The 72,089-nt window shown below is 38.8% G+C and overlaps 3 protein-coding genes across 3 annotated transcripts in view; 2 read left to right on the forward strand and 1 right to left on the reverse strand.

The window, feature by feature from the left end:
* Positions 1 to 4,103: 4,103 nt before the first annotated feature.
* Positions 4,104 to 17,390, forward strand: LOC139741555 (uncharacterized). The gene is made up of 5 exons (XM_071652131.1): positions 4,104 to 5,371; positions 10,370 to 10,438; positions 13,228 to 13,384; positions 13,981 to 14,559; positions 17,325 to 17,390. The coding sequence occupies exons 1-5, from the start codon at positions 4,104 to 4,106 to the stop codon at positions 17,388 to 17,390; spliced, it is 2,139 nt and encodes a 712-aa protein (XP_071508232.1).
* Positions 17,391 to 20,140: 2,750 nt separating this feature from the next.
* Positions 20,141 to 54,245, reverse strand: LOC139741552 (ATP-binding cassette sub-family F member 1-like). Its single transcript, XM_071652129.1, has 28 exons — positions 54,152 to 54,245; positions 52,978 to 53,173; positions 51,800 to 51,943; positions 50,860 to 50,969; positions 49,754 to 49,841; positions 48,409 to 48,488; positions 47,432 to 47,507; positions 45,684 to 45,823; positions 44,738 to 44,788; positions 43,825 to 43,935; positions 36,735 to 36,835; positions 36,356 to 36,441; positions 35,732 to 35,808; positions 34,963 to 35,025; positions 33,757 to 33,822; positions 33,165 to 33,247; positions 32,218 to 32,301; positions 31,077 to 31,165; positions 30,323 to 30,358; positions 28,343 to 28,404; positions 27,545 to 27,595; positions 25,140 to 25,314; positions 24,720 to 24,794; positions 23,732 to 23,802; positions 22,796 to 22,900; positions 22,044 to 22,205; positions 21,219 to 21,291; positions 20,141 to 20,756 (listed from the first exon to the last, which is right to left on the reverse strand). The coding sequence occupies exons 2-28, from the start codon at positions 53,111 to 53,113 to the stop codon at positions 20,596 to 20,598; spliced, it is 2,556 nt and encodes an 851-aa protein (XP_071508230.1). The 5' UTR covers positions 53,114 to 53,173; positions 54,152 to 54,245; the 3' UTR covers positions 20,141 to 20,595.
* Positions 54,246 to 60,168: 5,923 nt separating this feature from the next.
* The window catches only part of LOC139741553 (abasic site processing protein HMCES-like), a 12,297-nt gene continuing 376 nt past the window's right edge, over positions 60,169 to 72,089 (forward strand). Inside the window, exons 1-7 of the mRNA XM_071652130.1 lie at positions 60,169 to 60,257; positions 64,281 to 64,559; positions 67,837 to 68,073; positions 68,801 to 69,035; positions 69,596 to 69,745; positions 70,577 to 70,686; positions 71,116 to 72,089. The exon at positions 71,116 to 72,089 is cut by the window's right edge and continues 376 nt beyond it. Coding sequence (XP_071508231.1) covers positions 60,238 to 60,257; positions 64,281 to 64,559; positions 67,837 to 68,073; positions 68,801 to 69,035; positions 69,596 to 69,745; positions 70,577 to 70,686; positions 71,116 to 71,389 — 1,305 coding nt within the window. The 5' untranslated portion in view covers positions 60,169 to 60,237 and the 3' untranslated portion in view covers positions 71,390 to 72,089. The remainder of the gene's footprint in view (positions 60,258 to 64,280; positions 64,560 to 67,836; positions 68,074 to 68,800; positions 69,036 to 69,595; positions 69,746 to 70,576; positions 70,687 to 71,115) is intronic.

A 72,089-nucleotide genomic window follows, 5' to 3' on the forward strand; every position in this document is an offset into this window, starting at 1 on the left:
CAAGGACTGACGTAGGATCTATATCTTAGAAATAATTCGTTTTGTTTTTTCAGACATTTTCATCGTGCGGCAATAATTTTTAAATTTTGAATGTACGTGGTTATTAATGTGTGGCTTGTTATGGCTTTAACTTCCTGTCTTTTCTCTCCCTGTGTCGACCTTTTTAGCGTTCTTTTTTTATTTTCAGTTTTTATCATTGACGGATTTACTCCAGTGTGATTTTGGTAAAGAGTGTAATACTCTTTGATGATATCTCAATAACATGTGCTTTTCATGCTTTACCTTCGTCTTTTTCTCTGAGTCTCCTTGCAGTTAAAAATAAAATGTCTCTGCTGTTGTCAATATTCTATTTGAACCAATTCGGAATCTTTTATTTGGTGTTCTAATAAAACTGTAATTGTACTGAAAAATGTAAAAGGATCGCTCTTCTTATGGTTTCATTATAATTTTGAAGAAACCTTTTTTTTTTTTTTTTAAATCTCCGTTATGACAAATGACATATAAAATCCAGTACATGCACTGTAACATTCGCGGTCCTTCACTTTACCAACAAAAGAGGATAAAACGTTCGTTATATTCAGTGTCGTTCACTGGAACCACAACAAGATTTAGTAAGGTTGCTGATGGAGCAGATGTCTTAATTATCAACACATACTACGGCATTCTTTCCGCTTCGCACAGATGCAAGAAAGTGTGATCCTATTTTCCTGTAACCAGACATATCCGTGATCGAGTGTCCAATGGAAAATTCTTATCCTAGCAGGACAGTGCGGTATATATCGATGATGGAGTGATAAAATCGTGGGCTATATAATACAACAATCAGGATGACTTTAAAACGAGCATTTAAATACGCATACAATAGGACAGAGGTATATGCAAAGTCATATCTTTCTATTTGTAGTGACCCCTCGGTTTGATGTTCAGATCCACGAAGGGCTCCTTTTATGAAGAAACTGACATAGTCATTTAAGTAATCTGCTAGCTATTATCTTACAAAAACCCCGTATTTATGATTGCACACATACACACATACACACAAACACACATACACACACACACACACACACACACATACACACACACACACATATATATATATATATATATATATATATATATATATATATATATATATATATATACATATATACAAATATATATATAATTATATGATACATATTTCATGTTTCTCCAGGAAAGGAATCCTTACATCGTGTATCTGAACACCAAACCGAGGGGGTCACACATCCCTCCATGAATCCTCCCAGTCATATATGCCTGCGTGGCCGAGGACAAAGGCCGTGTTTTCACGATTATCGGATCAGTGCCTCTCCACCCCATCGGCCCTATACATTGTAGATCCCCCATCTACTACAATGAATAGTATTCGATTAGAATTCAACCCGCCAGCTTGGTTAGACATTCTCTTCTTGGCCGTCAGCTCATTTAGGGCAGGTATTCACCTCAAGTTCTCCGTCTTCATCCTACTTCATGAGTAACCGAATAGTGGGGACATCGAAACACTGGAGACTAACGGTTGTAAAAGGATCAGTAGATGAGTTCCATCGTGAAATCGATTTTCTCTGCCTTTGCATGTATACGGAACAAAAGATGGTTCGGCATATGAAAGCTTGAGACCGACTTGAAGACCCCTCGTCTACTATCACGGCTATATACAGTAGTTGCCCCGGGAGATCCCACGCGTAACGTTCTGGATCGAGTATGTACACTCCCTGGTTTGCCAAGATAGTTTTCTTGAAAGTTATCCAGCACGTTTGCCTGGAGAAAAGAGAGTTCCTGTTTTCATATTCACCCAATGGGGGTACGTAGTACGTCATCGCATAAGATCCTAAATTTGATCTTACCATTTTGTTGATGCGCACACAGAGAAGGAATTCGATGAGGGACATGTGAAATAGTTGTTCGTGACACATTGACCCTGCGGTCAACTGCACACTCTTCATTCCTCTACGAGGCAGCAGGTACACTACTAACCCACGCCCTCTGAACTCCTGCTCGCAAGAAGCAGCTGTATGGAAACTGCATTCTGTGTGTATATGTTCTCCTGAAATTATCATCGGCCCGAATGATGTAGATTTTTGATAAATGACTGCGCATTGTTCTGTAATAGTTTGGATGTGGAACCTCTCCTTATACGTGACGATGCTCTGACTATCTTCGTCATGCTCCGTGGTCGTAGTCATGATGCTCACTGATGAGAACGCTACCTTTTCAGAAGGATGTTTACATTACGAATTGTATTAGTGTCAAGACGGATACACGGATCAGTGCGAGGTAGGTCCCTAAATACCGGCATTCCGACATCACATATGAACAGGGGGGCGTTTCATCAACGAGTTCGTCGGAGTTTTCACCGACGAATTTGCTATCAGCCAATCAGACCAAGAATTTCATTAGCTTTTAACAGTTGTCAGTGTAAATCCTTGCGTCTGATTGGCTGATAGCAAATTCGTCGGTGAAAACCCCCGACGAACTCGTTGATGAAACGCCCCCCTGGTCTCATTATTGTATACTTCAAGTATGACGAATTGCACCATGTTTGTTGGCATGTGTATTATATATCTTGGCGACGATTTGGCATCAAGCCAGTTTAGATAATGTTCACATTATGGCGAAAGAGGTTTATATTCTCAATCCCTTGAAAACTCACTAAACGTTATCTGCATAATTATGACGTGGATTTAAAAAAGACATCCAACCCAAAGACTTAATTGGCACTATATGTGTTTGCAGTTTAACAAGCTACGCAAGATTTTAAAATAACATTTGCCTTGCTTGCGATTATAGATGCGATTGTATTAAAGCATTCCTGCATTCGTATTGAAGCTCTACAGCTGTATCCCGAGTCACAAAATTGATTCGGGTAGACGAAAATTAGATAAGCATGTATAGCAGTGAAAAAGTTATTCAGATATAAGCATATAAAATGCTTTATGAAACAGTGGCATTCCAGTCGCTTTACCCCTCGGATTATAAATAATTTCTGCGGATATTAAAATGATTCTTAGTAAACATAGTTCTTTTGTCGAATGACATTTCAGTATCTTCACATTTTGTTATACTTAATTTCTATTTTCAAACAAAGATACCGACTTTTCTTTCAGCCTAAGTGTCTCCATAGACAAGATATTCGGTTTAGGTTGCTTTTCCCCTGTATTCTGCCAGCCTCATACTCACCGGAACAAGTGACCCCAATATTTCCCGGGAAGAATCTTCCATTCTCCACATCAACTCCCTTCGCTTCCTAGCCGATATGCATGTGATCCGCTCATCTATGACATTATAACCTCTTCATACCTGCTGCTTGATCTGTTGCTTTCATCTTGTCTTCCTCATCTCTCCTGCTCTTTGCTATTATTTATTGTGTTGATTCTTGTCTGTTGTCTCCGGCTTGACATATGACCACATTAGTAGATGACAATCAGTGTTTTACTACATTTCTGCGAATCTAACGCAGTTCTCCAGGACTGGAGGAAGTCAACAAAAGAAGAAGATGTCATTTTCATTATAAATACGGGTACAGCAATGTTGATTCAATAATTGATGATAACGATAAGACCCACTTGATTCGACCTCTTAAGCTTTGATGAGATCAAATCGTTATTGTCCTTGTCTGCTGTCGTCATCGGCATCACAAAATTAGTATCATAGAAATTCATTAGCATTCTCTTTACAAAAGGTCGATCAAATTTAGGCAAAAAAATATACATCCCATAGCATTTGGGAGAAGGAGTCTTGCTGTTGCCACTGGTCATATCAATATTCATCCGGTCACGTGATGCACTTTCAATCATTAGCGCAGGCAGTGATATTTGTTTCGCCAGATGTTACGCTAGGTCTGTAGCAGATATACTTTATGACAACGTGGTACTAGTAACTTACACCTTACGTAAAACAAAAAAATGGCCTAAATCATAACTGATCAAAGGTCTGAATTTCTTAGTGAGATATTTTGTGTTGACAATGAACGCTGTGTAGACCCACGGTGCCAATGAATGAGTGTAACTACATTTTGTAATTGGTCTGAACTCAATTCATTTCAGGTCTTCAATGAACCAGCTTCCCCATCGATTGACTCGATGTCGACGCCGCTGTCCATTTACTCGATCACCGCTCCTCGCCATGCGGTCGACTCCTCCAGCGGCGATGAGTCCGCCGAGGAGATCGAGTGTCCGTCGTTCGTGCGGGACAAGACGATAACGAGAGCGCTGAACGATTACGAGGATACCGCTGAAGACGGACAGGAGCCTTACTTTACCTGGGACGCCACAACGATCTCACAGCATCTTGCCAAATATCTGGACGACCTGTGCGGTTGGGTGCCGGACGCTAGACTGCAATATCGTCGCGTTCCGAGCCAATCAAAGAGTGGTCAGAAGAACCACGGAGGTGGAAGCTCGAAGGGCGGGTCCCGCACAGATTCCGACACGCATCCCCGCCGGCTTTCAATCACATCTCGTGCCTCGAGTCGTATGAAGACCATGGCCATTGAATTCGAGTTTCGTCATTACCACAACCCCAAAAAGTACATGGAGCAATATCGGAGGTTCCACACATGTGGTGGCCCTTTGGAAAAACTAGCTGCACAGGACACAGCGTGTGGAAGAAAGAGGAGTATTTACTATGCTGGTGATGCTTCAGCACATGCTGGCTTCAAGCCAGATTTGGCCCAACCAAAACCTGAACCGCGACTTGCAGCGCAGCAAATCGCTGCCGCAGCGGCAACTGCTGAGCGAGTGGAAATGCAACGACTTTCGCAGTCAAGACCGCGGCACAATTCGGACTCAAAGACTGAAAATCAACCCAAAACGGAATCAAACCACGCCGGGGCGTCGACTGCCCTCCCTCCGCCTTCAACCGCTCCAAGCGCACCCGCACCAGCCGACGGACCGGCAAGTGAAGTGTCTGGTACGACTCTACCGCGATATTGCTCTCTCACAGAGGCCGCCTCGCGCAAACGTCAAACTTTTGCCCATTGGTCACCGGGCCTGATCAAGGATAACTCCCGCTCCGTGATCTCCAAGTTCGTCAAGGACAACGAACACCTTCTCATGCCTAGCATTCCGCAGAGTCTGACCGTGACAGCAGACGTGTCGTCACAGTCCGCCAAGCCGCAGAGCAGGAGTCCGCCTGGCTTGAGACCGATGACCACCGCGGCATCCCTTGGGTCGAGGGCATCGAATGGCAATGTCCGGAACGGTTCGCCATCATCCAGTGGTTTAACGGATCAAGCCAACACCATCCCACAGCACGGCCCACCTGTGGGACAACACCCTTTTTGGAAGCCCTCCGTAGTCTCACAATTCCCTGCTACCGCCGACAACCACACTCTACCCGTTGCTTTCGGGTAAGTTGTTAGGCCTAACTTTGGCACTTTAGAATATCACATGTAAAAACTCAAATCTTGTGCATTAACGTTCATTTTGATAACTTTTCACGACCAGAGAATATCAAATAGAAAAACAAAAATAATGTGCATTAACGTCCATTTTGATAACCTTTCACGACCACGGCACTTTCATAAGATAAGTCCGTAATCATCAGTTATCCTTTATCACCATACTATATTATTTACGTCATTTTGTACGGCCCCCTATCCAGAGAAACTTAACAGTGTCATTGTGCGCTTCCAAATTAACTGCATTCTGTTGATTTTGTGTTTGTTTTCTTTTGGCAGCGAATAACTCTGGATTCCGCGAGATTTTGATATATAAGTAATACTGATTGGTTTTATGCCCGCACCCGTGTCCAGATGATGTTTCTGGTATTATTAACTTAGTTACTCAAAGAGATATCATTATAGACGCACCACGACGCTAATAGTGAGCATATAAAGTGTCTGGTTGGAATCATACACTGGTAGCAATGAACATACATTGATATTTTCATCTCACAGATGCACAATAAGTGCAAAAGAAATTCGACTCCGGAATTCAGAAGTTGGATATAACTCTATACAGTAGGCCTACGTCCACTTGAAACAAATACGTAACCCCACATTTTTCATAAATGACGCTTATCTGCTGGAGTATAATAATAATTTCTTTTCAATCAACCGAATTGTGACAGTTCATGCAATTTGCTCCTAAATGATTAAGATTTTGCGAGAACTTAGCCATTTAGTGAGAACTTCGAAGAGCATAATACCATGACACTCAAAGGAGGTTGGTTTTGATCCGAGCTGCTGGGAAAACATAAAAATCAGTAACAATTTAGAAACAATCATCAAAATTCAAGAAAACACCGATTTAATTCCATTAATCGGTTCAGGTGTCCTCACACATCGTCTCCAATCATGCCACGAAAAGGCACTTTTGGAGTACATAAAAGAAGAGAATTCCCAGACAATCGGTACTTCATAGATCACATGACCAAACACGTGACCAATCACAGAAGTATTGAAAGTAGAGATGTTCATAATATAATGACACTTTACTAGGTCATTTCTCCATTTATTTTCCAACCAGATTTGTACAGATCTGTCGGTTACTTTTTTTTTTACAATGTGCGTGCTGTGTTCAAAGTCATCAAAGAGAAATCCTTTGCGCGTGTTCATCGAACAAAACGTGTATTTTGACGAATGTCTTCAGCAAATGATTTTTTTAAAATGTTATCATCAGTAATTAATACACTCAGGAGTCTTACATGAAGATATACACACTAAAGAGAGAGTGAGAAAGAAGGCGAGAAAAAGACAAACGATCATCTTCCTGAATGTTGTCTTCTGCTGAGCTCTCTGTGATTTTAAAACGTAATTCATCGTCAGTTGGAGAGAGCCCTGTTGCTGTTTTCATTTTGAGTGCTAAGACCTTTCGTTTCGTGATCCTATAAAGGCTGTATACGGTCTAGACCCGGGACCTGGGTCGATACTCTGTATCTCCTGAGGTTTCGAAAGTTAGATGGTAGCGGGCTGGAAAGACAACAATCGATTGCACGATTCAAACTACGATAACGTGAAAGAAGGAAGAAAAATCAATGTTTTCCTATTGGTCTGGCACCTATCGCGTAGTGATATGCTCCAAGCACGATGCTACATCTATTCCTAACAACTTATCTTTACTTAAGCTTTTTTAGTGAAGATTTTGTAAGCCTCTATGAAACTTGCAGTAGGCCGTATTTACGATTTTACTGGCTTTTGGTATATCTGTAGTTCTATAAGAAAAGTTTGTATAATTTTACATGAACTGAAGAAGTATACTATGATGAGTATTCACTTTGTTTGGAAAGCTGGAAAGAGTGTGTGAGCTTAAGTACTATCACTACTAGGGGAAGATTAGAATCGATATTCTTAAGAAACTATACATAATTGTCTCCGCTGACGGCTTTGTTAATTTTGAGGATCCTAAACAATATCAACAACTGGAAATAAAATTTGTGGAGGCTGCTATGATAAAACTGACTTTTACACGCCTTCTATAGACTTCTTATGTAATAAAGTACAGTCTGACTGAAAGCAAAGACGCTCTTTCAGCAAATCGGACGTTTACAGAATAAAAAATGAACAAAATGATACAGGATAGAATCTGCGCGTACATGCGACTGCAAAAATAACGGTCGCAAATGCTTCCAGGTACCAATTTGAATGTGAGAATCAATGACATTGTATAGGTACCTGTCAAATGGAGACCATTTCTGCAGTAAAATCTCTTGCCCCGTGAAAAGCAAACAGAATAGATCTGTACTTTAGGCATCGCACTATAAAGCAAGTGAAGTAAATAGGCCACTTTCCAACTGTCACGCGACCGTTTCTAATATAATATATGCCAAATCAAATTCCAATGGCAAGTTATTGCTTATAAAACAAGCTGCCGATTGGATACTCAACATGCTTTTCGAGGAGTTCGAGTTTTTCGTCATCAAACTTCTCATCGTGTTTTAACATTATCAACGAGTGATGACAGTGTCGATAATTAAAATCGATCGTGTTTTTTTTTAATGACGCAGAGAGTGATGTGCGTTCCTCGTCATATCACAAGTACAAACTGCTGTCTACTGCTGTTTTACTACACTGTAGGATTAGAAGAAGAATAAAAAGTAGGCCTATACACGCAGTTGGAGTCGTGCCTGAACGGCGACACAGTGATATACTCAGTAATACACATCCACACTGTATTCACTTACAAATACACTTAATTATGTATTCTATCATAGCTAAATCCTCCCGAACATTCCTGAAGGACACTTAGTAGATGGGGATATGGCTAAAACAATTTAGACTTGAAGTTATTATCAAATATCGACATTGCCGAAATACAGACATCATTAAAAACTTTCAGCATGAACTTCGGGATTCTATCACTTTTTGTCCAATTCACTTTCATCTGAATGAAGTGTAGAGGGGTTTGATGGCATATTTCTAATACCGAATATTTTCTATGATACAATGTGAATGGTGCATTGCGCATACTCAATGTCGTAAATTGTATGGCAGTTGTTTTGTGTGTATGTATACTACATGGGAATGGTGTTTGATCTCATTTCATCCGGTTTTTTTTTTCATATTTTCATTTAATGCTCACTATTATTTCATAAACTATGTTACATTATGTACCCTGCACGGAAACATATGGCTATGTCATGGGGTATTTTTCTTTTTCTGTTTGATCATTCGACGAGGGAACTTTGATGTGATTCTTTCATATCTCTCCATCCCTTGGTTCCGCCAGTATTGTTTATTTGTGTGGGTAGAAGCTAACCAAGGGCCTGTGTTCATATTATTGTCTAGTTACATGCACTCCAGGACCCAGGCAGTGCACACAGATCGTGGGGTAATATTCATCCGCTTCTAGACTCTCTTGGCAAACTTCTGCTGGTGATTGGGTCACCCCTTGCTGACGTCACATATCACGTGTGTGACACTTTCCAAATTTCAATTCTCTCACCTGCGGCAATTCACAGCTTGTCCTGTGTTACTCCTGACCGTGTCATGTCCTATCTCGTACTCTTCAAGTGTCATGTTTGTCTGTATCGTCCTGTTTTGAGCGTTATCTGTTACCCATTTATGTCAGAACACAATATTTCTTGGTTGAGGGTGAGTGTCGATCCACATCACAGCACATTTCTTGCATTTTTTTATTTCTATCCACGGCTTTTATACAACCCTCCCCATTCCCGCCCCCCCCCCAAAAAAAAACAACACACAAAACACTACTACCACAGGACCGCATACGGATACTTAATGCCAAAGTAAGGTAGGTGTGGTCTACTGTTATACGTCACTATAGTGTGGATAACCAATTTCTGTGGAAATATTATCTAGCTGTCTCTGTTTGATAAAGACCAAATATTAACATTTGCAGCAAAAAAGTTCATCATGATATCTCGTAAAACGAATTTAATTCAACATGCATATTATTTCCTTACTGATAATTTACACAGAACACTTGTGAAAAAAAAAAAAGATCAGTAACTGGGCAATGTATTACTCAGTCAGCCTTTTAAGCAAGAAGGGGTTGCAATTGTCTTCCGTACTTTGGCAGAGTTTTGTAAGAAAAAAAGCCCTGCAAAACTCGCTCGCCATACACAGGTTCGTTTTTACCCATCGGAAATTGGTTATCCCTCGTAAATTAATTTAGTGTGATCTAATCATGGTAACGGTGACGGGAAAATCTGACTGTGCTGCGTTCACCTATCGATGCCTATGCGTGCAGTTTTCTTTTCTATCTTAGTGTAAAACACACCAATGTTAAACATGTCAAATACATTAAAACAACAAAAGGAGAGAAATGATTAGCAATTGATACAAAAACACACCTCAAACAAGGAGTGAATTTGATCGGGAACACACCGTGATCGATAATAACAACATTGTACATCCATGGATTAATCAGATTCTAGAATGACTGTTGTAATGATTAGCCTATCACAATTAAATCAACCTTAGGTAAAATTACAGATTATCACAGCGCTAGTGACCAATCCACGGAATTACAGTCCCTGTACATGTCCATCATCTTCAAAGGCAAAGTACACGGGAGGAAAAAGTACAGGTAATAATCCACTCTACAATACTATACAGTGTATTGTATTGTGTGTTTATGATGACAATTTTTACACTTCTCCACACACGTATAACTGACAAGCAATACGATCACCAAATGCTAACATGTTAACCGATAGTCTCTTACAAAATGTCGCCTTGAAAACTAATTGCTACGGTTTGCATGGTTCATAACCATACCAACTTGTTCAACGGAGGTTCAACGTATGATGTGCCACGCCCTGTAATATATCTGTGAATATGCCTGTTCCATTACTTGCCCCTCTCATCTAGTGACGTGCTCTATGATGCTTCATTTAAACACTCAATGCATGTCGCTCTGTTTTTCCTGCGCGAATCTCACAGATTTGTCACCCGTTTGCCCAAATACGATTTGCACCCGATTGACGAAGAGCTGTCAGACTGCGATGATTGGTACGAGTGTCAAATCAGAACCAACCTAGTTTAGTTTCCTCAATCCTTCGACTTTCACTCATAGCAAATTATCCTCGTCGACGCTATGACCCTATTGCTTTGAATAACTAATCTTTAAAGGAAACCACTAAGTCCTCGTCAAGTTTGTGATTCCTAACGAATCATATTTCTTTGTAAGTATTTCTCAAGATCAGACAAGAAATGAGAAGATCCAAATTATCATTTTGAACTGTAGCTTTAAAGGGCAGAAGTAAATGTTATGAACAATTATCCTTCTGTTTTGTTCATTGATTTGTTCATCCACTTTCTAATGTATAGAACAACCTCTGGGTACAAAAGAAATTCATTTTCTAGACTTAGAATGAAGTTGGACCATATAAACAAGTGTATCAAAAGAACTAAGAATTTATTGGAAATATCATGAAAAAATGCGTAAGGAGTTGTCAAAAAAAAAACCCTTCCTAGATTTGATCATTGCCCTCAGTTATTCAGTTAAAGTTTTTTTTTAACTTGAAATTGAATTTATTCAAAAATGGCATAGCAACGTTTCCATGAAATTAATCCGAAACGAGAGTGTTGGTTTCCTTTAATAAAAGACAAGGAGGTTCATTCAGCGAATCTTTGCACTTGTCTCATCACCGCGGGCGCACCGTAAACTTTGTAATATACTCTGGTGCTAGCAATAATAAATCGATAAGAATTTAATGAGAATGATAAAGACAGTGATTTGAAATACGATTTAAGTAACAACTGCAGATTCTGTGGCCTTTCAGGTGCCATTATTGAAAAGGTTTTCACCTTTCTTATTTGCACCTGACAAATACAAACAAACGTATGCAATGCGCCCAAGACAATTCAAAATGATCGCTCCATGAACTTCCAACTTGGTTGTACTTCGGTGATAATCCAATCTCTGTCCTCTTAGCTGTAACTTCGTTTTACGTAGCCAAGGGTTCTGTTCGAAGGTTGGACTTTTCAGTACAGTATTAACATCTACTCGTATGTTGTCCTGTATGTATGGGTGGCATAGTAGCTCAAACTGGGACACTGTCTCGAGGCTTTTACTGTTAACCCGTTTCCCGTGCCTACATTTGTGCGTATAATTCGTATTAACATGAAGTGCTTGTAACATGACATTCTGTAATACGTTGTTAAGCTTACTTTACCTCCAACAGTACAGAAAGGTCCTCAGCACTTAGCAAGAGGTTGCATATTTTGTCTGCCGATTTTAGCTGCACACTATATTGTGTTACCATGGTAACACTTCACAACGTGTAGTCGGACATCGGCCTCGGTCTAAAGAGTATGGCATGGAGATGCAGCTGTCAATATAATGTATTAATTATATTCTTTCAATATTTGAATCTGACAAAGCCTCCAACACTAACCATTGTTTATCACAACCTAAGTAGGCAAAAGAGTCGATTTTTTTTGGTAATCTTGTGTCAACCTTTCTTCTGATCTAAGAACAAGTTAGACCCTGGATAAGTATACTGTAACATTAAAGTAATGAGACTGGGTGCCTGACAAAGATCACTGCGAAGTGCACCCACAAAGCTATAATGGGCGCTAAAACTCTTTTGGCGCCTGTTTTGAACAAAGCATTGAAAATAGGCCTATGACGAGATTGCAACGAAAACACTTTTCATTCAATCTTAGAAGGCATGGAATCTGATGATTTGGGCATTATTTGAAGTCTATCATCACCATCACTTGCATCTATACTTTGTATTTATGACTTTGATATATGATTTATAAAATCACGTCTACTGCAGTTGTTCCTGCTGTAAGTGCAATATTTGCTGTTGTGGATAATAACTTTTAATGATATAAAAGTTAGAATTTCATTGTATTGTGTGCATTGTAATGCTTCTTTTTTTATTTCTAAACTTAACGTGAACTAACTCCAATTTTCAAACTTAGTTTTGTGATTCCTGTTGTACTCTTAACTTGTTTTTGCAGTGATAACAAACCACTCACAAATTACTTGCTCAATGATATCGTAATAACTGCCGACTGATGGACACTCCACAAGATATCACGAGCGATCATAAGTTCGATGGCAACTACAGAAAAAATGGCCCAAGAGAGAGAGAGAGAGAGAGAGAGAGAGAGGGGGAGAGAGAGAGAGAGACTGACGGGCAAGGAGATTGTCTAGATAATTGAAGGGGACATGAATTTTGATTTCAAGCCAAACAGTGACCACAGCGTCCTCAAAGTAAATCAAAGCTGTAGAGTTCAATTGGGTTATATGTTCAATAAATTTTCCGTCAAACTAAACACACTGTATTGATAATGGCACATCATTTGACACAGTAATACATAATGGTGTCGAATTAGTGAATTTGTTACAATGCATGCAAATTGTAAAGTAGAGAGAAGCATATGATGCTCATGTTCGTTCGCGTATGGTATTCCCTATTAAACCTTATCTTGTTTCCAGTTTGCAACTTGCAACATAAACGTTTCTGAAACACTTGTTTTGCATGGCAAAATGATCCGTAAATCAACGGTCTTATCAACTTCCAATACAGAAATGGCGAGCCACCTAGAAGAGAAAGAGAGGGAAGGAAAATATAACTTAATAAAACGTTATAGATCGCTAAGTGTGATATGTTTGAATAAAACTGGGTATGTTATATGTGGTAAATGTTCTCTGTTGACCCAGAGACAAAACTGTGATTTCAACGTAACACTGTCTTTACACTGGTATTACAGGTTACGAACAACATTTCTATCAAATTCTAACGTACTTTGTGTGTATATAAATTGCATATCTGCCTGAACAGGGACGTAGCACCAAACAATTTTACTGGTGTCACACGTGATGACAGTTGCTATGGCTACCACCCTGAAACCATGGGAACGCCAGATGGGTCTGTCTTCAGAGATTTCTACTCTCACCTCCTTCAAGCGGCGCATTACTTACGAGTGGCTGGCAGGCAGGTATGGGGATGATTACAAACTTTCGTGCTATCAGACACACTGGACAGAATGGTCTCCTACAACACTATCTTCTTCTGCTCTCAGGTTCATTCTATTCAGAAATACCAACAACGCTATGAGTGTTTGCAGTGGCGGATCCAGGGGGAGCGCATCGCGCACCCCTTTATCTTTTGTTAACCCCCTTTATTTTTTGTTAAAACAAAAGAAATAAAGAGAAAAATGAGGCGGGGTGCATGCCCCCCCCCCTTTAATTTTGTAAAGGCGCACCCCGTGTGGTCCGTATGGAACTCCTGGATCCGCCCCTGATTTGTGTTCAGTGTATGACAATGACAACAATAATTCCCTGGGCAACAGTTGCCTTATTATCATTACATTATTGTTGTTATGATTATTGTCATTGTAATTATTATAAATCATTAATGTTTCGCAGCTCAACACATGTCCATTACTCATTTTCTATTACTTTCTATAAAAAATATACTTTTCTGATACATTGATATGCCAGTGCGGTAGAAAAGAGTTTAAGAATGTGTATGGGTCGGACTTTCTCCTCAATTTCTTGACCACCAACATTTTTTGTTGTATCTAACCACCAGAGATCAATCGACAAAACACAACAACCATTGCGTCAACAAAGCTCGTCTGCGATCTACAAATCGCCGAAATTATCTGCAGCAGACGACAACTCCACAGAGGCCAGTATTCCCGCGCAGGTTGTTCACACCAGCCACGGACTCGGCATTCGCGGTCAGCGGCTGAACTCTGCTGCGTCGTCAATAGCATCTCGCTCTGCTACATGTAAGTCGGCTGGCCCTCTGTCTAGCAGCGGGTCATCGCAGTATGTTAACGCTCCTGCGTTCAAAAGTACTCATCCTCCAAAGCAATCATCTACACCGATTAAAATAACTTCTCAGCACGAGACCAACTCTCCAACTACTTTCTCACGAAAGAAATACATTTCGATCGACTCACCGACGTCAATGAACAGGGGAGAGATGCTAAAGACTGGTACTTCAGGAGCCGACAGCAGTACTGACCCCATTAACAAGGATCGCATCACTAATAATCACATGGAACGTGGGAAAGGGAACGTCTATCACATATCAATACCAGAAAAACCATGTCGTACAGAGAGCACACCTACGCACATCAACAAGGCCGCACTTTGCCAAGCGGTAAGTAACAACAGCTGTGAAATTTCTCCTCTCGAGTAGGGTGGGGTCCCATAATGTCTGGCACGACAAGTTTATAAGGGCGAATCACTTTGGTAATAATTCATGCTATTGTTTATTGTACACTGTAGCTCTGCGCCAAAATTTTGCGACATGTTGAAGAAATTGTTACTGGTGAAATGCTGTTTTGTTTGCTTCATTTCCATCTGAGAAGATGGCTGGATAGCCCATATTCAGCTGCAATAGCTGGTCATCCAGTTGGATGACAAGCGGGACCACTTCACTGGGTCAAACACCCTGCTCTTTGCGATGAATAAATACAGTGGGATTTTTTTGCGAGCTCGAGTTGTGATTCTCTCATACACAGGATCTCCATTTTATGTCCTGTCCGAGCTAGGACAGAGTGTTTTGCCTCTAACTAGAGAAGGATGGTACGATTACACACAACAAAGCTCAGTGGGATCGGGGAATCGAACCGGGGTCCTTTGGATCGTGAGGTAGACGTGCTTCCGACTGAGCTAACTCACTGCCCTGTTCTGAAACATTTAACAGTCGTCCTACAAATATAGCTCTATCACCAATACTTACGATCACTCAAATGGAGGCTTACAAATGTCCTGTGATTTCACAATCTGTGTGAAGTCTTTTCTTACAAGTGGCATCATAAATTTATCCGTGTCTCAGTGTTAAATAGGCCTTCATAATACACTCTTTTAAGTTCTAATATTTTTTTTATATATATGAATGTACTGGACAGTGAATTATCCAGAAAACAATATACAACTGTTGTTGCATTAAGTTCTCATTGCAAAAAACCTAATAATTTTTCGGTCTGAAACTTCACATTCCCTGTTGCACTTCATCTCTCAAGAATTCTGGAAGAAGACAGTATGGATCAGGATGCAGCAATGTCTAAACAAGGGGGTAGGAGCGGGGCTATTTCTGTTATGACATTACATGTTACCTGCCCTCTGTCATCCTACAAACACACTTACAGACAAACATTCCTTTGGTTGTCACAGCCTCGATCTCTCTACATCCCATCCTACAAACACACTTACAGACAAACATTCCTTTGGTTGTCACCACCTCTCTCTACATCCCATCCTACAAACACACTTACAAACATTCCTTTGGTTGTCACAGCCTCTCTTTACATCCCATCCTACAAACACACTCACAGACAAACATTCCTTTGGTTGTCACTACCTCTCTTTACATCCCATCCTACAAACACACTTACAGACAAACATTCCTTTGGTTGTCACAGCCTCTCTCTACATCCCATCCTACAAACACACTTACAGACAAACATTCCTTTGGTTGTCACTACCTCTCTTTACATCCCATCCTACAAACACACTTACAGACAAACATTCCTTTGGTTGTCACAGCCTCTCTCTACATCCCATCCTACAAACACACTTACAGACAAACATTCCTTTGGTTGTCACTACCTCTCTCTACATCCCATCCTACAAACACACTTACATACAAACATTCCTTTGGTTGTCACAGCCTCTCTCTACATCCCATCCTACAAACACACTTACATACAAACATTCCTTTGGTTGTCACAGCCTCTCTCTACATCCCATCCTACAAACACACTTACATACAAACATTCCTTTGGTTGTCACAGCCTCTCTCTACATCCCATCCTACAAACACACTTACAGACAAACATCCCTTTGGTTGTCACAGCCTCTCTCTACATCCCATCCTACAAACACACTTACAGACAAACATTCCTTTGGTTGTCACAGCCTCTCTCTACATCCCATCCTACAAACACACTTACAGACAAACATTCCTTTGGTTGTCACAGCCTCTCTCTACATCCCATCCTACAAACACACTTACAGACAAACATTCCTTTGGTTGTCACCACCTCTCTCTACATCCCATCCTACAAACACACTTACAGACAAACATTCCTTTGGTTGTCACAGCCTCTCTCTACATCCCATCCTACAAACACACTTACAGACAAACATTCCTTTGGTTGTCACAGCCTCTCTCTACATCCCATCCTACAAACACACTTACATACAAACATTCCTTTGGTTGTCACAGCCTCTCTCTACATCCCATCCTACAAACACACTTACAGACAAACATCCCTTTGGTTGTCACAGCCTCTCTCTACATCCCATCCTACAAACACACTTACAGACAAACATTCCTTTGGTTGTCACAGCCTCTCTCTACATCCCATCCTACAAACACACTTACAGACAAACATTCCTTTGGTTGTCACAGCCTCTCTCTACATCCCATCCTACAAACACACTTACAGACAAACATTCCTTTGGTTGTCACCACCTCTCTCTACATCCCATCCTACAAACACACTTACAGACAAACATTCCTTTGGTTGTCACAGCCTCTCTCTACATCCCATCCTACAAACACACTTACATACAAACATTCCTTTGGTTGTCACAGCCTCTCTCTACATCCCATCCTACAAACACACTTACATACAAACATTCCTTTGGTTGTCACAGCCTCTCTCTACATCCCATCCTACAAACACACTTACAGACAAACATCCCTTTGGTTGTCACAGCCTCTCTCTACATCCCATCCTACAAACACACTTACAGACAAACATTCCTTTGGTTGTCACAGCCTCTCTCTACATCCCATCCTACAAACACACTTACAGACAAACATTCCTTTGGTTGTCACAGCCTCTCTCTACATCCCATCCTACAAACACACTTTAATACAGACAAATCTCCCATTTGCTTTTCTCTCTACAGGTCTGTCTGGAGTCGGTCAGCAAGGAAGCCATTGCCATTGGTAACACAGGTCAAGTTAAGAGATGAGGTCCAGTGATGAAGACTGACTTTCACTCCCATCTCTGGACTGTGCATGGTCAAATTATGGGTACCAAAAAGCCTGAAGGATGCGTCTGGAAATCCTGCTGAAGAATCATACTGGAACATTTGCAGGTCCAATGACAGTGTCTATATAGGGTGGACACACAAAGCAATAACTGCTTTTTCTTGCAAAATTTGGTCCCTTTGCTTTCAAAATGAGTTGAAGTACTGTGCAAAGGGACTATACCATATGGAAGCAACATCAGACATACTCAACACACACTATTGCTAGTTGTATAGTGCACTCCCACTATAATGAACACAGTTATAACAACATTCCGATTACAACAATGTAAGAATTCAGGTTGCAACATTATCGGCTCTATGTATTTTTATTGTTCATTTGTTTAGTTATAATGAAATTTTGACATAACAAAAGAAAACTGCCAGTCCCGAGGACTTCGTTATAATGGGAGTCCACTGTAGCCTATAGTGTTACTGATTTATAACAATACACGTGCAAGTTTGCTGTTAATATTGCAATGCCAAAGAAGCCATTTGTGTCCATGCCATAGATTTACCTGACGGACGATTTCACATTTTAATTGCCAACAGGGATCTACCACATTAATGCCTTCGATTTGCCCAATTCAGTAAATTGACCGAAGTGATGGGACTGGTACAGCTGAAAATACAGTGTCATATTACCTCTTGGTGCTGTACCACAAACAGTCAAAAGGATGGAATATTTGATGAGGTGATACCCAAAAGATCCAACTACACCTTGATGCACAGAAATGTTTGCACATCATTTAAAGTAGATGAATTATTAGTTTTTGTTAAAGCAAGAGAAAATTCAGGTTCAGTTCAGGTTCAAGCTAGCCCCTTGCCCATGTACAAATGTCTGTGTGTGTATGCATGTTCATGTTTGTGTACGTGTGCATAATGTTCATGCCTGACGGGCCAGTTTTTTATTTCATATATACATTGTATAGCCAATCACAGTTACACACACTCTAATCTCGGTGAAAACAAAACTTCATATTAGAAATCCTTGACAAAAATCAATTGTTCTCCTGTTTATGATGCATTTATTAAGTTACATCACTATGGTTGTGTCACAGTCGACTGATGTACGAAACATTTTTACACAATGTATGTGGGCTTACTATTCAAGACCTGCATGGTAATGGATTTGATCTAGATAAATTGCTGATATCGATGTTATTCAGCAATAACACAGTTTTTGCTTGTCTCCCTGAGAACGTCAAGGGAAAAAAGTCATATCACAGAAACAAAAATGTGCAAAAAGAACTTCTGTGAGCTCAATTTCACAATCTCAGAAATATTTCAGAAAAATTCAATAATTTTCCTGAAATAAGGATTTGCAGTTTATGAACATGCATGAAACAGGAATTCACATAATATATATTCATTTTTTTCTGTATTCCCCCAAATTCTTGAAAAGTCCATGTAGGTACTTGGTGAGCAGGTTCAGCATGCAAGACAAATAGAGCAAAATTTCAATTGATACTTTGTATCATCATGCAGTCTCTTTCTGTTTTTTTTTAATCAAATAGTTTTTACTTGTCTCCTGTTCTTCTGTCACATTTCTCTTAATATTACCAAAATCGTTTTAATCGTATACTAAATCGACAAGAAGTGCAGTGACCTACAAAAATTGACAGCATGCATACTAAAGCACCCTTGCCTTGGAAATTCTGAAGAGTTTTCACAAAGAGCAACAAAATGCACATTTCAAAAATTGCTTGCCATTCTATATGACAAAACTATATGAGTTATGTCATATGTAGTATTTGAGCAAAATCAAAAAAGAAAAAAAAATCATGAGGACGTTCAGCCCCAGATAATTGAAATGCTTTGTAAACCCTGACAGGTCCATGCTTAAACAAAATATTCACAAAATCAGTGAATCAGACATTCTGCTACTCTAGTGTGTATCCCGTATGTCTTAAATCTGCATTTAAGACAGGAGCCTTGAAAGAGGGAATTACCCTGGCAAGAGTCAAATTTCATCAACTGTGTGAGAGAGTGTGAACAAAAGATCTTCAGGTACATGTCACTGATATGTAGACAACTTCATTGAGGTAAACTTTGATAAGATGTCTGGCTCCACAATGTAAACTTGTAAACATGAGTGACATATGCTACAAGACAGTTACTTTTCTCTTGTTGCAGTTTTACTCTGAGTCAGGTATTGTAACAAGATTCTCTAGGATACAGAGGTTGTTGGTCTATTAGACCACTGTTATGCATATTGATAATTATGTATTCGGAGAAAACATGACCCTTTTCACTTCTTATATTGCCATATTGCTTCACTGATAGAAGTTGCCATCACTTTAATGTAGAGTATTATGAAGCCAATGATAAGTAGCTATTTGCATCTGCCTGTAAATATCATGTGTATTTACTGACAGCAGTATTAAACTTTGTTTGAACTGACAAGATGTACCGTTGATATTACATAATTTCTATTTCAACAAGCTGAAGACAGCTTGCATTTCAATAAATATGATATTTTCTTATGCAATAATATAAGTGGTTCTCTGCTCTTGACTGTTGATGTTCAATATCATGCTCTTTTGAGAAAGCCAGTTTTAACACATATTAGGACACTTCTTTTGATACATAAAGCCATTGCAGGCTTAACCTATAATGTGTACGCCGTTAGGAAGCTATTGGATATGACTTTGCATATTGCAGCACTAGCTTTTGATGCTCACTCATTAAAAGTATGTTTGGGTACTTGTAATAAATGGCATGGAACCACTGTAACTGTGTTTCCCCCTTTATCACCTGCAAAACAAGCTGATTCCATAAACTCACCCAATCTTTCTGGTTGCAATGTTTTATCTTCATAGCAACAGCTGAAGGCAAGTGTTTTTAACCAGGGAGATGTATATGTGCCAGCCTGTCAATGGTTTATATGTGGATGGAGGATTGTGTGATGCAAACATTGAGCAGTCATATCATCAGCTTGCACAATACAATATTCTGTCAGAAATACTTCTACCTCCAACAGCTTCACCTCTTCTGATGAAGGTGTTACTTAAGGTTCACTGTAGGACAGAACTTGCCTGATGCTGCATAGGAAAAAGGTCTAGCTACTGAGTGTCAGTTTCGTTGGGTCATACCAGTTTAAATTCAGATGACAATCTCTCAAAGTCTCCAGAAATTATTTTCTGTCTCACTCCTTCTTGTTCATTGTTTCTCCAAGCTCCTCCAGAAGTTCTTGCTTGTAGTCATCAAAGCCGCCGTCTATCTCATTGATGGTTTGGTCCTCAATGACCCAGAGCTGGCAGTCTGTCTCGGTGATGAGGCGGGCGTCATGGGAGACGATGATGACACCTATCAAACAATGATAACAGTCATTCATGACACCATCCATAGATTATATAATTAGCAACAGACAAACCGGCATTCAGTGTTATTTTACTAGATAAAGGATAATTCCATCATCCTACCACAGCTGTATACATGGAAAATTCTCTCTCCCTTCTATGGGACTGGCATTCCTTTCATTTCTTGAGACACTCTCAATGCAATTTTATTAATGTATGTTGCTGACACGACCAAAATACAAAGCCCAAGTCATGCTTTGTTCAAATACAGTTCATTTGAGTCAAGTTTTACAGATCATTTACATCAAATTACTGAGTACAATGGGCTACCACAAATCCCCTACTATAATGTCTTCATATATTCAAACTGCAAATATGCAATTCTAGATTCTGTCTATTAATTAAACAAACACAGGAGGCTCAACAAAGCTATGTCAGTTCACCTCAAATAACTTGAACTAAAGCTCACCTCCAGCATAGTGATTAATGGCATCAGCCAGAGCATCAATAGACTCGATGTCCAGGTTGTTTGTTGGTTCGTCCTGTAGCAAGAAGGCATGATAGCAGTATATCCAAATCAAATCTACTGTAGTACTGTAGTACTCAATTTGTTAGATTTCCTTTTTTTCCCCCTGCATATGCCAAGAGCATTATATAAAAACTTCTTCTTTTTATTAGAATACAGTGTCTAAACCAGATAGGGAAATGAAAAGTCTTTTTTACACTTTAATGGCACTGTAAGCAATAACATAAAATTACTTTGTGCAACACAAACATATGCTCAATTATCACATATACCACAGAAATACATACAAAGATTGGCTGTTTTGTCATAGTAACAATGTCTTTCTTAGTCAATGAGACATTTCTCAGTTGTTGTTGTTTTTTTCAGCAAAGAATTATTTCAAACCTGAAGTCAGCACAAGGGACCTCAAGGACACTTATGAAATTGGAAACTTCTACATACAGAGTATAAAGAATGTAATGTATGACAGGACACAGAAAATGTATTAAATGTATTAAATGTATCAAAAACTGTACTGATACACAGTATATTTTAAAGGCAAAAAATCATATTCAGGATCAAACATGGACAAATTCAAGTGTGCATAATAAACCAAATATCAAGAAAACAAATCATTACAAAACCACATTTTCCTATTCTTGTTGAAGACATACCTAATATTGTACAAACAAACAACTTGGGAACTGATATGATGAAGCTGCAGGGTTTAGCATTCTGCGACAATGTACTGGAGATTATAAACAAAGATATACAAGCAAACAAACCAACCAATATGACAATGTCAGGCTGGCTCTGGCAAAGGTCAGCAAAGGCTACCCTGGACTTCTGACCACCTGAGAGGTCCTTGGTCTTGATGGTGTGGGCATGGCTGACCAGTCCAAAGCGTCCCAGCAGCTTGCGGCAGTCCTGGTACTGTAAGTTATACTTGGTCTGGATGTAAGAGGAGAGTCGGTCATGTGAGCAAGGCTTTATGTACTGAAAATAAAATTCATGTTGCATTTCTTTCTTGCCAGACAGGGATGATATTGAGGTTAAAGAAAACAAAACATGCAAATCAAAATTTTCAGATTATTTTAATCCATGAAAATAGAAAAATGTGTATAGACCAGGGAGAAAACAGAAAATCAGATCTAAATTTACAGAACATCATGCCTGTAAAAGGAGGCAGAGCCTTTATTAACACGATGCTGTGTAGAAGTACCAGTGAGAGATATAGACTGCTGTGATGTGAGTTGAGGGCTTTGGTGGGCGTCTAATTAAATGATAATCACAGCACGATATGGAAGATCATGAATACCTTTGTGATGTTTGAAGAATATAATGCATACCTCCCAAGAAAAGCACTTCATATGAAATATCATGTTCCAAGACTTGGCTTGCATGCCATCAAATCACGCTGAAAAGATAACATTTTGCAATCTCCTTCAACCCTTTCAATGTTCTACCAGCTCATCTAAACTGCAATTTGAAAGAACTGACTAGATGTAATACTGGTATACCAATCTTAAGGTCTCTTTTACCTGAAGATATTCCACTGGGCTCACATCCATTGTTAGCTGGTCAGCTGAATGTTGACTGTAGGATCCTATCCGTAACCTGTGGTTTTTCCTGATTTCTCCTTTCAGCTGTTACAAATATAAAATATAAAATGAAAATATTATTCATCACATGTACGACTTGGACAGCGGCAGTGCATTTCACAACTTTTATTCTACATAACCATAAACAGACGCCAGACTGGGTCTACTAACCCTTCCTCCTTTACAATTTTTTGTTTGTAATATATCTGCTTAGAGCAGCATTGTATTGTTCACAATAAAGAGATTGTTACATGGTCAATATGAGGAAGGGATAACACTTTTACCAACAAAACCTTGAACAGTAGACAGTCAAGGCACATTCCACTTTATCATTAAGACCATATACATGAAAATGAGAGCATTCAACCAACTTCACAAGAGGAAAATATGTTGATTTATACTTAAAAGGGGCAACTGTCAACCACAACTTTGTTAACTTCTCAGTTAATGATCATGAATCAGCATGTTTTGCTTGGGATGCTCATTCACAAAACACATACTTTTGCATATGCACAAAAACAAATATATTTTTTGAGAATGCAATCAAACACCAAGGAATCAATTCATAGTCCTTACTCACTTGAGCGACTATAGGATACAAAACAAATAAACCTTGATAATGATTCTGATGAGAATTCTTTCTTAAGCCTCGGGACAATCACCATTAGTAGCAATGATGCTAAAATTGTCAACTCCAAATCTAGCACACATTTTATCCATTTTAAAGTTTGTCTCTGGTCTTTGTAGTGCCTAAATCTTGATGCAAAACTCCAAAAACAAAACAAGACAAAACATTTGTGTCCCTAAATGCTGGACACAATGCAAATAAAAGAACGAGGGAAAACTGTCCAAGCGAAGGCTTTAAAATGTACTTACAGGAGATAACTCCCCTTGGAGCAATTTCAGGAATGTACTCTTCCCAACTCCATTGGGTCCCACTATTGCAACTATGTAGAAGGAACAAAAACATATGAGTAAGTCTTTTTTTTCCCCCTTGAAAACAGACAGAGAAAAAATCAACGTCAGGAAATTCCCAGAATTAAAGTTTACAAAAACACATTTCTGAGTGGCAAATAAAGCTTTTACAAAATGAAGTCCAAGGGAATTCTGACTAATTGATATCTAATGAAAGATAGTTCTTGAAAGCAACAATGTATTTAAACATAATCTTTTTGATATCTGTATGGTTGAATCATTGTGCAACAAATACAAAATCCAAACATATTACAGGATATGTTGGACAAATCATACGTGAACAATATTACAGAAGAACTTTGCAGACTATTAGTAGGAGATAAAACACACTAAGCTACTAACATAGGAAAGTATGTGAGACAACCCTACTAAGAGTGGTACCTGAATATGATCATTTCTCTCACTTCATTACAGTGTGAATTAAATACCTTTCCTAAAGTTTGAATCTACGGTTACCTACACATTATCGGTTCTACAATGTTTTCTACGAGGCTTTTTGACAACACACAAGATTTTTGTTTCTTTTACGGAGACTGTTTCCCTATACTAACCATATCTTTCATTATGTCAAGGCTTTAAATGCCAACAAACAACCCAGTCACAGTCATAACTTGAAGTAAGTTCTTCTTGAAGAAACTCATAAGAAAATGTTTGTTCACGACTTCTAAACAACACGTTGACAGAAAAGTAGAGGAAAAAGCATACTAAAAGTGGCATAATATTATATTTCTAACTTATTTAGAATTTTTGCAAAGTACAGTTGTAATGGCAACATGTAACTTTTTCAATGATGACTGTCTTCTGCTGACAAGCTTTCTATTACACAGCTTGAAAATGATGAAGTCACTGATCTTACATCCTATTCATATAAAAAAGTGAAATTCCTTACCTCTCGATGACATATCGATACCAAAATCACAATTAATGAAGAGTTTCTTCTGACCAGGGTACCCAAAGTCCGTACCTGAGGGGGAAAACAAACATTGAATTATTTTACAAGATAGAGCAATTTTTAGGGAAACTTTGCACAGATGTCTATAAATATCATGCAGTCGTTAATTATGTATATCTGAGACAAATAAATTAAGTTTCTCTCTCATTATAGATTGAAAGACTAAAAGGGCAATTACAGGAAATTTATAAAATATTTTGAACACCAATGGGGCTTTCTGCTGAAGATTTTCCAACAAGAGGTAAACATGAAATGATTGTTTCATAAAAATAAATCTTTCATTCAGAATCAAAGACACTGTGTATGAGCAGAGACTGACAAGAGAAAAAGGGAGAGGTGTAGCTGACTGGGACTCACCATACATGCCCAGGATAGGAGGATTCAATGGTGGAGGGTCAGGAAAGGTGAACTTGACCACATACTCCTTGGGTCTTTTCAGCAGCTCCTGAGGTTCCATGTCTTCCTCTGTAGGGTCTCCTTTCCTCTTCCCTTTCTCATTCTTCTTCTTTTGAGCTGACTGTGTCTCCTTCTCCTACTCATTCATCCAAACAGACAATGAAATGATAACACAAAATACTGTTAGTTTGATTTCATAAGACAAGGCTGCACACTGGCACTGGTCCGAATGTCCAGGACCAGTAAAAATCACTGTTGGACCAGTAACTTTTTCAGAAATGGACCAATAAAAAATGGAAAAACTGGGTACCTGCTGGTCCGACGGACAGGTCGGACCGGTAGAAAGAATGGGTTAGTGTGCAGCCCTGCATAAGACCTTTCTTTTTTTCCATTGTCACGCCATTCATGTCTTTATCAATACTCTTTTGCACAATAAAAGTCAGTCTGGTTATCCCCATAAAAAAAGACCACTTTCTTGAATTCATATTGACAGATATTTGAAACCCATAGCCCTGGAGTGAGCTTTCTATCTTATCAATTGCCTTTCTCTGAATGGAAGGATGCATCGCAAGAAAGTCACTTCTAGGCCTGACAATTCCAATGCATTATATTTCACACTGTTCTTTCCTATCAGCCCTAATTTTTATGTCATTCCTTCCTTGAATGCAATTTTTATTCCAATCACCTCTGTTTGTCTGCAAATTGAATGCTTCAGTCTCATTGACTCCATACTTCCTTTTTCTAAAATCAATAGTTGGTCATACATGGATAATTACATCCATGTGTAGGTACTTTGCATTAGTGTTCTTTTAGGATATAGAATACCACTAGAAACACTTCACATATAATATGGAAAATCAGACATAGAGAAGAGTTGGCGGCATTTTCTTGAAAAACATTCTGACTGCATTAATGCATGTATTCAAGCTAACGCATGGCATTCAACCATGCAATTTGGAAACTAAAAATGTCGCCATATGGTATGCCTCCGCCATAATGCATGGTTCTCCTAATAGGTCTATAGTACAATGTCTTGATGACACTTTCAAATAATTGGCAAAATATTAAATTGACAGGTTTGTTACAAATGTGTTGAATGTTCACTTTCCTTGAACTAGGTTTAATTGGATGAATGGCTATATTGTCTAAGTGTGCAGGTATTTGAGGATTTGAGGATTTGTACCTGACTTGCAACCCTTTTATAAGTTTAAAGAAGTGAAATTTAGCACTTTCACTTGACCTTTGACCTTTTGGTAAGAAACTTCCAAGAAAAATATGTGTTGGGTAATACAAGCATACACTAAGTTTCAAGACAATTCCTGCAGGCATTGCATAGAAAAGAGAGAAATAGAAACATTTTGACAAGTTGACCTTGACCTTTGACCCTGACCTTTAACCCATGACCCCTAAATTCCCTAGATGATTCCTGCCAGTCAGTACATGATGACATGAATGGTATCCCGGGGTACCAAATGAAAATCAGACATCTTGTTGAATTATTTATTTTTTTAAAAAGGTTGTACCCTGGGTTGCCAAAAAGTGGAAATTATTTTGGTGCTGGAGCTAGCGGCGCTAGCCACTACACTGCAGTGCACTGAAGCACACGCTATTGCTAGCACAGCGTGCCATGCATGCATCGTACGACATGCAGTGGCATGGGAGTGACTATGTACACGCACACACAGTGCATGCATTTCTCTGCGGCTGTCCTGGAGTGGACGTGAGGTGGTGCTACACAACGCGGTAACCCGGGGTACTACGGTAACCTGGGGTAACGCGTGATGCATCACATGCATATGTACTAAGTTCCATGAAGATACCTTGAAATATTTGTGAGATATGGAGAAAAAAAGTTAAATATTACCATTTTCACTTGACCTTTGACCTCATGATCCCAAACTCTCTCTAGAGAATCTTAATTTGGTAGTACATGTATACACTAAGTTTCAAGAAAATACCTTAAGGCATTGCATAGATAAGGAGGAAATAGTGAGATTTATGGCATTTGACCTTGACCTTTTTACCTTTGACCTTGAGCATGTGCACCCAAAAGTTGATAGGCACAACTTCACCCACTCATACACACACATGCCATGTGTCATTAGGATACCTCAAACCATTTTTTAGTTACGCTATCTACAAAATTGATTACGAACGGAAGGACGGACGGAAGGACAGACAAACGGAAGGACGGACGGAAGGACAGACGGACGGAAGGACGGACAACCCAAAAACATAATTCGTGGCGGAGGCATAAAAAACTCTACATAAAATCAGAAGAAATAGAAAACATACTCATACCCTTTAAGTGAGTAGTTATCAAAGTGTATTGTACTTGAATATTGTAAGAGGTAAAAGAGACTTACTGCAGCTTTCTTTGATTTGCCTTGACTCTTTAAGCTCTTTATCCTCTTCTCCTGTAAGGCAAACAAAAAAACAATAAATTACATTGTATATACAATATGAATGCAAGGTAGAGAAACTAGAAGAAATCATGCATATTCATGAATTAAAAAAAAAAAAATGCTATATGTACATTCAACCAGTAGTATACAAATATTGAGTGCTTTGAGGGACATGGTTCAAACTCTGGCCAGAGAGGAAATAGTTTTAACCATGACCCCAAAGAAAGCAGTAGATATTTGTTTAAAATGCCACATCCCACTTAATTTTCAGAATGATATTTATGCTAAATTAAGGCATTGAAATGAAGTTGTCTTGGTACCGGTCAGAGAGAGCAGAATGATAAAGTATCATTTTACAATGCACAAATATAGATACAAGCACAATTTACAATGAGCAAAAATGTGCAAATATAGATACATGCATCTTGAAAAACCACTGACTGCAGGGCAGAATACTGTAAAAGTGGATATTTTCGCGCGAGTAATTTTTTGCACTTGGCCGGGTAAGATGGATTTCGCATGTTTTTAATTCCGCGGAATCAGGATATGAAATACTGGAACATACATCGAGTATGGCATGCAAAAATATTCATGTGCTTTTATTTTCGTGCTAGCGTCTGGTTACGTGAAATGCATGCAAATTTCATTTCCACACCGCGAAAATTTCCACTTTTACAGTAGCCAAAACAATTTACTGCAACTTGGATGAATCAGAATCGAGGATTCTTCGAATGAGGTAAATAATATGAAATACTGCACCTGTTTCTCATACTCCTTTAGCTGCTCCTTCCTTTTCTGGCCAAGCATTTTCTTGAATGTATCTGCAAAGTAGACACAAAAGACAGAGAGAAATGGATAAATACAAACTGCAGAGGAGCTGTAGCAAACCTAGAAGTATACCCGATGTACAAGTGTATAGAGTAAGACTGCACACATCAGAGACTATCTTTATAACCATCCCACATGTAGTATCATAATCATAGTAATCCATATTCATCAGTCACCTACACTGCACTTCAAAATTTCTCAAATTACTTTGAAACTACTGTTATGTGCTGTTGTTATTACAAGGTACACAAATGGTTGCAGAAATGTTTCTTCTGCTTGGAAATAATGAATTGCAATGTCATTGAATGTTGATTGACTGTGTGTACTCTTAGAGTCAATACTGCCTGGAGCTTCCATGAGATCCACTTGACAACAGTGTAAATGATTCATCAGACCTTTTTATTCATAAGTCTGCTCCATGTGACTTGAGTAACTAATGGATGAAAAAGGGATTCAAATAAACTTTACCTTATATGATAAACACATACTACGCCCTGTAATTTTTGAGTCAATATTCACTTAGCTTTCCATGAACAATAACTACACCTGTATCTCATACCTGCCTGGTGAAACAAACAGATAAATGGCAATGAAAACAAGATAGGAATTTCCATTCCCTGCTAACAGATGTTCCCCCAAAAGAAAACTCATGGCTGAACAAAGCTTCCACTTTTCTAAGAATAAGAATGATCTCATCAAATGGGAATAGTTGTCAGAGAATGATATTTGCTCTCTAGTTCTTCATGAACAACACCAGGCCTCGAATTAACCGATGGCCACCGACAGCCATGGCCGTCGGTGCCCCTCTCGTTGGCCGCAATGCCCTTTGTTTTTTGATCAAAGTTACGGCCCAAAAAAAAAGTGCCCTTTTTCTTGGGGCCGTGGTGCCCTTTTACAGGAATGAAAGTTATTCTTTATGACGTATAATATGCCCTTTCTCAAAGTCTACACTTTAATAAGCTTGAACAACTTTCCTGATCTCAAATATCATACCTTCAGTTCACTCGCGTCCCAATATATCTGATTCAAACTCAAAGTATCTTTCCGAGATACGAGACGACGTGTACGTACATGTACGCCCAACCAGCTTTTACCGTCCCGACTGCCTCCGCAGCGCAGCGGCCATAGAGAATACTAGCTAGGCAGCGCATATAATAGAGTAAAGAGTGAACACCAACTTCACCGAGCAAAAAGAAAAATCCCACGATGCCAAGGTGCCAGACTGGGGAATGGGGAGGGATGGAGAGAGAGAGACCAATCAACAGAAGAAATCGCGCGTACTGGCGCATTCTTGGAGGTCATGAACTGTCTGGGGTGTTGCAGATGAACAGGGAAAGAATGTTTGATTACTGAGTAAAGATTTAACCCAAGTTGAAGCCCCAGGCCCTCCATCCAGCAATTCACACACGCGCGCAAATTCCTTTGCCATGTGGTTTTGCCAGCCAGCTGTCGGAATGTGCTTTGAAGTTACACGGTAGCCTGGCCTGGCTGGCCTGAAAGGGTGTCGAGTTTCAATCAATACCTACTGTTGTTTTATTCCTGTTTTAGAAAATGTCGTTTCACCTGATAGAAACGTGGAAATGGGAATGTGTTACAGCTGTCGGGAAGAGGTTTTTGTTGTGTGTTGCACTTTGTGTGTGTGTGTGTGTGTGTTTGTTTGTTTTTCTTGTTTTTTTTCTTCTTTCTTTTTTCATAAACACCCAACATGCCCTTTCCAATGTGGCCTTGGTGCCCCTCAGACTGACCTAAGTGCACTGGCCTCTTGGAAAAAGTGCCCTTTTCTAAATGGCCTTGCCCCTCCAAAATCCTATTTCGAGGCCTGCAACACATTAGTGCGATATCAGGGAGTATTGTGTATTGTGTGGTGAGTGAAACACCCAGATGTCAACATAAAATCAACACAATACTCACTGTAATTTCCCTTGTAGTAGAATAACTTCTGCATATCTGTAGGGATGGTGATAACAAGAAAGAGGTAAATAATAAAATATCAGATGAGTGTTCACATTCATTAATCTATTCTCCATGTCTCATCAGCTATGAGCAGTGCACTGGTATCTTGTCCTCACAGCCTTTCTGTACAGCACTCCATCGAAGAACATTTGGCAGGGCATGGAACAGATAGTTCTATTTGTTTATTTGAACTTTGTTGTGGCATGTCAAGATGTATGCATAGGTGTCATCCTAATTTTCTACATCCTCAGCTATGTGTGTCAAATTTGATATTAAAGAATCAACACACTACAAATAATTCATCATCATGGTCATTATTACCAAAGCTGGAAAAAAACTGGGATGTTTTTCATACTTCATTTTTCACTGAAACAGAATATAGACAGCAAACAAGAGTATCACTTTACTACAGGTCATTATTGACAGAAACCATTTCTCATACTTCCCTTATGAATATAAACATTATAGTATAAGAATTCAGAATTACAATTACATGTAGTATGGAACATTAACTTTCACATTGTATGCTATGCAAACAAATACACAGGAATATGGATATACACGTATTGGCAAAAATGGTAAATGGTTGTCAAAAATCTAAAAATTTGACCATTATTACTTTTTACTCAGTCTGAAATTTTGTATAAATGAATTGTCATCTTCACCTCTTAAAAGTATTAAGATATTAAAACAGCAGCTGTTTTCTACTCACCAAGATGGATGATATCTGTGCATACGTCATCAAGAAACTGCTGGTCGTGGGAGACTATGAGAAGAGTCTTTTTCCATGACTGAAGGTAGCTGTATTGACAAACACATGTGGATGCCAAACTAGTTAGGATCAAATTGCCAAAATCTTGTCTTTTTGATATTTTGACAGTAATGAGTGCATTCGGTTTTGATTGATAAAAATCCAAACTTTTAACAAACAGCCCTTCATCCACTTGGTTGAATTTTTTACTCTGCTTCGACAGTGTCAGCCAATTTGTTGACTTTCTTCAAAACATGTTCTCTTTAGGTACAGGCGATGAACAGTCACATCTTTAGATTGAAGAATCACTGCAAAGTTAGATCAATGAAGACCTACAATTAAATATACTCCAATGTTCCAAAATTGGGTGAATTTTTACAACACACTGACAGCATAAAGAAGGCAAATATTTTGCTTTTGATAGGGCTCAGCTTGAGTGAGTGAGGATTTATCATGGAATGTGGCCTTTTGTAGGTGATCAAAGCATCAAATCCACATGAAGGTATGATTTCCCTTCAGCATACTCATTGGTTGTTTTATGCATAGAGGAACTCCAATATTTTCATTTTTCATTTATTTAACGACTCGCCTAGCTGCCTGAACAGTGACGAATTATTATCATTACTATTCATTTGGCATTTGCGAGACAATGCTAGTGATAACAGATAAACAAACATATCAAGCAAAATATAAGGATACAAGATGTCAGGATTTCTCTGGTGCACCTCCCTAAGTTGCCAGGTTGGATAAAAGCAATCAAAATCACTATGGCCCTAAATCACTATGGTCCTAAATATATCTTGAGTAGAGTAATTAGGAAAATGTTATTAAAATGAACACAGTGAGAATATGCAAACCTTCAAACAATTTTTGTGATAGTATGACTAGTTTGAAATAGTCAAAGGGCACCATGTTGATTGACAGTAAGACATTCCAGCAGTAAACATGCTTTGCAACAAACATCTCAATTTCCCTCATACTTTCACCAAGGTGCTACTTCTGTTTCACTGCATTCACTGAAAACTCGTTTGTCAGGGCAAACATTCCTTCAAAGTGACAGGGTGCTGCCTTCAGCAATCAAAAGAAAAACTTTTTTACTTACTTGTTGAGCCAGATGACAGCATTGAGGTCTAAATGATTCGTGGGTTCATCTAGCAGGAGGAGAGTTGGTTCCATGAACAGTGCTCTACGGCAGAGAAATGAAAGCATAAAAACAACATGAAGTCATTGACTTCTACAGAAAGCTTTCTGTGATTGTCTGATCTGCTTTAGTGTTACCACCTTTGGCTTAACCCATGGAGGACGAGTCCTGAGCATACTTGGGCAAGTGTCTATGGAAAATGCATGCTGTAGCAAAATCAAACCATCCTCAACGGGTTTAGGCTCAACACATGGATTCCTCATTTCATTAATTACAATAATGACTGACTGTACCACCACTGTATCATACAGTACAGCAAATATGTTCCGCAATTTTCTTTTAACAGTATTATAAGAATCTCTAAAAAACAACTACTGCTCTCAAAATACCCTAATATTTCCTCATGAATTCTTTCTTGTCACATGACTTCATGTAACATACTGAAATGAACTTAAGTCTTTGGGGCATGTGTGTCTTTGTGATGGGCAGGAGAAAGTATATTCTCACCTTCACCCTAAATATGGGGCCAATTTTAGGATTATTAGGGTTGTCGATTTCAATTCATCAAAGTTCCTGTTTGCTCCAACATGCTACAATACCTTCTTCTCAACACTTAAGCCTAACTGGGCCAGTGTGTTTAGGTAGATAATAGAGCCCCCCCCCCCCCCCCCCCCCCCCCCCCTTGGGCCTGGTTAGGGTTAAGAACAAAGTGTTTCATGGATTATATATAAAACTGCTGACAGAGACAGTCAAATGAGAAAGGCACCTATTTCTGTAGATCTGTTCAAACTGGTTTACTCATACTCATGTCTGTTTTCTTTTTTTGCCATGCTAGAACTGCGTAGTTTTATAAGGACCACACTCTTCAGTATGTGTGTTCACACCTACTGATATCATCAAACTCTCACCTCGCTAGAGACACACGCATTCTCCATCCTCCTGAAAAGTCCTGTGTTGCCTTCATCTGCATGTCTGGTGTGAATTGCAGACCCTTTTCATGGCATTAGAAAACATACATTACAATCAAGTGAGAAAAAGGCAAGTTTGAGATTGACAGAGAATGAATGGCATTCTTGATCAAAGTCTGATTTGTCTCCCTCCATGTCTCCATCTCACTGTCATGCCTTGGTTGGAGCAAATAATATTCACTGCCTCACCCTGAATCTCCTGCATCTTTTGTAAGAGCTACATGTATCTAGTCTTAGATCCAGACTACATAGAATTTGACTGAATCTCTGTACCAAGAGTAAAGTCATTTCTGTATCAGGTTTGATCTATGTTTAAGTTGCAACAGGTCTTCTACACACTAGGAAAGTTGATTTAATCAATGCAATGACCATTAATTACAGACCAAAATTATGATATCAAGTACATTTCAATCCTAATATACAGTATATCAAATTAGACTGTGATGCTATGAACAAAATGAAATGTCTGATTGTATCTACATGCCATCTGCAGAGTGCTCAAGACTTGTGTGCCATCTAAGAGGAGACTTACCGCTAAGATTCTCCTTACACGAGCTTCAGCTGAAGCTACTCCAATCACCTCCATCTCTTCATACACCTTGGTGAGAAGAGAAAAGATAGAGAAGGTCAAAGGTCATGCAGTCATGGTTAGTGAACAAGGGAAATGAGCTTGATCTTGACTACAAATTATATCAAAAGTGATGATACATTGCCAACAGAATGAACAGACATTACATTTGTTAAACTCTGACTGATATTCCCTGGTCTGAACCAAATATCTTTCAACATATACTGGACTGAGAAATCACACTGAAAGGTACTACTGTTCTAGTGTTTCTGGCTTGCAGGGGAAAAATCCACACTGAATGCACAGTTTAGGCCTGTAAACTATCAATGACAGAGAACATTTTGTAAAACATGTTTCTCTAAACTATAGCACTCCAAGAGCACAAGCCTCCACACAGGTCATAGGGTCAGATATAGAATTGTGTATGCATCTTAACAGACAAACAAACAAACAAACAAACAAACAAACAAACTGGATTCTGGTCACAATCTAGATCACTCCCCAAAACAAATCACCTCAGCTTTTACCACAACACATGATAAATTTTATTACAATATGTTCATAACATATTGAGTTATATTGCTTTCAACAAACAAACATACACCAGGAAAAACATAACTTCATCAGGTGATTGCCACTAGGTAATTACATGTATGCCAGCCACAAGTGATGGAAGACCTCTATCAGGGATAAAATGCAATATCCCACAGCAGATATTTGTAATTATAAACTCTTTTCCTCTCTGCAGGAATTTTCAGTCAAACAACCATCATATCCCCTGCATTCAACCAAGATTATAATGACGTCTTGTCAAGAAGCATACATGTTTGAGGTTAGAAACATTTCATAATTGTTTGTGTGTGTGACAGTGTGTGTGTGTGTTACTGCATCAAGCGAGTGTTAGCCATTCTAGTCGATATGATTTTCAAGGATGGGGGAACTGATAATTTCATCAGTATCTGACAAACATGAGACCATCACTGGAATCGCTAGTGGTGTTTGGGTGTTTGTGTGCTGGTGGTTTTGGGGTGTCTATATAATTCCCTTTAAACTGTCTTAACAACTAATACATTTCCATCGATGCAGTACACATATTTGAGAAGACTCCATACTGTGTTGGCCTACTGAGATGGAATGAGAGATGGCTGTAAAATGTAAATTCTGTCTCACCTCCTTGAGTCGCTCTGATCGGGAGTTATCACCTCTCTCACTCTCCTCTAGTAGTTCTTTCTCCTGCAAAGTTAAAAGGTGTATATGGCTGTGAGTGAATTCTATAATATGGCATAATGTACTCAATATAACTCAAACTAAATAGCAATATATGAATTCATATATCTAACAAATCACAAATGGTCACAACAACAACATGGCAATTTTTTTTAAATATCTTTTTCTTGCCCATGTAAAGAACATATCTGTAAGAATACAACACTGTAAAAAAAAACACATGTCAACAGCAAACAAAGAATATATTTTCAAGACTAAGGAAGAAAATAGCAAAATTGTATAGCATGAGATGGGGAAAGCAAAGAAGACAAAAACTAAAATTAAAGCCTTGTTAATTGAAAACAACTGAATGGCATATCTTAAATTGTCAATCTTTATGTATGACTACCAAGAATTTAGCTTCTAAATAATGAACTGAAGGAAATACCGTGGAAGGTAGACAAAAGAAAGAACAACAGTTTGAATTTTTAGCTTTATACATGTCAAATGCCTAGGGTGATCTCACTCCGTTGAGGACGAGTCTCGAGTATACTTGGGCAGGTGTCTACAGGAAATGTGTGTTGTAGCAAAATAAGCCCATCCTCAATGGGTTAAATCAACTACTGGTCCATTCTTCTGCTCATTTCTTGAAACTTCACCTAATTTGTAAAGCTATGGGAATGGATCTTTGGGGTGTACAAGTTAAGGACTCTTGGCTAGCATGATGCCTCACCTCTTTCAGCAAAGCTAACCTCTTCTTATCAGCATTCAGTACAGCCAAGAAGGCAGGAGTAGTATCAGCTTTCACCTCTGAAGAATTATCCAGCAAAGAAAGAGAGTAAGAGAACTGAGTTACCACTGTCAAACTTGCATTACACACAATAAGCTTAACAATATCACTTGCATGCATAAAACCTAAGTTGCATCTCATGATCAGAATCAATATTCAACAGGTAGGTCAAATCATCAAAGTGAAATTCTGTCCTTACATCAGAGCATATCTTATTCATATGGTGGACTCGGTTTGAGAGGCATTTCCTAGTACTCATGAAGAGAAAGTTATAATTATATAATAAACATAAATACACAAACACATTCATAACCATTATCATGCAAACTTAACTTCATACATACTCTGAAAATATGCATCTATTTCATGGTGATCAGAGAAATAGCTGTACAAAACTACGCAAGTGATAAATCATGCATGACACAAAATAGTGTGATTTCTGTCAACCTCCTTTCCATGACCTTCCAATCGTTACTATGATGCATATGCTGAGAATAACACTGTGATTAATATTGGAAAGGAACACCTCTAGGCAATACCACCTTTACAACTAAACTCAGGACCCACCTTGCTCACACAGTAGGACATCAATGTTTGGTGGAATGGCCAGCTTTCTGCTTGATATATGTGAAAGAAGGGTGGTCTTCCCCATTCTGAAATAAACAAAGGATTTTCTTCAGATGAAATCACATTGTGAAGGAACAGAAAAAGCAACAAATATACCTTGCAAGTAAAATATTCAGATCTTGGGCCACAACCACTACTCAGCACTGAAATAACTGAAATATAAATGAATACATTACAGCAATTTTTCTCTATACATATCACCATTTCATCAAATACAATACTGCAGAGTATATTAATAATCTTTCCAATCATATTAATAACTTCTCATTTACTAGTTTGTAACATTCTCTTCCTCACTTTTAGCCATTGGAAAACTCACCCATTAGGTCCGACCAGACCATACCGGCGTCCCTGAGCTACGGTCAAAGAGGCATTAACAAAGAGCTCCTTGCCAGCAGCAGAAATTGAGAACTTGTCGACCTTCATGAATTTTGAGAAGACAAAAAGAAAATATCAATTTTCTCATCTTTTCTTAAAACCTTCTGACAACTACTCTTTCAATTTATAGACTGTAAAAGTAAAAAATATTTTTGTGAGTACCTGGTAATTTTTTTCTCGATCAGCAGCGTAAAATAAATTTGCATGTTTCTAATTGCACAAAATTTTAAGAGCTGTAATGATGTTACATATGAAAAGCAAATATACTTATCGGCTTTTTACCTTTTATTTTCATGCTAATTTCGTGTTGTGAGAAGTGCATTAAAATTTTCCATTTTCACAGTACCTGGAAATCAAGCTAGAATATTTGTTTTAATGGCAACACAGGAAATGGCAGTACTCTTTACAGGAGAAATATTCCCTTTAGCAGCTATGTTAAGCCAAATCAACTACACATATACTACCAGACAAATTAACAGGTCATAGAAATACAAACATCACACAGGACATACAATGACAAACTGAGATGAGTTAATCATATTGTTTGTGCACAACAATGACAAAATTCATGTATGCTGAACTTTTATATGTCAGACAAATGTTTTGGATTTTATGCAAGACAAAAGTTTTGGATTTTATGCAAACCAAAAACAAACAAACAAACACAAAAAGTGGTACCAAATGTAGAGTACTTAAAACAAAAAGGCAGAGAGAAACAAAATACTTTTTTTTAAAAGACAAGACATGTTCTCAGTCTAATGGAAGAGAAACTAGAAATGTCGCTATGGCGACTGATGCCTCCGCCATAATGCATGATTCTCCCAATAGGTGTATAATACAATGTCTTCACAATGTGTGATGACAGTTTCACATAACTGGCAAAATACTGAAATGACAGGTTTGTCAGAAATATCTTGAATGTTCACTTTCCTTGAACTGGGTTTGCTATAATTGTCTAAGAGTGTAGTTACACATACATGTATTTGGGGAATTGAGGATTTTTACTTGCTAACTGATTTCTTTGCTAACTGATTTCTTTGCTGTTAATGTCTTTACTTTGTTTAATCTATTTCATAACTGTTATATATATTACTTATAAATAGTCCACTTCTTGGTAAGACCAAAGTCTCACGTGCCCTGGCATTGACCCTTGAACTCTTCTTCCAGTTTCAGTTTCAGTTTAGTTTATTTTGCACCAAGCATTAAAAATATACAGAGCAAACAATAAAAACATGAATGTACAAAATGAGATACAAAAGAGAAAAATTCATAAGACATAGGACATACAATTAGAAATAATGTGGCGGTATGACTACATACAAAGACAATGCCATTGGTGGGGGAAGCAGCAAGAAAGGAAAAGCCCTTGTGAGTAGCTGACCCATTGTACTGTAACATACATATACCTTAGACAGATTTAAGGAAAAGAAATGACAGTTAAGTTGACAAAACGGGACAAGTCAAAACAATGCAATCATTACAAAAGAAAACTACGGAGATATGGACGATAACAACACAGAAAAACAGCAACAACAAAAATAAAAATACGCCTTGAATTAACTACGTTTGTAATCTTCCAGTAAAAAGTGTTTATATTTAATTTTGAAACTATTTATAGATTGTGATGCTTTAATTTCTCTAGGGATAGAATACCATATATGAGGACCCTGATATATAACTGAATTTTTAAAAAATGAGGTGCGCATGTGATATAAATGATAGTTTGCAGAATTTCTTGTGCCGTAATTATGAATAGTGCTGTTCAGCGAAAAATAATCTAAAAGGGATTCTGGAAGTAACTTTTTGTAACATAGATACATAAAAATACCCAACTGTAAAAGATAAATATCATAGAATTGCAGCATCTTATACAAATGAAAGATTGGTTTTGAATGGGCAAGATATGAAGCATGGTGTACAATACGTATTGCATGTTTTTGCAAGACACAAACTCTGTTCAACTGGGTTTTTGATGCATTGCCCCAAATTATGATCCCGTATGACAAATGTGGTAAAACAATTGAATTATAAATCATTTTTAAAAACACTTTAGGCATTGACTTTAATTTATACATAACACCAATATTCTTTGCCAACACATTACAAACATTATTTACATGAGCATTCCAGGTAACATTTTCATCAAGTATTAATCCTAAAAACTTCAAAGCCGACACACGTTTTACCTGAGAGGCACAGATATTGACAGAAAAATTATCAATATTACATTTTCTCTTGGTGAATAACATATAATTAGTTTTTTGAACATTAATTGTAAGTTTATTTGAATAAAACCACTTTGTCATCAGAGTAAGTTCTTGATTCAAAATAATTTGTAACTCTAAAATATTCTTGTGTGAAAAAAATATGCTCGTATCATCGGCAAAAAGAATAAGCTTTAAAGTTTCAGAAACATTAAAAATGTCATTGATACATAACAAAAATAGTAAAGGTCCCAAAATAGAGCCCTGGGGCACTCCACATCTTATGCCTAAATTAAATGATTTATCATTACAGATGCTTACATATTGTTTACGTTCACACAAATAACTCTTAAGTAATTGTAATGGTAATCCTCTAATTCCATATGCATATAATTTATGTACCAATATACTATGATCAAGCGTGTCGAACGCCTTACTTAAATCAAGAAATACACCAATCATATATTCTTTATTCTCAATCGCAGTTACAACTTCATGCACAAAATTCACCATTGCAGATGATGTGGAGTGCCCCGGCCTAAAACCATATTGATTTTCGTGTATTATATTGCACTGTGTAAGAAAATTAAAAAGACGATTGTATATACACTTTTCTAATATTTTTGAAAATACTGGCAAGACTGAAATTGGCCGATAATTAGAAACGAGTTCCGGGCTTCCACTTTTATACACAGGAATCACCCTAGCAATTTTCATATTTTCTGGGAAAATACCAAATTCAAGACACTTATTAAATATCAATCTCAAACGTTTTGCTATCACATGTATAACTCTCTTTACAACTTTTATGTGAATATCATCATATCCGGCACTGGTAATTGATTTTAAGTTACAGACTATGTCTATAATTTCTTTCTCAGTAACAGGGTTAAAATAAATAGTGCATTCATTTACTTTCACATATTGCATAAAATTATCAGTAACATCTAGTGTAAACTTTGAATTCAAATCATATCCAATATCAACGAAGTACTTATTCATAACATCACATATTTCTTTCTTATCAGATACTTTCTCACAATTCTTTGATATTCCATTGCACTTGAATGTGTTATTTTCTTTACCCATTGCTTTATTTATAATATTCCAAGTTTGTTTTGTACTTCCATTACATTTGTTTAACTGTCCGACATAATATTGTTTTTTGGCAAGTTTAATCATATTTGTAACTTTGTTTCGACATCTCTTATACACAGTCTCATGATGTTCACTCGGATTCTTTACAAATAATCTATACAAACGGCACTTTCTTTTACACAATTTACGAATTTCATATGTTATCCATGGTTTACCTTTCTTAAGTTCTTTTTTGTAACACACCCTTTTAGGAAAACAAAAATTGTAAACATTTGAAAACTTAATCAAAAAATCATTATACATACTATTAACATCATTTGCGTCAGGTGACCATTCCACATTCTCCATCATACGTACACACAGAGTGATAGTGGTCTCATTGATATCCCGCTTTTCATAAATTGTCTTGCTTTGGGACTTGATGCTATTATCAGAAATACAAAATACGGGTAAATGATCAGATATATCTGTAAAAAGGGCTCCTGAATGAATAACACAAGTGTCATTTGTAAGTACATTATCCAAAAGAGTGGCAGTTTGTTTTGTGATTCGCGTGGGGCATTGTACTGAAGGGAACAGGGAGTACAACATCAACATATCTAAAAATTCATTAACATCTTGCACTTTCCCGGCATTCAACAAATTTATGTTAAAATCACCCATCAAATATAATATTTTCTTTTCGTTATGTACAACGTCTAAAATATGAGATAAGTAAAAACGAAACTCATCAGTACTTTGATTTGGAGGTCGGTAAACAACACCAACTATTGACGAACTCTTATAATTTTCAATTTCCACAAAAATACTTTCAATGAAATCGTTGTTTACATCTAAATCAACGCGTCTTTTACATTCTATATCATTTAATACATACACACCAACTCCTCCTCCACGCTTAGTTTTTCTATGATTTTCCTCAAATTTATAATTATCAATATTATACAAAGACAATGGAATATTCTCATGAAACCATGTTTCAGTTATGCCTACAATAGAGGGTTGTGCAGATAAAGAGTCTAAAAACAATGTAACCTCATCATAGTTATGACACAAACTGCGGGTATTTACATGTACACAAAATATCTTATCATGACGTTGTTTGAATTCAAAATTACTGTCTAAAAACTTATTAAATTCATCAATTGTCAAATATCCCTGCGAGAAGACATTCTCCTCAGAGTCAGAAGGAGTTAGATAATCCTTAAGAATACTTAAATCAACATTGTCAAGACGCTGAAAATGACGGTAATTATTCTTACTGGACATTACAATGAAACAACAAAGATACAAACATAACTACAGAATGGTTGAAAAAACTATCACACTATTGGCAAATTGAGGAAAAACAAAGAAAAACAACGCAAAAATTAACATGGTATAAACCTAGATCGTATTATGATTGTAGTCAAGAGCAAAGAAACACCTGGAGAAATCACCATACAATTTTTTCATTAGACACTAGACTTGTGAGATATAAGTGGTATTTACAAGTTCGGATCGTTTATATTGTCAAACATATATATAAGAAATCAATCATCAGAACCAGGTTTACATAGAATCGGCAATCTATCAATTACTTCATATTATGTTGGGTGGATCTTCAGAGCTTTTGCAAGTCAATCTTGCTGTAGATTCTTTTTGTGATTGTTTTCCCATTTGATGCCCTCATGGAAATGGTGATCCTGCCGTCAATGGTCCAAGCTGACAGGACCTTTGTATTTGGTCTTTTCATTTCAGCGAAGGCATCCCAGAGAAGTGCACGATTCGTGTCAGTAAGATCCTCATATATGCTGATTCCGCTTTTTTGTTCCTTTAGTTTTTTTCTGTTTCTCAGCAGGGCCTGTCGATGACGATACGATGCCAGTTTGACGATGATCGCACGCGGTTTGGGTGTAGTACCATCAGGTGGTGGGTGGCGACGACTGATGCGATGACATCGATCAATGTCTCCTTGTTGAAGGCCAATTCCCAGGTTGTTATTGGCGATGCGAAGAACAACGTCGTCCGTCCTCTCCTGTGCATTTTCTGGGACACCATGAATACGGAGACAATTCCGGCGAGAATACTGCTCCAGGTTATTCAACTGTGAGTGTAGATTTGAGATGGCATCTTTGTTTTGCACTTCCTTTGTCTTCAATGCTGCAATTTCTTGCTCAGATTCCACCACTTTTGTTTGCAGGTCCATGATGAGTCCCTCCTGCTTTTCCAGACGATCACTAAGTTCACATAGTTTCTTTGTGATTATCTCGGTCACTGCCTCCTTGATTGTGGACCAGACTTCGTCATCTGTCAAGAGTTCTTTCACAAGGTTCTTTGTTGTTCTTGTGACTGCCATTTGGCCTAGTGTTTTCAGTGACACTCACCTCATCAAAGATGCATTGAAAGATCGACACTGCTATTCAGGTAAGTACTCTGGTATGCACAGTATTCGAAGTCTGTTTAGATACAAAGATCTTCAAGGCATGGTTGAGCGAATAAGGTGAGTATGCAAGTGGAACATGCACTGAAATGGTACTGGTACTGTTCAACTTACAAATTGCCCAGCAAGATATCCAGTTCGTGGGACTAGAAGTGGAGTAACTCCAGTGACACCCAGTTCGGGAAGTTTGAAGGATATGGCAAGATGAGGCAGAGGATTCGAGATAAGGTTCAAAAACTACCACAATTCATTCTCCAGGTGCAACAGATATATATGCTCCAGAAAGATATCACATTTTGGTGGTATAGAGTGAAAATACAAGTCAAATTATCAGAGCTGTCGTTAGAGTCCTTAGAGTCGTTAGACTCTAAGGGCCTTATTATATTTGTAATCTTCCTTTGCCCTTTTCTCTCTCTTCCTCTGTCTTCCTGTCCCCCTCTGGCCTTTGACCTCCTATTAATTCTTTCCACGCCTATGTAAGAGAGCAGCTTTGTTTTTGTCTGTGTGTGCGTTTTGTGTGCGTACTTGTTTTATTTTCTGTTTCCCGAGGACTATGTCAAATTGTCTTGTTGCATTATTACTATAATTTTCACGACTCACGAGGGGACTGCATTCTACAAGCTTGGCTTTTAAGCAGTCCCCTCCATTTCCGACCTTTTCTTTCTTATGATTCAGTCACATTTTGCCCATGTATTTTTTCAACTAGTATGTTTATTGAGTCATGTAAACAAATGATGTGTATCTAAATTTCATTTGGAAATGTAATAGTTACATAGTGCTTAATTTGTTTATATGAAATTGTCATATTATATGTTTTGGCCGGAAATGGAATAAAAATGAAATGAAATGAAATTTAAGGATTTGACCTTGATCTTTGACCTTTGACCTCTGTCCGATTTCACTAAAAAACTAATCAAGTAATTGTCCCATCATACATCATCCTCCGACAAAGTTTGGTGAAATTTACTCAATCCAGTCTTGAGTTATCGTGTAAACAAATACAATTTAATGATTTGACTTTGACCTTTGACCTTTGGCCGATTTCACCCAAAATCTAATCAAGTAATTGCCCCATCATACTTTATACTTGGACCAAGTTTGGTAAAATTCCAGTCAATATTACTCAAGTTATCGCGTAAACGAATGCGGACGGACGTACAGACGGACGGACGGACAACCCGAAAACATAATGCCTCCGGCACCACTTCGTGGCGGAGGCATAAAAAGGCAATGGAAATGAAAGAACCAGGCAGAAAGCATAGTATCATTTTTTATCTCATTCATTTTTTTGGAAAAGGAAAGTATACCTTGATGTCTGTAGCATTTTCCAGTGCAGCACCTTTGATATTACTCTCCTGTTGAGACAGGGCAAAGTTGGACAGCTCACCATCCTCCAGCATCTGTTGCCTCATTTGGTCCTAGGATATAATTTAACCACATGGTATACAGTATTAGATAAACAGCTGGGTTGCATGGTGGCCCAATGTATGGTACTGAGACAGGGCTATGGTATGTAATGTCCTACAACATTACAACCACATTAACCACATGGTATAGTAGTAGATAGAAAGCTTGGGGGGGTATCAAATGTATGGTGTTAGCACAGGGCAACAGTATTCAATGTCCTGCAACATTACAGCCAATCAATTTAAGCACATCATATTCAGTCACTGTGCTGGATAGTGTGAATGAAGTTAATGCTTACTGAATGATTCCAACTATCATAAAAGTGGATATTTTTGTGTGAGGAATCGTTGGCGCTCAGCCAGTATATGACTTTCACTTGTTTTTTAATAAAGCAGAATCAAGACATCAACTATAGAAACATATGGCATGCAAAAACATTTGCATGCTTTAATTTTTGCACCAGTTTCTGGTTGTGCCAAATGTGAGAAAATTTCCACTTTTACAGTAACTACATGTAGTTGATTGAAAGTCTACTACTGAGTGTCATAACGTTCTGTGTATAAACTTGAATCAGCAAATCAATGCTATCAATTTGCATAACTTTCGGTGGATTTTGACTTTACATTTTGTGCTACCTGTGGCTGAAAATACACAGCACTGATATCTTACTGTGATTGTACAAAGGGAATAAGTGAAATGAAAGTATGCACATATTTTGAAGTGTTTTCAAATGTTCATTGCATACTCTTTTCACAGCAACCAAAACAGAGAGAGCCAGAATGAGGGAGAATAAAGGGGAGTGTGAATTCTTACCCGTTTCTTCTTTTTCTTCATTTCCTTTCTGCTCATTTTCTTTTCCTCTTTCTCTTCTGTAGGTTGGTCTACACAAACAAAAGAACAATAAAAAATATTTGTAACACAGAAAGAATGACAATTGTAATCATTTCTTTTCTTTTGTATTGTTTACTACATTTAAATGAGTTTGTTTTATGTTGAACTACCATTCAAAGTTTGGTATCTTGCCATCACTTCTAGTTGACTCCATGGTTTAATGTTGTCTGATCCAATGTTGGTCTCCATTATATGCAGTACCAAAAATGGCAATATTTTCACAGAAAGATACACATACTTCCATAAATGATAGATTTAAAAATATCAATGAGATGTTAAATTTCATGGCTGACAAGCAGCAGACAACTCTACTATCCCAGTTTAATACTTTTCTTTTGTATTTCATTTTTCTTTTACAAAGTACTGTCATTAGTGCCTACAAAAAAGGAAACCAATAGTGGATTATTTCAGCTTTTTCATTACTAGACATCACATGAAATGATTGCAAACATAAATGTCAATATGGCCCTTCTCTGCACTATCAATCCTATGAATATCAATACGGCCATATTCTGCACAGCACAGCAGCATGAAGTGTCATTTAACAATCGTTGTGTTAATATGAGTGCGTGTGAATCGTTTGTGGCTGAAGCTGTTTAGATTGCATGGCACAAACGCTGTATTAAAACACACACCAGCCTATCACACATTCCATAGCTTGATTGCCGTACAAGAAAAGCAAAGTGAATCTGGTAAAAAATTGCAGCACAATGCAGGATCTGTTACGTCACAATATTTTTTTTTTGCTTATTGTTGGATTCCCAAATGTGTGAGAATAAAACTTTGAAGAATATGAAAGAGTTGTTACAATACCTTCAGCTGCTACAGCATCTACTGGTCCCTCCTGTAATGACTCTTCTTCCTCCACAATCTCTTCCCTCTTCCTTCGGGCCTCTGCTTCCTTTGCTTCCTTCTCCTTCCTCACCCTCTCTTTCTCCTCCTCCTCTTCTTTCTTCTTTTTCTCCTCTTCCTCCTCATCATTCATCTCATCCAAGAAGGCAAATCGTCCTGTCAGGAATATGAAATAAGATTTTGAATATTATCATGTTGCTATCAACATCTTCCCTCTGATATCGTAAACATCTGTCTCCCTTCCAAAACAACATTATATCAAATCAAGAGACAAAACGGATTGATGCTCAAATGTTGTCATGTTACAGCTAATAGAGAATTACAATACTAGCACTTTTAATCTTGCAGAGTTAATGCTCTTTTTGAATTGCATGGCAATGGATTGCTTGATGATCAATTAGCAACTACATTGAAACCACTGGCATTTGCATTTGGATATTCAAAAAGAGAAGAAGACTTGGGTGAAAGAATGGCATCGACCAATTGTGTCAAATTTTGTCATGGAAACCTGGTATGGTTCCCAAAAGTTAGACAAGAGTATTTAGATTTGTGGCCTAAATTCATATTCATCTGTGTTATGCTGAACAGAAAAATGGCTTTGATCAAAAGATAAGAGCTACTTCTACCTGTATCTGTTCTTTTTCTGTATCAAAACTGTGTGCATTATACAGCATACTTTCGTCTAATTTACGCTTTCCCGATGTACTGTAAAAGTGGAAATTTTCGCCATTTTCGCGGTGTTGAAATTTTGGTCCATTTCGCGCAACCAGAAACTATCGCGAAAATAAAAGCACACAAATATTTTTGTTTGCCTTATATTCCAGTAGTTTATGTCTTGATTCCACGTTATTAAAAACACTCGAAACTCTTCTTACCCCGCTGAGCGCGAAAAATTAGTTGCGTAAAAATATCCACTTTTACAGTAGTAGTGTGCTTGTTTTGCTATAAAACTGGTATGAAGACGTACGTAGCAATCAAGGCCAAGCTCACTAGATTTTGACTTTCGCTGACCCCATTTGGGTGTCCTTATAGTGTGTAACAAAAGAGACCAGTGCAAGCTCTATCCATATCCTCATGTCCAATCGACAATTTGCATTGTTTGATGGCAAGTGCACTTGACTGTGGAAAGAGGCTACATGTACTTTTCGACTGCTCTCGCACAGGTGGATTACCAACCTGTCCATTTTTTTGTCAACCGGCAAAAAGAATCTGTTTGGGGGCATTGAAGATTCTCAGAGATTTGTGGGAGGACAGGTTAAGATTAACATAAGCTTATTAGATTCAGATTTATATTCATCTTTATTGATCTATGATAGCACATAGAAATTTTGTTTCCGCTGACATTTGTACAACAATACAGACACATCTCACATCACAGTTACTTGTTCCATGATAGTTACAATGAACATTATGAACATAACATGTAAATAAATCAACTAAAAATGTCCTGATTTTTGTTTTTAACAGCTCCATTTACTTGGCTACATGACAGCAAATTCTTATTTGACACTGGAACAAGTAAAATAGCTGATCAATTTCAAATCCTAATTTGTAATACACAGAGCATAAAGAGACAATATTTCTTATATCTGAAAAGCAGATGGTAAGTAAAATGGATGAAATCACTGGTTCTTTTTTGTCTAAATCCTTAGAAATATCAATGCATAAATTGTTTGAGAATGTGACTACAAATATGTGCAATGCCTGGTGACAGCCAAGTTGTAATGATTTTATCAATAGCATACAAGTGGTACTAAGTGGTACCTTTCTTGGGTTTCTTCTTCTTGTCTTTCTTTTCTTTGCCTTGTGAAGATGTTTCAGTCTCTTCCTCAGCTGCTGCCTCTTGCTGTGATTAGAGAAAGAAGAAGGATAGGCCATGTTCAGTTATGCCAATATGACCTTGGTGTGTTTGTTGAAAGTATTTTACCTGCTCTATAGGTTCACCAATAACCAGTGGGAAGAGGGTATGTTGTGTTGCAAGTCTGAGGGGAATTACTACATCACAGATACATCAAGTTAAAGACTCTCTCTAAAAATTCTTTTCAATTTCTCATTTGTACTGTATCTTGTATGAGATTACTACCTGTATCTAACATCAGAGCATCCTGATTTAAGCCCAATATGATATCTGCCTTACTAGAAATGACCAAATATGGTATTACTCTAATATCTCATACCAAGCTTGGTCAAAGGCATTATGGAGTAGCAAGAAGGTATACAAATTGACTGGACCGTGTGCAATCAGAGCATGCTATATTGCCAACACGACTTTATTATTATGCGATGTCTGCCACATGAACTGTGCATTATGGTACAATGAACCAAGGCCTGTTTGAGATGAGTCATGTCCAGCAAATGAGGGAAAACTCACACAGCAGGAAATGATGATCTTTACTATAAAAAGTCAACATGTAATGTTACGTAGCATCCTAATGACTATCATCTCAAAAGAACCAACTTATGATAATTGAGATGAAGATTGGGGGATCTTGCAGGACGATATTGTTGTATCAAGAAGACATAATATACAATGTATAGGTTCAGATAGAACGAATAAATATTTGACAAAAAAAATGTTTGAATACAAAATTTCTATGAGTAATAAAGACATGAAGTGATATGTTTCAAGAAATCCTACAATGCAACAAGGAAGCATCTGACACTACCTCTGCTTGAAGTGTATCTCGTTTGCTGGTAGCCTTTGGAGCAGGCTGTGATTTCTCCTCTTCCAACGGTAATGCATTGTCCTCTTCTTTATCCTCATCCTCTTCTGCATCGTTCTCCACATCGTTGTCCATCTCATCCAGGAGAGCAAAACCACCTGTCAGAATATAATATCAATCTTTTCCTTGGGTGTGGAGAATGACTGAACGGAGTTATATTGAAAATGGGTTCACGCTGAGTCTCCAAGAAAAGACTAATGCAACCATAGTCTGCAAGTGAAATGTAAAGGACTACTTGCAACATGGACAATTACTTGCTGCCATGGATGCACCCAATCTGAATCACTGCAAAAGCGGTGAAGTGATAGAACCATATGGCCTCTTAGAGTTGCTTTTTTCTTTAAAAATATAAAAGAATCAACCATTACCAAACCCGCATCACAGAGTATAAGTACAGTAAAGCAATCATCTATCTGTATAGGGCAAATATTTTATGAAATTTTTATTTTCGCAAATTTCGCGAGTCAGGTGATATTCACGAAATTAAAGACATGCAAAAACAATGACGCTGATCCCGATACGAATGTGACACACACAAATACATATCTCCTTTCAGTACAGTACTCCATGATCGCGAATTTAACCACTCAATCATCGGGAAGTCCCAATTTGCGAAAACTTAGACTCGCTAAATATGGCTTATACAGTATCTTGATGATACTGGTCCACACTGATTATTCATACCCGATTTACAAAACTAGTAAGAGTAATATTGTTTAGGGCTGAATGAGCCTCTTGTTTAAACATATTGCCGTGGTAATGAGATCGAAATGATCATAACATTACAACACCCTCATGAAACAGGTGGTGTACACTATAAACAGTGGTAACTTTGCTTTCACCTCTATCCTGAGCAAAATCATGACACTGTACGAGCTGAAATTTTTGAATATATAGTCTTTATAGATATCATTGGATTGCTACTTGTCAGACATTTTTGTGTGTTGCTGATTGCACGGTTGTGAGGGTTTGGTAATCCTTACTTCACCTTTCACAACATATAAAAGATTGAGTAACAACTGACAACAGCAGTACTGATTTTTTTTTTCTCTCTCTAAAATATCCTGTACTAGTACATAAACAAATGATGTGTTCTGCATTCAAAGTACTGCACTGTCATGTTGTTATGCCCCAGTTATCACTATGGTATGGTCCACACAGCATGCTAGATCTACAGCAGTTACTGTCCTAGTTGCATACTATCCAGTGCAGGCATAGCTTTATTCTTTTAAAGAAATCATTTTTTTTACGCACATTTATATTTATGCATTATTTTTTTATGTGTACAGGTGGGTCACGACATTTGCTAAAATAAAACCACTGCAAAAATTTCAGCTTGTACAGTATTCAACAATCCATTCACCTTTCTTAGGCTGCTGTTTCTTTCCTTTCTTTCCTTTCACAGGTTTGGGCTCCTCTTCCTCCTCCTCCTCTTCATCCAATTCTTCTTCCTTTCATTTAAAACAATGGTGTACAAAATACATGTTGATAACAAATATTGCTGCCTAACTATCTATTCCAGTTTGCATGGTTTGAAATCGTGAAGATGTTAACCTCATTGTGATAATAAAAGTTGATAATGAAAGTTCATACTTCCCATTACAAAAGTACTGCTACTATTACTTGTATTTGTGCTTTACTTGAACAGTGCATGCAAATAGTCACGGACCACAGATATGGTATCAATGAAATTCCGTGCTAGAAGAAAGCTTTTTTTTTTCTTTTTTTTTCATTGTAAACTGATGATACATGGAAGTGCACAATTACTGCTTCAGGACTGAGCCACATGCACATGAACCAGAGCAAACAAATAAAATATTGTTGTAAAATGTAAGATTTCTTTGTGAGGCAATGGGCAGAGGGTCATTTCTATACACCTGTGCTAGCAACACACTCATCATGTGAAGCTGGCATAGAACTGCACAAAAGATGAGAGAGTCAAGAAGTCAACAAAAGCATCGTCATCATATGCCTGAATTCTTGATAGCAGAATGTTTAACCTACATATTCAGTAGGTCTTCCTATCTATGGAGTGCTATGCATTTGCCTTCTAATCTTAGACACTTGCAATAAATCATCATAAAAAAAAAAAAGTTAACTTCACTAATAGCTATGATGATTACATGATCCTAACATTTAGCACAATAATTTTGGTTGATTTGTTCTTCCATAATATTCAGTGGCTACAGAATAGAGTTGACATACATGTACTGTATATGTCAAGGAGAATTGCTGTGTTTGGCATGCCAAAGTTATTTTGGATAAATTTCTAGAGAACACGGGTCTTTGAGAATTGAAAAAGACAGACAGACAGACAAACAAACAAACAAACAAACAAACACATAAACGACACAGTTGAATTATCTTTCCCTTCTTCTTCATGAAAGACAATGTGATATAATACTTGTGTATAGAAGATCTACATAAATTTATGTGTATCTACAATGTTCAATAGGCAATCCATCCTACCTGCAGAGCCAATTGGCTCATCTTGTTTTGCAGTTGTTGTTCCTCTTCATCATCCGAATCATCACGTCCTTTGTTCTTGCCCTTCTTCTTCTTGGCCTTTTTCTTAGAGTCTGCCCAAGAGACATGCAAAAGGAAACTGTACTGTAACAATACCATATCAATATTGAGTACCTGGTAAGTCTCAGTATGTATGGAATGTACGCACTTATTTTTAGCAATAGACCTCCCTGATAAAAGGAGTTTAATAGTATTTAAGTGGACTTAAAATCTCACAAAATTATGTGTGTGTCCTCATTCGAACTCTTCATAATCATACTAAACTCATCTTCCATGCATTGATGTCATGACATTCTCAACACGGACCAAGCTTATCTCAGCCTGGCAAATCGGACACCTAACAAAAGGTAAAGGTGAGATCATATCATTTTATTCTTATAATGTGCTGAGTTTCCTGCCCTCTTAATTTCAACAGAACTCTGCACAGCTCATGGTGTCATAATTTACTGCATATGGAGATTTAATTAAGCCATTTTCTTTGCGTGAAAGGAGAGCGTATATCTCCTATCTTTCATCTTGTCTGTTTTTTTTTCTTCCCTCCAGGTGCCTTCAAGTCACCTTGCCATGATATCCTCGGACTTAAAGAGATATACAGGTATTTCATTTCAAGACCATGGCTTATCTGTTGTAACACAGGTAAAACATAAGCTGTCCTGGTAAAATGAAGAGCCCATTCTAACTCCAAGCTCCAAAAATGATTGGAAACATGGGGTGGTACCTGTAGAAAATGGTTCAACCAGCAATGATACCATCAATTTTGCTCAAATTTAAACCTCATTTGGAATACTGTTCCACAATAAAAAGAAGAAGAAGAAGGAGAAGAAGGAGAAGAAGAAGAAGAAGGAATAGCCACTGCTGAGAAAACAGTTATCCATGAGATCACCTTTAGCTGAGCTAGTCCTGCTAGATTCTTCTTCCTCGTCCACCATGTCTTGTTTGTTCATTGCTGCAGCAATGGGATCTGGAATGTCATCATCACTGTCATCATCTCGCTTCCCTTTTTTATTTCTCTTCTCCTTTTTCTTGTCTGCAATCAAACAAAAGACATAAAAAGAAGACTTATAGCAATCTCTCAAATCAGGATTGTAAATTAATGTACAAGATGTGTAGAGAGACAGGGAAATAAAGTGGCAAGTCTTTGAGGGACATAGGGTATTATACACTCTATATAATACTTCCATCTTTCCAATACTTCTGCTCTTTACTGCAAGCAGTGCCAGTGGCATCCGAACACAACAATGAAGCTGAGGAATCACCCATGTACAAAACTTACCAGAGCTTACCTTGGAATAAGCCAATCAAAAATTCTCTCTCTACTGGACAAGCTTGGATTGTGTCAAGTTTAATGAAGGTTAAAGAAATAATTCATTGTACATGCCTGTGCATTTGACTATAGATACAATGTACTTTGATTAACTACAGAGTTTACAATTTTGCAAGTTGATAAATTTGCAAAAGACATGTAGTACACCTCCAAAAACTTGGACAAAGACTTCCAAATTTGTCATCAATCTTCTAAAAGAACACAGTGGATCATGTACTCTTTGTTCCATAAGGAATCAGGTACTCAGTAATGTAATTGCTCAAACAACATTCATCAACATAGTCTGGTTCTGCATATGAAATCAGAGCAAACAGTGATGTGATGTTTGCAACGTCTCTGCATCAATATGTGCACTAATGCTGAAATATGTGGCTGCAGTGTACAGGATTCCATTGCACTTAAGCTTGCAAATCTACATTAACCACTGAATCCCATGGCTTTAAACTCTGCACTGTGTTTGTGTATTACCGTCAAATGAAATTACTGGGTATCCGTCACAATGACAGCAGAAGTATGGGTGCATTTGCACCGGCAGTGAACAAGGTCATGAAAATGAAACCTTTTCAACATAGACAGCTTGTACTATGCTAGTCATATTTTATTCCATTATTTTAAGTTTTGCAAAGTTTTGCACAAGAAAAACATTCTATGCTGATTACTTTTGGCATCACATACTTGAGTAAAACATTGACAAGCAATGATGACAGTGAGATGGATATTCTACTAATATTTCTAACCTTTTTTTCCTGTGGCTGCACTTCCTGATCGCTGACCACTTTCAGTCTCCTCAAGATTCCCTGAACTGATCTTGGGTTGGTCATCGTCGTCAAAGTCATCCCCTTTCTTTCCTCCTTTCTTACCCTTTTTAGGCATGGTGTCAGTTCAGAGTCCTGGATTTAGGCAATGTCAGTGATTCTCTTCATCAACACTTGTCTGTAGGCAATACAAGCAGAATTACAAACATAAATTATGAATTTTACCTTTCTCCAATCCTTGACACAGATATGAAATCATTCTGATTTCAGAACGTCCAAATACGTACCTAGCACATTCTTCTTTAATGGATAAAAAAAAGGAAGAATTTTATTCACCATGTCCTACCTCTATCAGCTGTCTATCTCAGCTTTTCAATTGTGTTACAGTCTACAGTAGAGGAATGGAATCATCATAAACACACTGTGAAAATGGCATTCACACCAACACAATGAAAATAAAAACCTTTTTGTCTGTTTTCAATATTTATGCTTTTTGACATTGTCTGAGAGGTCAATTAAAAAATAATGATTAGGGCCTAAAGTTAACAAATAATGATAACAACTGTTAGAGCCAGAGCCTGAGAGGCAGATTCATCAGCGCAGCGATCAGTGTATCAATAATGCAAACGTTAGATCACTTTTAAAGATATTTACGTTGTATAGACAGTCTACTACTAGTACTACTACCATAAAGAAGATCCGTCTGTCCGATCCTCCGGAGACTTTTAAATTTCTGACGTTACCGCTCTCCTCCGGAGATATAGTCTACTCCTAACCGTTACTAGGTGAGTAGGGTTAAATTACTGAAGTACAAAGTAGGCAGATAGGAGGGGATCCGTGAAGCCAGAAGCAGTCTCCGCAGAACATATCCCTGACGACCAGATAAAGACCGATCTTTCGGTCAACTACCGTACAAGTTACTACACAGTTTAGCTCTGATCGTGATACTGCATACTGACCAGTTCCCTATCTATTCTGCATGCATACAGACTCAGTTCTATTCTAATTCTACGTCGAGGTGACCTCACGACCCACGTTTACCACACAGCACATGACAAAAGTAAATTTATTGTGTTAAACGATAGACTAGTCTAGTCTAGTCAGACAAAATTTATCACATCCAGCAAACAAAATACAGATACATGCTTACACTTACACTCAGGGGCACTGATTTCTTAATTCTTCAGAAAGCAGATGGCACGATAGGATATTACACACCCGTGTAAATAAAGCGTAAGACTGTTGTTACGTGTAAAATGTACAAGTAGGATACAGTAGTCGGTACGTACAGTACCGTATGCACATGCATACGCCTGTAAATGTGCAAAGAATATGGGGATTTCGCAATCCGTACGTCCGCGCAACGTGCAATCGGTCACCGTGCTATGGTATATAAAAACTGAAAATAACAAATGAACAAGTGAACGACAATTTCACTGGGTGTTTTGTTTGAGATGGGGCTTCAGTTGTCCAACCTTTTTTTTTAGAAACACCTAACGAAATATGAAAAAGCATGTAATCTTAAAAGTGATTCAAAGTTGCTTTGATGAAAATTGTTTTGAAATTGCTGAGATATCAAAAAAAAAAAGTGGGATCCACGGGACACACTTGGATTCGCTTTGCAACGTTTTACCTTGTTTTGGGGATTTGCATTCCAACTTCCTTTTCTAATCAGATTCGTTGTTTATTAGGTATTCCGATTCATTTGCTTTTCGTTCTTTAAACAGATTCTTTCATGTCAAGGCCATTCCTAAATTATCATTTATCATGTGCATATTGCACACGGGGCCCCACAGTTGCGTATATTTATGTCGCTCGGGTGACAGGAATCATGTAGGCCTAAGCATAATACATTACAGGCAGGTGGCTATCTCGGTGTATGTTCTGATGCATTCTCATTATTTGCTTGTTTCTCTTTCTCATTTGCTGTCTATTCCTTCATGTCCTACTCCTTCCTTTCATAGTTTTCGTTGCTTTCTAGTAAGGTCCCCCACATTTATTTGTAAAACTGTTTTGTCTTCTCTGTTATGACGTCATGTCTTATCTCATACGGTTTTATCGATTCTGTGTATCATGATGTTTGTGCTTGAGATGTGGAATAAAAATAAAAATCAAAACTAATACTATAGGCATACTATCCCTTCAAGATAGGTCATTTCATTCAACAATTTCAATCATGCATCTCATCGATAGGCCTATAGTGTTTCTGGTGGTAGCACTTATAACCTTTGTGATACTCAAATTATGACTCAACTGACAGGGGCGGATCCAGGAATCTGTAAAGGGGGGGGGGGACTAATATTTCTGGTGCCACTTCCGGGTTTTATTTTTTTATATTTCTTTTGTTTTTAACGAAAAATGAAGGGGGGGGGGGGCGTGCGCCGGTTGCGCCCCCCTCTGGATCCGCCACTGCAAAAGAGCGAAAAAGCAACTATTAAATTTCCTACAAAAGACTGCACATACTGACCCCCCCCCAAAAAAAAATGCAACGGGAAAATTAGATATACCTATCATAACTTATCAATTTTGAGAAGCGGAATGTAGAGCCCACTTATGTCAAAATCGACCACTAATGTCAAAACAACCACTTATGTCATAACACGTCGACGACAAATGTCAAAATTTCCAAATTTCCTGCAAACGGTCATAACGCGTCATAGGAGCGGATCCAGGAATTCCGTAAAGTGGAGGCGCCTTTAAAAAAAAAATCAAAGGCTGGCTCGAACCCCCCCCCCCCATTTTCTTCTTAGTCTGTTGTTTTAACGGTTATAGAGAGGGGGCAACAGGGGGGGGGGGGGGGTGCACCCCCTCTCGATCCGCCATTGCGTCAACAGCAAAATCGGATTACTAATAACCACAAATGTCATAACGCGTCACAGGGGCGGATCCAGGAATTCTGTAAAGGGGAGGCGCTTTTACAAAATCAAAGGCCGGCGAAGCCCCTCCCCTTTCTTTTTCTTTTTCTTTCTTTAAAAAAAAAATAGAGACTGGGAGGGAGCGCCGCGCCCCCTCTAGATCTGTGACTGCGTCAACCACATGTTAATGTCAAAACCCATTGTTTGCATTTACAGGGGCGGATCCAGGAATTCCGTAAAAGGGAGGCGCCTTTACAAAATTAAACCTGCCGCATCCCACATTGTTTTTCATTTCATTTCTATCATTTTAACTGAAGAGAGAGAGAGAGAGAGAGAGAGAGAGAGAGAGAGCGAGGGAGAAAGAGAGAGAAAGAGCGGGGGGGGGGGGGGCACCAAAGGTTTCCACACCCTCCCCCATTTTTCTTTTTATTTCTGTTGTTAAAAAAAAATAGAAAGGGGGGGGGGGGCACCAGAGAGAGGGACGCGTCCCCTTTCCATCCATGATTGCATCATCAACCACAAAAAATGTCGAAACTCATTGCTTGCATTATACAGGGGCGGATCCAGGAATTCCGTAAAGGGAGGCGCTTTTATAAAATCAAAGCTGCCGCATCCTCATTGTTTTTCATGTTATTTCTATTATTTTAACTAGAGAGAGAGAGAGAGAGAGAGAGAGAGGGGGGGGGGGGGATGGGGCACCAGAGGGGCATGCGCCCCCTTCTAGATCCGCGATTGCGTCAACCACAGCAATACTCATTGCTTGCCTTACACAGGGACGGATCCAGGAATTATAAAGCGTAGGCGCCTTTACAAAATTAAAGCTGCCGCATACCCCACTTTTTCTTTTTATTTACGTTGTTTTCTAACAAAAAAAAAAATAGATAGAGGCACTAGAGGGGATGCACCCCCCCCATCCGAGATTGCGTCAACCACGAATGTCAAAGCTCATTGCTTTACAGGGGCGGATCCAGGAATTCTGTAAAGGGAAGGCGCCTTTACAAAATGTAAGCTGCCGCAACCCTAAGTATCCATTAAAAAAAAAATCTCTATTGTTTTAACAAAAAGATAGACAGGAGGCACGAGAGGGGTGCGCCCCCTCCCATCCGAGAAAAAAATGACATTTGTGGTTTATCCGATTTTTTTCGGTGCCCCCTTCTCTCTCTCTCTCTCTCTCTCTCTTTAAACAACATAGGGCCTAAATAAAATGAAAAAAAAAAGGAGTGGGGTAGCTTTAATTTTGTAAAGCCGCCTCCCCTTTACGGAATTCCTGGATCCGCCCATGTAATGCAAGCGCATATGAGTTTTGACACTAAATGTGCGGGTTGACGCAATCGCGGGGGGGGGGGTGCATCCCTCTCTAGTGCCCCCTCTTTATTTTTTGGTAAAACAACAGAAATAAAAAGAAGAAAATGGGGTAGGGTAGCTGGAGCTTTAATTTTGAAAGGCGCCTCTCCTTTTTTGAATTTCTGGACCCGCCCCTGTTATAATGCAAGCAATGAGTTTTGACATTATTGTGGTATAGCAATCACGGAATGAGAGGGGGCGCATCCCCCTCTGGTGTTCCCACGTCTATTATTTTTAATAAAACAAAAACAAAAAATATAAAGAAAAGCTGGGGGGGGGGGGGTCTACGAAATACCTGGATCCGCCCCTGTGATGCAAGTACAATGAGTTTTGACATTAGTTTTATTGTGGTTGACGCAGTCGTGGATCTATAGGGGGCGCACTATACCCTCCTGACCCCCTCCTCTCTAATTTTTAATTTACCGAAACAAAAGATCTAAAAAAAAAGAAGGATGCGCCAGGCTTTAATTTTATAAAGGTGCCCCCCCTTCACGAAATTCCTGCATCTGCCCCTGTAATACAAGCAATGAATTTTGACATTTGTGGCTGACGCAATCGTAGATCGAGAGGGGGCGCATCCCCCTCTGGTGCCCCCCTTTCTACCTTTTTTTTTTTTGTAGTTGCTTAAACAACAGAAATAAAATGAAAAAAAATGGGGGGGGGGGTGCGGCAGCAATAATTCTGTAAAGGCGCCTCCCCTTTGCGGAATTCCTGGATCCGCCCCTGTAATGCAGCAATCAATGAGTTTTGTCATTCAGGTCGACGCAATCATGGATCGAGAGTTGGCGCATCCGTCTCCCCCCCCTCTTTCATATTTGTTTGTTAAAACAAACAAATATTAAGGAAAAAATGGTGGGGGGGGGAGGGGTGCACCAGCCTTTGATTTTGTAAAGGGGCCTCCCATTTACGGAATTCCAGGATCCGCCCCTGTAATGGAAGCTAGGAGTTTTGACATTTACTTTAGTCGGTCCACATACAAGGGTGCTTTGCAGTTTTACAATTCAGATGAAAATATCTCGTAAACACATTTATAATGTAATCTATTAGGAAAATTTCAATCCTAGAAGTGTACTAGATTTATGGGGGGGGGGGGGGGACCCTCGTTTAATTGAAAATATCTATTTATCTTCTCCCACCGTGGCCACCCGACGGAACTTTTGCATTTTTTTTTTCAACCGAAGTGACAGACCTGGTGCACACTTTAGATGAAATATTTGGATATCTGTCAATCTAAAAATGTATTAAGTAGAAATGACTGAACGGGGAGGGTATGGAAGGGGATAGTCCTATCCCCCTCTCACGCAAGGGAGATTTTGTATTTTCATGATTGAAATTCAGTCATCTTTGAATGAAATATTTAGACAGTTTTCTAAAAAAAGTAAGAACTAAATTTCCACATGTCGGGAGTTACGAGGATGAGCAAAATGATATGTTTGTCCCCAATACTTTTATCGGGGAACCACCCCCCCCGCCCCCTCCCTCATCGACGCCTCTGCATAATTATGAGGGAGCTTTTGTATAAGTGAAGGATCTGCTGCACGCTCTTTGATAAAATATTATACGAAATACGTCAATCTCAGAACAAAGTCTATCGAAAGGGACCCAATGATTGAGCTTTATGAGCGTCATGTTTATGATTGCAAGTCAACGATCTGCTGCATAGTTCTGGCGGTATTTGGACAATTTTCCATGGCTAAAGAAAGTTCAAGATTTGTCCTCATCTCGGGAATAGGCCTATTGTTTCGGGGGGGGGGGGGGAATGATTTGTCTGCCCCTTTGGCCCCTTTGCACCACCCCCCCCCCCCCGGATCGACGCCCCTGATCATTCCTGTATAATATATGCCCATAGATGTATCCGACTCTTGCTGAATGATTCTGGAAATGGAGGGGGGGGGGGGTGGTCAATTCTTTATGGCGGTATAAGTGATTTTTTTTTCTACATTGTTTGCAGATGGCCCGAGTTATTACGCGCGTCATAGCATATTACATGTAGACCTATACGTACTACATATATTTGACGTTGTCAACGTCTGGACCAGTATACCTTATGTGGATTCTTTTTTTTTTTTCGCGAGCGTTGAGCGAAGTGAGCGAGCGCTTGAGAAAATTTTGTATAACGGGCATATCCTATTATAAAAGATAGAATACTGTTAAAGCTCTGTTAGCTCTCTGAAGGCGGGCGTATATAAGAACATCATGCAACATGCCAAAATTGATACAATCACATTTCTGCTTCTTCCATTTTCTTTTCAAATTATGGGGGGGGGGGGGGGGTGATTGTACAGGCCATTCCCCCTCCTCCATTTCGGGGGTGGGGGTGGGGATGCATCTCCCATTCCCCCCCCCCCTGGATTTACGCCTATGTTATCAATCATCTGACACAGAGCCTTCTATTACAAGGCTCTGATGTGACAATTATGGAGAACTCCCTCTCTATGAAGTGTGTAGAAAGGAAATGCGTACATTGTACAATAAGAAGACCGAAAATAGTGATCAGTGTATAGTATGGAATGAGACCCTCTTCCTCAGGAAGAGAGAGAGAGAAAGAGAGAAAGAAATAAAAAAAAGAAAGAAAAAGAAAGAGAACCTTTATGGGAATCTACGTACGAGGCTTGCTAGGCACTGACCTGTGCGATATAACGAGGATTTTCGATAATTTAAATTGATTAAATGAAATTGAACGTTAAATCAAGGATCGAAGTGCCTTTGATCAAACCACAATAATTTTCAGCTCATCTGCATTTTGGGACCCACTGATCTCGCACATCTATAAACGGCTCGGCTTGCATTAGGTTTCATGACGTCAGAGGTACTTGCAGCGACTCGTCTGCTTGCCTGGGACGAAAGTATGATGTCATATGCAGCATATAGCCCAGCCAGCTGGCAGCCACTGCTAGCTCTCACATGAGAGAATTTGGCCTCTTATCTATCCCTGACCTCGCGGGCGCGCGCAGTGTAGTATTTATATGACCGCCGTCGCTTCGCTCGTCGTATCCGTCGACTTTAGCTCAGCTCAGCTTGAACTTTGAAAGTGACTGGCATCATGTGTGGAAGAACGGTCAGGTAGGATATTGTTGTAGGACACAGGAGGCATTTGGCATTTTATTATTTATTTGGAAACTTGTCACATTTTTACCTTCACAACTAGCAAAATGTCTGTTATCATATCAGCAGATACAGTCAGTGACCGCGACCGTGCAGTGGAAAATCGCTCGCTCGCGCACGTCAGTCCAAGTCCCATGTGTGGATATATGTGTACACATTTGCGATGTTTATACTTTAACAGTACTGCATGCACTGTATGTCAATTAAATAATGCTGTAATTTTACAGCCATCCTATAACTCTCTCTCAGGCCCAACCCTAACCCCAAACTCTAGCCCTATTAAACCTTAAATCCACCTTAATCAATTTAATCGCTTATTTTTCTTTAGTTTCTACTTTTAGTGGCCGTTTTTTAATATTATTAGTGTTGAATAGGAGCTTAAAACCCAGGGGCCGTATTCTGAGAGCTTATTAAGTGTCTGATTAGGCCTAGTACTTAATTACCGAATTGGTATTCTGAGAGCATGATTACTGTAAAAGTGGTTTCTTTCGCAGTGGTTTTATTTTCGCGCTTTTCGCGCTTTGAGGTTGAACCGCGAATTTAACATCACGCGAAAATGTTTTGAACTCGTCGCTTGTACAACGCTATCATTACCGACCGCGAATTTAAACACACGCGAAAAAGTCCGCACCGATGGAAACCGCGAAAGTTTCTGTACGTGAAAGAAACCACTTTTACAGTAAGTAGGGGGTAGGGGAGAGCGGGGTGAGTTGGGACGCGGGTCAAGTGGGACACGTCCTCTGAATCAAAAACTGTTCAACCAATCAGCGATTGGCTAATATCTACAATAAGTCCCTAGCAACCATACATCACATTAAGAAAGCCATGCAGTTCGGCAAATTCTAAGTGTGCATAAATTGCTATTGAAAATTTTCCCCCAAATATGATTTTTTTTTAAAATCAGGTTAATTAACCTGTTGTCTTTGTATTCATGATTTCAAGGGCACAATTGAAGCTGGTGGTGAGCCTTATTGATATGCAACTAATATAACTTGTTTTTGACAAATGCCTGCATGGTTACTGAGCAGTTGTACATATCTATGTATATGCCATGTGAGGGACAGTTGGGACAACGTGTCCCATTTGTCCCTCATAATAGCATTACATGTAAAACAGTTCAGATTTTCAAACATGTTGTTCAAACTTGTTTTGTTGAAATAAAGATCATTTTAAAGCATGTTTGACTGTTTTCATTACCAATGTTTCATTACGCCTTCAAACTTTGACTTTTCCGACATGTTTATAGGATGTCACACTTTACCCCACTTTACCAACACCGTCCCATTTCTCCCTTGCCGTTGTCCCACTTTACCCACGGGTGGGTCAACTTCTCCCCCAAAATAAGGTTTTTTCTTTTCATTAACTGCAGAAAATTGAGAACAGTGCCACCCCCAGTTTATAGCTCTTTATGTAACCTACCGTATGAACCTTCATGCAAGCCCGCAAGGAAATGTAATCATCTCTTTTATAAAAAGATATCAGAAGAAAATCGGCGAACTTGAAATAATGTCCCACTTCTCCCCGCTCTCCCCTACATTAACTACCGGTACCATAGCAACAAGCGTTTTGGCGGGAAGGACCTAGTTTGCGCGTATCAATGCACGTGCACCTTTGAGAGGACTTAATCACAGAGTTAATTACGAATCGGTATTCTGAGGGTGTAATTAAGTATGAAAGTTAATGGAAAACTTAATGATACCAAAGTCTCTAAAGAGTGTCATTAACTACTCCGATATCACGCATTACATCGTGTTTTCTCTGCCACAACGATGCTTACCGTCTTCTGTAACCGAGAAGCGGTTGAATCTTGTTATCATTGATTCATAGTATCCGTAAAATTCAGAGAAAAAAAGAAATATGCCGTTCTTCGAGGAATTTTGTCTTTTATGTGAGCAAAGAGGTTGAGATCTTCGCGTGCGTAGGTGAGGGGTTGTAATCAAATACCGGAGTGTGCGCACAGAGCTCTTGGGTTGTAATTACAGGGGCGTGGAAGAGCGCGCATTGAGGGCATATTTGCGCATGTAAACATCATTTTGGCTTCTAACAACGCGTCTGATTGGATGGAATAACAATTAGATGGGAGGGACCTAAGATAATCACAGGGGACTTAATCATACCTTAATTACGTCCTCAGAATACCAATTTTGCTCATGATTAAGGGCCTATTAACTTCACGACTTAATCACGAAGTTAATTACAGACTTAATTACGACCTCAGAACACCACCCCAGAATTGCAAGGCCATACTGATACTGATACAGTAATATTTACTGCATACATTATCTAACCCCGGCCAGCGCGGGGCGCTGGAAGGCCGCAGGTACGGGTACGCGGGTTGGGGTCGTGGGCTGGCCAGGTTGACCGACAAGTATGTCTAATTCCGCGAAAAACTTCTCATTTATAATAATGACATTTGCTGGGTCAGTTCGCTTCTTAGACAGACACCATTGATACATACGCTATTGCGAAGGTTTCAAGTAAAATTCAACCGTTCTGGTTGAAACGCAACTTTGACCCAGTTCCCCCCGCATAAAAAAATGGAACATTATTTTTTCCAGCTTGGTTTTCAAATCAATCTGGAAAAAATATATACAGGATTAAATTTAATCAGTAATTGAGTAAATATTTTGACTCACCTCTTCCACTGTTTCCTCCTGTTTTCTGGTTGTTTCCTCCACTTCTTTGCAGCGCTCCCCAATTCATCGCCGCCTTCGTTTGAAAAATGACCGCACGAACGTCTATGGCAAGCCAAATGCTCATCCACGATATTACGAAGTTAGATTTAGCGCTCGAGCAACTTACTAGTAGTTTAGTCAATAAACATAAGTGTAGTAAATGTCTACTACTCATCGACCACCTATTTTTAGATCGACCACCCTCGCGCAATGGCTTGCTCACTTAAAGGACAAGTTCACCTTCATAAACATATGGATTGAGAAAATGCAACAATATTAGTAGAACACATCAGTGAAAGTTTGAGAAAAATTGGACAATCGATGCAAAAGTTATGAATTTTTAAAACTTTTTTGTTGGAACCGCTGGATGAGGAGACTACTACAGCTTGTGAGTCATATGCGTACAACAGTATAAAGAAAATGTAAAAGAAAATTCAACATATTTTCACTTTTTCGCATAATAAAAGAGCACTTGACTTGCCTCTTTCTAAAGGCAGGGGGAATAATATTACCCATAACATTTGTCGGTAACGAGTCAGGGGAATGTGTACTTTTTTCAAAAGATGGAATTTTGTGAAATTCTCTTTATATTTTCCTTATATTGTTGTACGCATGTGACATCTAAGTTATTCATACACTGCAGTAGTCTTCTCATCCAGCGGGTACTGTACAAAAACTTCAAAAATTCATAACTTTAGAACGGATTGTCTGATTTTCCTCAAACTTTCAATGATGTGTTCTACTAATATTGCTACATTCTCTCAATCCTTATGTTTATGAAGGTGAACTTGTCCTTTAAATATGGAATTAAAAATATGCGTGCTACGGGGTGCCTATTGCTGAAACATTCGAACATGAATACAAATCAAGAAAAATTAGGGGGATACACTTAAATGACCTTAGGAAACAGGAGGAAAAAAGAATTGAAGAAAATTCTCATAAAATACACGCAATTATTGTTAACACATATTTCCCCATTCAGTGGATTTATGTGCTTTTCAATGGGAAAACAGGCGGTCGGTTTAAAAAATGAGGTACCACAGGCGCACGAAAAAAACCTCCCGTGTGTTTATCGCCAAGATTTACGTGCGTAGGATACAGAGCGACAATCTGAGCATGGGGTAAGGATCTGCGGTATTTTCTCCCAAAGTGAGACGAAATTGAGGTAAGTCTGTGGAATATTTTCGGTGAAATTGTGGTAATAAAGGCGGTCGATGAGTAGTAGGTCCAATCATGTATACATGCAATGAACAAGTCGCATCAAACTGACTCATTTTTTGTTCTTATTTTGTACCTTTCATTTCAGTACGCTGAATCGCAATCAACTTCGGCGAGCATGCGCATACACAAATCGTCATGGTCGGAGAATGCGACCTGGGTGGCGTAACAGGGGCCCAGGAGGAGGAGGAGGAGGAGGAGGAGGAGGGGGAGGAGGAGGAGGAGGAGGAGGGGGAGGAGGAGGCAGGACAAGACAAGCTCCAGTACCTGCAAATAGCGACAGCCAACCAACCAGTCAACCACAGCAGTCTCATGAACTGAGGAAGAGATATTATCAGTCATACAACATTGCTCCAGCTAGCACAACGTAAGTCATCATTGACATCAATTGTGTAGATGTAGTGACATGACCATAGGACATCATAAGGAATGTACATTGTGTTTGTGCATGGATGCATGCTGTGTACCTCTGCACCTATATTCAGACAATATTTTCTTTTGTTTCAGACTTTGTTTCTACTTCAAAGGTGCTTCATATACTCTAAGAGTGGAAATTTTTGCGCACTGCGGGCAACCGGAAACTAGCACGAAAATAAAATCACATGAATATTTTTGCTTGTATATTCCAGTAGTTGATGTCTCGATTCCGTGGAATTAAAAACATGGAAACTCTTCTTACCTGGCTGAGCATGAAAAGTTATTCGCATGAAAATATCCACTTTTACCATAGTGGTCACTTCAAAATGCCAGGGTCCTGTTTAGTGCTGAGCGAGGATTCATAGTTATAGTTGATGGATATTTGCCTTTACCCTTTGGCCTGTAAGTTTCTGTAATTTTTTATATCAACACAATTTATTTTGTTTTAGTTAGAGTGTCTACTTTTTTAGCTCACCTGAGCCAAAGGCTCAAGTGAGCTATTGCGATCGCCCTTCGTCCGGCGTCCGTCGTGCGTCGTGCGTCGTGCGTCGTGCGTCGTCCGTCGTCCGTCGTCCGTCGTCCGTCGTGCGTCGTCCGTCGTGCGTCGTGCGTAAACTTTTTACATTTTCATCTTCTTCTTGAAAACCCCAAGACCGATTTTCATCAAACTTGGCAGGTAGCATCCCTAGGGGGTTAGGAACTCAATTTGTTAAAATGGGCACCATGCCCCACCCAGGGGGCCCCCAGGGGGGCCCAAACCCCCCAAAATTAAGGAATCTGTAAAAATCTTCTTCTCTAGAACCAGAAGTGATAGAGCTAAGTTAATACTATGAGTTAGTACATTGATGACTGTAGTTTCAAGTTTGTTCATGGCAGAATCAGGGGTGCCCCCCTTGGGACCCAGGGGAGGGGGGTGGGGAAGGGTTCTAATGGGGCCTAAATTGTACATTTTCATCTTCTTCTTGAGAACCCCATGACCCATTTTCACCAAACTTGGCAGGTAGCATCCCTAGGGGGTTAGGAACTCAATTTGTTAAAATGGGCACCATGCCCCACCTAGGGGGCCCCCAGGGGGCCCAAACCCCCCAAAATTAAGGAATCCGCAAAAATCTTCTTCTCTAGAACCAGAAGTGATAGAGCTAAGTTAATACTATGAGTTAGTACATTGATGACTGTAGTTTCAAGTTTGTTCATGGCAGAATCAGGGGTGCCCCCCTTGGGACCCAGGGGAGGGGGTGAGGAGGGGTCCTAATGGGGCCTAAATTGTACATTTTTATCTTATTCTTGAGAACCCCATGACCCATTTTCACCAAACTTGGCAGGTAGCATCCCTAGGGGGTTAGGAACTCAATTTGTTAAAATGGGCACCATGCCCCACCTAGGGGGCCCCCAGGGGGCCCAAACCCCCCAAAATTAAGGAATCCGCAAAAATCTTCTTCTCTAGAACCAGAAGTGATAGAGCTAAGTTAATACTATGAGTTAGTACATTGATGACTGTAGTTTCAAGTTTGTTCATGGCAGAATCAGGGGTGCCCCCCTTGGGACCCAGGGGAGGGGGGTGGGGAAGGGTTCTAATGGGGCCTAAATTGTACATTTTCATCTTCTTCTTGAGAACCCCATGACCCATTTTCACCAAACTTGGCAGGTAGCATCCCTAGGGGGTTAGGAACTCAATTTGTTAAAATGGGCACCATGCCCCACCTAGGGGGCCCCCAGGGGGCCCAAACCCCCCAAAATTAAGGAATCCGCAAAAATCTTCTTCTCTAGAACCAGAAGTGATAGAGCTAAGTTAATACTATGAGTTAGTACATTGATGACTGTAGTTTCAAGTTTGTTCATGGCAGAATCAGGGGTGCCCCCCTTGGGACCCAGGGGAGGGGGTGAGGAGGGGTCCTAATGGGGCCTAAATTGTACATTTTTATCTTATTCTTGAAAACCCCATGACCCATTTTCACCAAACTTGGCAGGTAGCATCCCTAGGGGGTTAGGATCTCAATTTGTTAAAATGGGCACCATGCCCAACCCAGGGGGCCCCCAGGGGTCCCAAACCCCCCAAATGAAGGAATCTTTATAAATCTTCTCTAGAATCAGAAGTTATAGAGCTGAGATAATATTATGAGTGAGTACATTAATGACTGTAGTTTGAAGTTTGTTCATAGGAGATCCAGGGGTGCCCCTCTTGGGTAGGGGGGGGGGGGTGGTTGGAAGGGTCCAAATGGGGGCCTGAATTGTACATTTTCATCTTCTTCCTGAAAACCTCATGATGGATTTTTGTCAAACTTGGCAGGTAGCATCCCTAGGGGGTCAGGATCTCAATTTATCAAAATGGGCACCATGCCCCACCCAGAGGGCCCCAGGGGGCCCCAATCCCCCCAAATTAAGGAATCTTTAAAAAATTGGGCCCTTATTGTACATTTTCATCTTCTACTTGAGAATGCCTGGTCAAATTTTAATTTAGATTAGTGACTGCGTGAAAGGTGAACTTGCGATACTCAGGTGAGCGCTAGACCCGCGGGTCTCTTGTTTTTGAGGTCTTATTTATTGTTACCGGTATTCAAATTGTAGTTTTTGTCAGACCCTAAAATATCAAGCCCATCAGAGTATATCGTGTTACTTTTGTTGGACAAGTCTATAGTCAGGTGAAATAGTGTGATGTTCCCACATGCATTGAAGGCTGCTGAAATACAGCCAAATGATAAAAAATGTCTGCATGAATAACAAAATGTAACATGAATGTGGCCTTACGTATATTGGCTTCTGGATCTGGATCTGTATGAATACGCTGAAAAACTCTGAATAAAGTATCACTCAGCACTGTGGTGTGATGTGCAGCTAATCACAACGGAGGTGACGCTGGAGCGCTTCTTTAAATGTATCAAATTTATGAATCTGTTTAATGTTTTTCAGCAGGTCATTCCAAACCTTCGCTGTTCTATGGAAGAAGGAGTTGGTGAGAGCAGTTGAAGAGCCATGTGAAATAGAATAATAGAAAGAATGCTGACATTGTATTTATGGAAGAGTGTTGCCATGTTAATCTTGATGAAGGGGGAATATTGAATTAGAAATAGAATAAAGCTTGATAAAGCAATATAATTAATCAATATCTGTCTTTCAGGCTCTACCTTCATAAAAGAGCGCAAGACTCAGCTTGTCAAACCCTGCTACAATGATTGAAAACTGTAGATTCTGACATGAGAAATGTGTTCTCTTTGATGTGTTTCTGGAAGGCCTGTGCTCCTGTCTTGTAAGCACTTCCAGCCCAAGACAAATGAGGCCCACGAAGAGAGCTCAGACGAACTAGAAATCATGCCAATGACATGGGGACTTGTTCCTGCCTGGCACAAAGGGAAGGCTTCAGAAATGGCTTACAAGATGAACAACTGTCGCAGTGAGGGGATGCTTGAGAAGGCAAGCTTCAAGAGGCCTTTTGAGAGAGGACAACGCTGTGTTGTCTTAGTGGATGGGTATGTTTACTAGAAGTTAATATCAGAATGGATTCTGTTTAAGAAATGATTTGAGAGTAGATATGGCATTTAATGAAAAATAAAAGTCAGGATCAAATCTTGAAAAAAGAATTTTTAAAGAAAAATATCAGACAGAATTTAAGAGAGTTTATACAAGAAAATGCACGAGACCAAAATCAAGTAACCATTGTTAAATTTGTGCACCCTTAGAGTATCATTTGATGCACTAAGAATGCAACTTGTAAGTTGTCAAATTAGAATACCATGGTACCCTTTGTACCAAGTGCACTCAACTGATAAGATGATATCATTTTATCTGTTATGCAGTAATGCGCTCAATAGCATTGAAAGTAGTAGATGGAAACAAGGCAGGTTACCCAGCTTTTCATCAGCTAGGTACAAGATATACTACAAGCATGTATGTGTACACTATTTACTAAACATCAGGCTCATAAAATGTTTTAATGCCTGGGAACCAGTTGGATTTGCTAATTACTGGCACACAGAGACTTTATTGTACCCTAATGGAATTCTTGGATGTGGCATGCCTGGACAGCTTGGGAAGCAGATTCTACAATTGTAGTTGAGATTTAGGAAATGGGTGATGAGATAACTTCCTTGAATGTGAACTTTTAAGTGAATCAAACTGATGAATAACAAGCCATTTTCCCCAAAGTGAAATTATGGTGATAATTAATGATATTCTTTGTATTCTTAATTCTACCAGATTCTATGAGTGGAAGAAAGGTGAGAATGGCTCAAAGCAGCCATACTTCATCTACTTTGCTCAGGACCATACTATGAATGAACTGAGCATCAACAAGGAGGAAGAGGAGGAAGCTCTGCTTGATATGGAAGTGGTCAATGAGCCAGAGGAGGTTGGGAAGGATGACCCAAATGAGTGGAAAGGTCACAGACTGCTGACCATGGCTGGACTCTTTGACAAATGGCACCCACCTCAGGTAACATTTACTCCTCAGGTTTTTAGGTTTAACTAACACTCACCGGTCTAACTAAGCTGTGATTTTATCTTCTTGTTAAGCCATGACTAAGAGGAAACTGGTTGAATTACTATAAATGAATAGATATGATTTAGCCAAAGAATATCCAATGATCCTTGTTAGGGCTATTGACCTCTCCTCTGAGGACTTTACCTTCCAGCAGAAGAATACCCAACAGTATACAGATGGTCGCAAGTGTGATGATACAAGATTTGGCACAAAGTGATAGAGATATTTTATTCAACAAGGTGAAGCCGCGTTGAATAGTGTACCTCATCTTTCAAAGTGTTGTCATGAAAATTCAGTGTTTTATTACCAGTTAATGATTATTTCCCAATCATGTGAAATTGTCATCTTACTGTACATATACAGTACAATGTGTAATGTAGACCTATTGGGAGAAAAAAAAAGTGATATTGTAGAGGTGTACCAGTTGCCATAATGACAATTTTAAATTTTTTTCCCCCTAACATACAGTGAATTAAGCAATCCAATCATTTCGTCAATTTGCTTTATCTTAGGGTGGGGAACCCTGGTACACATATTCTGTGATCACTGTGGAGTCGAATGACAGCATGTCTTGGCTTCACCATCGGATGCCTGCAATCCTTGATGGGGAGGAGGAGATTAAGGCTTGGTTGGAGTTTGGCTCCCTTCAGGCGAATAAAAAGGTCAGCTTTTCTCACACAAACCACTTCTGTGTGCAGATACGACTAACCTTTCCAATTTTATGTCTTGCTTTGAAACTCCATGTCCTCATACTTGGTGAAAATTCCTTGAATTGTCTTTTTCTTCAAAGTCAAAATTTACTGCATGAGGTTTGCTGCCAGTGTGACCATGACCCTGTTTTAACAGGTACTTGTTCCACTATTATCAGGATGTATTTGAATAATGCAAATCTTAATATTAGTTGGTAAGTTTAAAAAATTGTTATAATTTAATGGGTTACTAATTTAGTGCACAGTAAGTATTGTTGCTCTTTTTCTGATCTGATGGTCTGTTGAGAGAGACCAGCTTACTAGATATTGCATGAACATTTTGATTTTTATAAGATGCAAAGTTTCCATGTCTTTTTAAAAATCAATCATTGACAGAAACATTTTTATTTATTGTAGCCTTTGATATTTGCTCATTACTTTTTTTTTAAATAAAAAAAGATTTAATATTTCCCTTCAAAAAATTAAGCTGTAAATCTGTGTGAAATATTTGTAATAATGCTGTATTTTTAGTATGATAGATAATCCTTCTAAACATTAAGATACATATGTATTCAACCAGATATTATGTGAGATTGTTGCTGGAATGTCTTTCAAATTCCATTTAGATTTGAAATTGAAATGTGGTTTATATCTAGTAGCTGCACCTTCATGGAAACTAGTAAGGGAAGTCACAGGTCAATTAGAGAAAGCTCCTGTTTAAAATATCCAAAGCTGTACAGGTTTGTGATGATTATTTAGAATTGTGAGAGATCATGTTCCTGCTGTGTTGTATTTCTCCAACAGGCACATTCCCTGATCAGTGCAAGGAGTTGTCTTAAGTTTCATCCTGTCACCAATGCAATGGGCAACATTCGCTACAAGGAGCCAGATTGCATCAAGCCTGTAGAGCTAGGGTGAGTTGAACACTGCTGGATAAATTCCACCTGCCAATTTAACCGATATTCATATCCTTACATACTGCTTCGGCCGTCTGTAAAAAGATGTAGATATAAAAAAAAAAACACCACCACCACCAAAAAAAACCCTGCACAGATCAGATACAGGGGAGGTAACGAATGTTGCACAATGGAAGTTTGTATGCTTTCTCTGACAAAAAGTCAAGTTTGTTGATCAATCTGTTTGCATTTGCCATGAAGTTTCAACATTTGTACTAGGCACTGACAAAACATGCTGTCTCATCAGAAATGAAGGGAAGCTGTCACCATGTACAATTTGTAATTGCGATGTGATGTAAAACAACATACATGTAGCTGGTTGTGGCATGAAACATACTTTGCATATAACCATGTCTTCCACTTGGCTCCTCAACGTCTCACTTTTAGCAAACCTGTGAAACCGAAGAGTGGAGAGAGCAAATTCATGGCATCCTGGATGGCCAAGGGGAGTAAGGGCGGTGAAAAGAAGAGCCCTTCGGCCAAGGTAGAAGGAGGAGGAGTACTCAAAGCAGAGGAGATGAAGAAGGAAAAGAAATGTGCTGCTGGTGGTCCCCTGACCAAGTGGCTTGTCAAGAAGGAAAAGACTGAAGAGGAAGATTCAAAGAAAAGAGTCTTAGTAAAACAAGAACAGCCATCTCCTAAAAAGAGCAGAGTGCACTAGAAGGAAATGCTTTCATCCAGTGAGATGACGTTCTCTCTGCAATAAACTCTTTCTCATATACATGCCTTGTCCACACTAGGGCCAAGTTGTGGGATGACAACGAAAGATAACACACATGCTAACTTTATAAACTGAAATAAAAGAAGAACTTGGCTCTCTTTATGAGGAGAATTCAGGTGGAAGTGTTTGTGTATCTAGACTTCATGTAGGTACAATGTGAGTTGAAGCAGCAGGTGAATCAGTACAATGTCGTTCAGTTTGTGTTGATGTGAATGACTGCAAGTTACTCCAGCATTTAGCATTCATGTTTCAGTGCTGTCTTCAGTATGTGTGCACAGCGTTGGAAAGTGCTACAAGCACTGTACATTGTACATAACATACATGTAATTATTTTTCCCAGTGAAAGATGATGTTCGTCAGAAGCTGTTTAATTGATGTATAAAGTTTTGATACGTGTACAATATATTTTTAGGTTAAAAGGGTACATGAGATATTTTTGACTTGCAAACAGAAATTGTAGGAAAATATTCTACTAACCACTTCCCCCTATTCCACTGACTGTACAGAACTACAAATAGAGCTGCACTTGATTGTATGACTAATAAGAGTCATAACATTGATGGTGACTGGCAAGAGAGGAACACACAAGTTTGTACAGAATGTTTTATCCAAAGACATTTGATGGCATTTTAGAAACTGC

The sequence above is a fragment of the Diadema antillarum genome, unplaced genomic scaffold (genome assembly GCF_040938485.1).
Source record: "Diadema antillarum isolate AM-2024a unplaced genomic scaffold, OU_Dant_1.0 seq00000933_RagTag, whole genome shotgun sequence".
NCBI lineage: Eukaryota > Metazoa > Echinodermata > Echinoidea > Diadematoida > Diadematidae > Diadema > Diadema antillarum.

Coding starts and splice junctions, on each gene's coding strand:
- LOC139741555 (XM_071652131.1), top strand. CDS start 4,104: ATGTCGACGCCGCTGTCCATTTACTCGATCACCGCTCCTCGCCATGCG. Junction 10,439..13,227: donor CTGTCAGACTGCGATGATTG/GTACGAGTGTCA, acceptor CTGCCTGAACAG/GGACGTAGCACCAAACAATT. Junction 14,560..17,324: donor AGGCCGCACTTTGCCAAGCG/GTAAGTAACAAC, acceptor TTCTCTCTACAG/GTCTGTCTGGAGTCGGTCAG.
- LOC139741552 (XM_071652129.1), bottom strand. CDS start 53,113: ATGCCTAAAAAGGGTAAGAAAGGAGGAAAGAAAGGGGATGACTTTGAC. Junction 48,489..49,753: donor GAAACAGCAGCCTAAGAAAG/GTGAATGGATTG, acceptor ATATTCTGACAG/GTGGTTTTGCTCTCCTGGAT. Junction 33,823..34,962: donor GATCAGAGCGACTCAAGGAG/GTGAGACAGAAT, acceptor CTTCTCACCAAG/GTGTATGAAGAGATGGAGGT.